This window comes from Urocitellus parryii, chromosome 6 (assembly GCF_045843805.1).
Source record: "Urocitellus parryii isolate mUroPar1 chromosome 6, mUroPar1.hap1, whole genome shotgun sequence".
Classification (NCBI taxonomy): domain Eukaryota; kingdom Metazoa; phylum Chordata; class Mammalia; order Rodentia; family Sciuridae; genus Urocitellus; species Urocitellus parryii.
Genome location: NC_135536.1, coordinates 79,938,323 through 80,010,411, shown reverse-complemented (window position 1 = coordinate 80,010,411; position 72,089 = coordinate 79,938,323). Strand labels below are relative to the sequence as shown.

The window sequence follows — 72,089 nt, the reverse complement described above, 5'->3', positions numbered from 1 at the left end:
GGATAAAAAAAATGTGGCATTTATACACAATGGAGTATTACTCTGCATTAAGAAATGACAAAATCATAGAATTTGGAGGGAAATGGATGGCATTAGAGCAGATTATGCTAAGTGAAGCTAGCCAATCCTTAAAAAACAAATGCCAAATGACTTCTTTGATATAAGGGGAGTAACTAAGGACAGAGTAGGGATGAAGAGCATGAGAAGAAGATTAACATTAAATTGGGATGAGAGGTGGAGGGATAGGGAGAGAGAAGGGAAATTGCATGGAAATGGAAGGTGATCCTCAGGGTTATACAAAATTACATACAAGAGGAAGTGAGGGTTAAGGGAAGAATAATACAAGTGGAAATGTTTTACAGTAGAGGGGGTAGAGAGAGAAGAGGGGAGGGGAGGGGAGGGGAGGGCGGATAGTAGAGGATAGGATAGAGAGCAGAATACATCAGACACTAGAATAGCAATATGTAAATCAATGGAAATGTAACTGATGTGATTCAGCAATCTGTATATGGGGTAAAAATGGGAGTTCATAACCCTTTTTAATCAAACTGTGAATTATGATATATCAAGAAAGATGTAATGTTTTGAACGACCAACAATAAAAAAAGAAAAAAAAAGAAATTTTCAACTGTGTTCATCAAGGATATTGGCCTGAAGTTCTCTTTCTTTTATGTGTCTGTCTAGTTTGGGTATCAGGGTGATACTGAATGCATAGGATGAATTTGGCTGGGTTCCTTCCTCTCATATTTCATGGAAGAATTTGAGGAAGAGTGGTATTAGTTTTTTAGAGTTCTGGTGGAACTCAGCTGAAGAATTTGTCCTGGGTATTCTTTGTTGGAAGGCTTTTGATGGCTGCTTCAATATCATTACTTGCAAATGATCTATTTAAGATTTCTATATCCTTATGGTTCAATTTAGGTAGGTCAGATGTCTCTAAGAATTTGTCCGTATCTTCAAGATTTTGAGATTTTTTTTAAAAAAAATATTAGTTCTAATTAGTTATACATCACAGTACAGTGTAGTTTTACAAATTGTATATAAATAGAACACAATTTCTCATTCCTCTGGCTGTACATGGTGCAGTCACTCCAATAGCATAATCATACATGTATATAAGGTAATAATGTCTATCTCATTCTACTGTCCTTCCCATCCACACATCCCTACCCTTCCCCTCACTTCCCTACATTTTCCCAATCTCTCCCCACTATGGATTAGCAACCCCTTAATCAGAGAAAACATTCAGCTTTTGGTTTGGGGGAATTGGCTTATCTCACTTAGTATGATATTCTGTAGTTCCATCCATTTATCTGTAAATGCCATAATTCCATTCTTCTTTAAGGCTGAGTAATATTTCACTATGTATATGTACCACATTTTCTTTATCCATGTATCTGTTGAAGGGCATCTAAGCTGGTTCCATAGTTTAGCTATTAGGAATTGAGTGGATATAACCATTGCTGTGGTTGTGTCACTGTAGTACTCTGATTTTAAATCCTTTGGGTATAAACTGAGGAGTGGGATAGCTGGATCAAATGGTGGTTCCATTCCAAGTTTTCTGAGGAATCTCCATAGTGCTTTCCAAAGCAGTTGCACCAATTTTCATTCCCACAAGCAACGTATGAGTGTACCTTTCCCACACATCCTCTCCAAGACTTATTATTGCTTGTATTCTTGATAATTGCCATTCTGACTAGAGTGAGCTGAAATCTTAGGGTGGTTTTAATTTGCATTTCTCTAATTGTTAGAGATAATGAACATTTTTTCATGTTTGTTTATCAATTGTATTTCTTCTGTGAAGTGTCTGTTCAGTTCTATCGCCCATTTATTGATTGAGTTATTTGTGCGTTTTTTTTATGTTAAGTTTCTTTTTAGTTCTTTTATAGCTTGAAGATTAGTGCTCTGTCTGAGGTGTATGTGATAAAGATTTTTTTTTTCATTCTGTAGACTCTCTCATCACGTTACTGTTTTTTCCTTTACTGAGAAGAAGCTTTTTAGCTTGACTCCACACATTTTTTGATTCTTGATTTTACTTCTTGTGCTTTAGGAGATTTTTAAGTGCAAATTTTTATGATAGTTTCTAATGATCCTCTGAAGAACCATTTCAGAAGTGTCTGTGGTGATATGTTCTTTTCATCTACAATTTTATTGATTGGGGCCATCTCTGTCTTTCTTTTGGTTAGGTTGGTTAAGGTTTTATCAATCTTGTTTCATCATTTAACAGAACCAATTTTCTGTTTCATTGATCTTTTGTATTCTCTTTCTAATCTCAACTTCATTGATTTTGGCTCTGATCTCAATTATTTCCTATCTTCTGCTCACTTTGGAATTAGTTTGTTCTTCTTTCTCTAGAGCCTTGAGGTATAACATGAGATTATTTATTTCGGGATTTGATTTTTTTAATGTAGGAACCCAGTGCTATTTCCTTTAAAAATTGGCTTCATACTGTCCCAGATTCCAAGATTTTTAAAAAGAATTTTCCCCTGATTTCGTCCCCAGTCTAATCCCCATTCCAACATGTTATTATTTAATCTCCAGATGTTAAAATGATTTCTCTTGACATTTATTTCTAATTTCATTCCATTTGGGTCTGACAAATTATGTGGAATTATGTCTACTTTTTGTATTTCCTAACATTTGTTTTGTGTCCTAAGATCTGATCTATTTTAGAGATGATTCATCTGCCAGTGAGAAGTGAATTTAGTTGTTGATGGGTGAAATATTTTACAAATGTCTGTTATATACATTTGAGTAATAGTTATCTTTTAAGTATGAAGTGTCTTTACTTCATTTATATCTGTCTCATCTATCTTTTGGTGATAAAGTTATGTTGAGATCACGGATCATCAATATACTGAATTCTATTGATTCTTTATATTGAAAAAAATTTGTTTTACATATACAAGTGCACCATTGTTTGGGACATAAATATTTAAAATTATTATATTCTACAGAGCAATAGTAACAAAAACAGCATGGTGCTGGCACCAAAACAGGCAGGTAGACCAATGGTACAGAATAGAGGACACAGAGACCAATCCACAAAATTACAACTACCTTATATTAGACAAAGGTGCTAAAAACATGCAATGGAGAAAGGATAGCATCTTCAACAAATGGTGCTGGAAGAACTGGAAATCCATAAGCAACAAAATGAAACTGAATCCCTTTATCTCACCATGCACAAAAGTTAACTCAAAATGGATCAAGGAGCTAGGAATCAAACCAAAGACTCTGTGTCTAATTGAAGAAAAAGTTGGCCCTAATCTCCATCACATGGAGTTGGGCCCCAAATTCCTTAATAGAACACCTATAGCACAAGAGTTAAAACCAAGAATCAACAAATGGGACATATTCAAACTAAAAAGTTTTTTCTCAGCAAGAGAAATAATATGCGAGGTGAATAGGGACCCTACATCCTGTGAACAAATTTTTACACCTCACACTTCATATAGAGCTCTAATATCTAGAGTATACAAAGAATTCAAAAAGTTAAACAAAAATAAATAAATAAATAACCCAATCAACAAATGGGCCAAAGATCTTAACAGACACTTCTCAGAGGAGGATATACAATCAATCAACAAATACACGAAAAAAATGCTCACCATCTCTAGCAATAAGAGAAATGCAAATTAAAACTACTCTAAGATACCATCTCACTCCAGTAAGAATGGCAGCCATTATGAAGTCAAACAATAACAAGTGCTGGCGAGGATGCAGAGGAAAAAGGTACACTTGTACATTGCTGGTGGTACTGCAAATTGGTGCAGCCAATTTGGAAAGCAGTATGGAGATTCTTTGGAAAGCTGAAAATGGAACCACCATTTGACCCAGCTATTCCCCTTCTTGGACTATACCCAAAAGACCTAAAAAGAGCATACTACAGGGACACAGCCACATCAATGTTTATAGCAGCACAATTCTCAATAGCTAGAATGTGGAACTAACCTAGATGCCCTTCAATAGATGAATAGATAAAAAATGTGGCATTTATACACAATGGAATATTACACAGCACTAAAAAATAACAAGATCATGGCATTTGCAGGGAAATGATTGGCATTACAGCAGATTATGCTAAGTGAAGTTAGCCGATCCCTAAAAAACAAATGTCGAATGTCTTCTCTGATATAAGGGGGGTGACTCAAAATAGGGTAGGAAGGAAGAGCATGAGAAGAAGATTACCACTAAATAGGGAAGAGAGGTGGGAGGGAATGGGAGGGAGAAGGGGAATTGCACAGAAAATGGAAGGATACCCTCATCTTTATACAAAATATATATATGATGATGTGAGGGGGAAGGAAAAAAAGAGAGAAATGTGTCACATTAGATTGGGTAGAGAGAGATGATGGGAGGGGAGGGAAAGGGAAGGGGGGATAGGAAGGGCAGCAGAATAAAATAGACACTAGTATTGCTGTATGTATATACATGGCCGTATAACCAATGTGATTCTGCAACCTGTACACTTGGAAAGAATAGAAATTATACCCCATTTGATTCAAATGTATGATATGTCAACATCATTGTATTGTCATGAACAACTAATAAAAAAATAAAATTATTATATCTTATTGTTGCATAATTCCTTAACCACTCTGAAGTGAATTTCCTTGTCTCTTCTGTTTAATTTTGATTTGAAATCTACTTTGTCTGATATGAGAGTAGCTACCCATGATTTCTATTTTTTCTATTTGCATGATATTTTTTCTACCCTTCACCAACATTCTGTGGATTTCTTGTCTATAGGTTAGTATCTTGCAAGCAACATATTGTTGAGTCTTGATTTTTTAATCCAATTTACCAATCTAATTCTTTTTATTAAAGAGTTTAGATCACTTACATTCAATGTTATTATAGAAATATGACTTTTATTTATAGCCATTTTGATTTATTTCTAATGCTTATTCAGACTTGATTCACATCTAATTGAATATTCTAGTGCAATTCATCTCTATGCTGATTTTCATATTTATTTTTTTATTTCTTCATGAAATATTTCATTGAGTGTTTCATAGTGTAGGCTTAATGCTTATGAATTCATTTAGTTTCTATATATGGTGGATGGTTTTATTGCATCTTCAATTCTGAATGATATTTTTTCTGGGTATAGTAATCTTGGTTAGCCTCCATGTTTTTGAAAGTTTGGTACATATTATTCCAAGCCCTTCTAGTTCTTATGGTCTGAGTTGAGAAATCAATTGAAATCCAAATTGATTTCCTTCTAAATGGTGATCTGCTATTGTGGTCATGTAAGTTTGAAAATTCTACTCTTATTCTGTCTTCCAAGTGGTCTAGTCTGTTGGTGATACTTTCCATGGTGTTGTTAATTTGGTTAATTGATTCCTTTATTTCTAAGATTTCTGCTTGATTTCTTTTCATAATCTCTATCACTTTATTGAAGTGATCTTTCATCCTTACTCCTAACTTTATCCTCTGCGTTGCAGATCCATTTAAGTATGTACATTCTGAACTCCTCTGACATTTCTTCTACTGTGTTGTCAATGGATTCTATTATTAGAGCATCTTGGTTTCTTTGGAGTGCTTTGTTCCCTTGTTTTTTCATATTGTCTGTGTGTCTTCCCATCTAGCAGTGTGGATCTGAGGTATTACAATTTTAACCCTGTAGACTTATAGTGTCCCTGCAGGTTTCCAGTATCTTGCCTTTAATGAGGAGATCAGTATTAATAGCACCCTATGCAAAAAATACACAGCCTTAAATCAAATAACTCCTATTAAGATGCTTACAATTTTCTTGCAATAAATATAAATTATGTGCTCAATTATTGTCTGCAATATAAAGACTATGCAACAGGTTTTACAATTTCCAATGGTGGAAAAAGAGAGAACAGGAGTGGTAAAGGATGTGATATTTATAAAGTAGGAGGGGAACAGATAGAAATATAAGACCAAAGGAAAAGTGAAAGAAGAATTAATAGAAGTTGGCTATTAGCAGAAGAAAAGAGAGAAAGAGAATCCAAGGAAACAGATAAGTTAGAAGAAAAAAATGAATAAATACACACACAATATATATAAAAATAATAAAAAGAGGAACAAATTTAAAAATACACAAAAAACTGTAATATACTGCTGAGTTTCTGTTCTTGCCACTAAAAGGCTCAGGGGTTACTCCAATTGAACTGGGTTAACTGGGCTGTGCAAAATAACCACACAAGAGACACAAATACCTTTTTCTTTGGGGTTGTTATGATGGTTCCTCTGACCTTAAGGGTCCCCAGAAAGAGAGTGAGAGCACTCACTGACCCTTTTATTGAGGAGAAGCTATTCAAATGAGGCAAGGGGTCAGGTTTCAGAGGGCTGAGTCTATCTTCATGATGTCCACTGTCAGCAGGTTGACTGGCATCTGGGTAGGCCACACCCAAGGACACAGTAAGAGAAAGGGACACACACAAGGCACTTCCATGAAACATTCTATCCTAAAGAGGGCAAGGGGTTATATTACAAAGGAACAGGTGAGCATAGCTTCACCCATGGGGCTGTAGGAAGACATACCCATGCACGAGACACCGACCCTTGAACCCAAGAAGTGTGGGGAAAGCTCTGCCACATTTCTGTGAGTGAGCACCTTAGCACCCAGCCAGGGAGTGTGACTCAGTCACATGCAAGGTTGGTCTCCCATAATATACTGTTCAGACATCCAAGTCCTCAATAGCCTGATGCATGAAGAGTACTTGCTTTCAAAAATGGTGGGATGTGAAAGCAGAAAAAGAAAAAAAAACTCAAAGGAAAACTGAACAATTGTTTCTGTTGGAGTTCAAAAACTTTTCTGCATCCCTTCGCAGCTGATAGGTAGGGAGTTTGTTGGTATAGCTGAAGTTTGTTGGTATCTCCACCCTCAGGATGGTGAGGGTTACTAGGGTGGTAGGGTTAGCCTTAGTAGGTTAGCCTGGAGGTGGGGTACAGCCATTGCCAGTCCCCATTGGAATACTGCATTCTAAGAATCTCCTTTGGGTTCCATTTGTGTGATGTAGGAGCCTGATCTTAGCTCCTTAGGTCCCTGACCCCATAATTCCTGGTCTCTGATTTAGTCTCTGAACTGTATCTCTCCTTTCTGTGCCTTTTAGACATCCCAATAAGGCACCTCTCTCTCCGTCAGTCCTGAGCACTGGGACCTGTGCACCTGTAGTGGAGAACTGTTCTGTATTGGGCAGATCAGGACCAGGCACTGAGAGCTGTAGGCTGGCCACAAAGCTCGGAGTGCTGGGCTGGGTTGTTGGCTAGGGAGGAGTTGGAAGACTAGGGTCTGGGGAGTTGATTGCTGAACAAGTGGGACCAGGGGATTGATGGTTGCCAGATTAGGGAGGGAGTCAGGGACTGGGTTGGTATCAGGTCCTAGCAAGTGTTGGCCTAAGTGTGCCGCAGTCTGGCTGGGCACAATTCAGGAGCCACTTGTCAAAAGAAACTAACTTTATTTTTAAAACTACAAACGCCAAGCAAAACAGCTCCTCAGGAAAAACCCTCAGAGCCCAACTGCCACCACCGGCTTCCACAAGCCTCTCACACCCACACCAACCACCACCTCCCACCATCCTCCTGCTCTTGAGGCCGATTGGCTAGGTGGCGTGGGCGGAGCCAAAGAAGTCCCCCAATGAGCAGTTCCGTAGTCTGAAGGGCAGTGAAACAGCCCAATGAACACCACCGCAGAGGAGCCAATCAGCTAGATGTTGCTGGGGCCGCTGTGAGCCAATCATCAGCTGGCAGTCTGAAGGGCAGGGAAACAGCCCAATGAACATGACCGCAGAGGAGCCAATCAGCTAGATGTTGCTGGGGCCACTGTGAGCCAATCATCAGCCGGCAGCTGGAAGTTTGCTGGCAGCTGGAAGTTTGCTGGCAGCTGGAAGTTTGCTGGGGCCCCTTTGGCTGTGGCTCTCAACATAAGTGTGCACTGGGAACCCAATAGGTGGCAGACTGGATGCCCTCACACCCTTTTTCAACCTACTGACCCTCAATAGCTGGTCCTATCCTTCCCCATGTATGGCTCTCTCCAGCCTCTGTAGCAAAAGGGTGGCTATTAGCACACCTAGCCAGAAGACCACAGGTATAAGCAAGCCTGCAGGCACCTTGTGATGGTCCTCTAGGCCCTGACTGGTGTCTCTAGATGAAAGCAGCATGGCAAACCTGTAGATACCTTGATGTTGGGCTTCGAGGCCCTAGCCAGTGTCCCAAGATGGAAGCTCGAGATGGCCATGGCATTGGCAGAGGTTTCCCAAGACGATGTCGAAATTGCCCCAAGATGGAGTTGACCATGTTTGAAGATGGGGCAGTGACAGAAGTTAGCACAGTGATGGTGGGCAGCTGCATTTGGAGATGCAGAGCTGTGACAGTCAGTGTTGTGGCTGGTGGCTTCCTCCAGGCCCTGTCAAGGGTCCCAAGATGGAGGCTTCCATGTTGTGATGGCTATGGAGGCAGCTGCAGTATCCCAAAATTGAGGCAGCCATGGTGGGAGATGACACAGCCAAGGCAGGTCACTCTGTAATGGTGGGCAGCCACATTGTAGATGGAGAGCCCACAGCACAGATGTCTGCACAGAACAGAGGTCTGCCTCTATTTTTTTCTACATATTGGAGAAGATGTATTTGGATTCTTTCTATTTGCAGTTTATGTTTCTTGTATTTGAATTTTCATTTCAGTCCTAAGATTTGAAAAATTTTCTAATATTCTTTATTTGAAAAGATTCTGTATTTCTTTAATTTGTATTTTAGAGCCTATGTCTACCCCAATGATTGATTTGTTCTCTTGATATTATCCCAGATTTCTTGAATATTCTGGTCATAAACATCTTTTCTTTATGGTCAACTTTATTTTCAAGATTATAAAAATTTGTCTTCAAGGCCTAAAAATAAATCTGTCTTTTAAGTGGCATAATCTATTGGTGAGACTTTTCATTGAATTGTAAGTTTGGTTTATTGAATCTTTCATTTCCAGGATTTTCTCTGTTTTCTTTTTCAGAATCTTAATATCTTTATTGAAATTATCTTTCACTTTCTGTATATTCTGTCTAATTTCACTCCTTACATCTTCTTTAATTCATTAAATATTTTTAATGAATTAAAATTCATTTAATGAATTAAAATTCCTAAATTCTTTCTCTGACATTTCTTCTACTCTTTTGTTGATTGATTCAGTTGTTGATGTGTTATGAGCTGTTTGGGATGATTTTTTTTCTCTTGATTTTTCATTTTGTTCCTATGTCTACCCATCTAATGGGATGCATATCACTTATTCTTTTAAGCAAGGGGCTACTTCATAAATTTCTTTATCTTATGAGTTCTGGATTAGGCAAATATCCAGGTATGGATACTTTAACTTAATATGTGGCCTCTGCTTTCCCCAGAATTAGTACCACTTTGAGAGAAGCCATTGAATCCTATTTAATACAAATATATTAGAGCCAAGTGTCACACTATTTGATCTTTTGAAAAGTGAAAAACTTGTTGATATTGTTCTCCACGGTTCCTCTAATCCAGATATAAACTTGAAGAAGTTTATTGTCTGATTTTCAGCGTGTCTGTCAGGTATTCTTCCTTTAGGTTTTCCAGCACCTGCACAATACAGCAAACTGGGCCTTCTGAGTATAGGACAGAGAGACTAGAAATGTATCCCAATAATCCAGAAACAGTTTCTATTGTTTGAATTTTGATTTCTTATTTTTCTGCTTCCTTGCTTTTCTTAAATTTCTTACTAAAAAGTATATATTTAAAGTATATGCGCTAACTTGGATGGTAATTTCTCTTCACCTCTCCCTGTATAGGTTGTTTTTGTTAGTTTTTTTTTCTCTTTTTCCTGTTGTTTTACATTAGTATGTTTCTTTCCTGGACTAATTCTGTATAGTCTGTGCACACTCTAGTATGAAGTTGTTGATGTCTCTGTTCATTTACCTTAATAATCAGCTATCAATTAGTCAGGCATTTCCAGAAATGGCTTCAACCCATAGATTTCACACAATTACTAAAAGACTATGTGCACATTTAGACACTTATCCTTCAATTATTGCCTCTTCAGAGCCTAGGCAAACCATAAACAAGAGAATATTAAGACCTATGGATCACCTTTTCCCCAAGTATTCCTTTTTAAGTTTTGACTATCCTCTTGTTTTCCTGGACTGTTTAGCATTCATCAGCTGTAATATTAAATAATTGCCACTGATTTTGAATAATACCCTATGGATTATTCCTTATTCACACACCAGCAAGCTCAAGATCAGGTCAAGTAATAACAATAATGCTACTTGGAACTTCAGGGAAATACAACATGGATCATACTTCTCCTGTACTCAGAAGTAATTCTATGAGGTGTTCCATACACATTGAGCTCTGTCCCCAGTTTTTCTCAAATGATTTCTCTTCCTATTTTGAAAGGATTTGATTAATTTTCAAATATCTGAAAAAATGAATATAACATTTTGCTTGTGATTTTTCTATAGCAAAGTTTATTTATGTACCTCCTCATTCTAGAATTCTGAAAGTTTTGACCTCCTAAGATTGAATTTTGAAAGTGTTTGATTAAAGGAAATGAAAAGTAGAACTTTATGAACCAGAAAATTTTATAAACCATTTAATTTAGGTAACTTCCTTGAAACATAGAATTTAACAACTAGGCAAAGACTGTGAATGTGTGTATTCATTTTCATTTCAATTGTAATTAAGACAACAGACAGTTTTCATGTATTTGAGTTAATAATATTGATAGTTTTGCCTTAGCACAATGCTAATTATCCTGTTCTTCATAAAAGTATAGTCCAAAGAGTTTTGACATACCTGACCAGTCCATTGAACATGAGAAGGATCAATTGTATCAACAATATTATGCTCATTAGGCAGAATGAGAAAAAGTTGAACTCCACATGGTGAGAAATAAATTATATGAAGTCTTTGACTTGCCATTTCAGTCAAAAATATGTAGTGTATCTTTTCTAAAATAAAAGAAAAATTTATTTTCCTTGTGCTTCTTATCAGAGAGAATGAAGCAGCATATCTAACAGACCTCAAGGTTTTGTAGAAATAAATCACCAACATATATATAATTCCAGGCCTGGAGTTTGATCCATATGTAAAATAATATAGAATGCTGACAACTTTTAGTAAAACATTTGTCCATACTGTGTTGCACCCAGCTCTGTTATTTAGGCCAAACAAACTATCAGACCCTAAAATTCTGGAGGAGTCAAAGATGGAAAAAGATGGAATTATGGATCTCATGGAGAGTCCTAGTGAATAAATAAAATGCAGAAATGAAGCCATGCCATTTGTGGCATAGAATTATACCTCTTCTAAAACAACATATCCTTTTTTACCCAGCCTTAGAAGAGTTGGAATGCTTACTCACATGGCACCACTTGCTCATGTTTTATAATTTCCATTGGGATTGCACCCTGCTTACCCAATGATATTATAAAGTAGGACAACCAAAGTCCATCATACATTGAAAATGGTGCATATGAAGCCAAATCAAGAAGAACAGAGGGCAAAAAGTTGCATGTGTAGATGAACAGGTAGCATGGGCCTCAGATGGCCATAACAGGGTCCTGTGTAATAGCTGAAGAATTATGAAACATCCCAAGCTTGATTTATACAGAGTTTGGATTGGTATGTGAGAGAAGAGAAAGGTTGAATATTATCTGCCTGATGATCATAACCCAACACAGCTTTGAAAAGTCAGTATAGAAGTCAGTTCTTTTAAATGGGTAGACCTGAAGCATTGCATCATAGTATGAACTTTGTGTGGAAGAAATGCTCCAGGGTACAAAAGTAGATAGATATTGAGTAATCAATAACTGTCTCCATGGTCAGGTTCCTGTAAAGAAATGAACTGGAAGATTGGAGACATAAAGGTCTGGTGCAGAGGCATGTGGATGAATATGTGGGCATGGCATTGACATACAAAAATGTTTGTATCTTAATTGAATATCCACAATAAATCATTCTATACATAAAAGCAGAAATGATACTGAGCATCCAAGAAAAAATGATTCACATAGTGGATACTACTGATGTTAGCCACTATATTTGCCTCTATAGATAGCAAGTATGGACACAACCCAAAATCTACATCTACATTTATGTTGATATCTATATATATGTATGCTTTATTTTTTCTCTTTTGCCTATGTGTTCATCATGCACATATACACCAAAAGACAGAAATAATGATGTTTAACAAGAACTTAATTTATAATGGCCTGTGATAGTTCATAATCTTTGAAATGCAGACACCAAGATGTGAGTAGACATGTAAGAATTTATTAATGGAAATGCCTGTGAAGGAGAAAAGGGAGGGAGCCAGAGGAGACAGGGATGGTTTTCAGCATATGATACCATTCAGAGTCCTCTGAAGTAGAGCAGAAAGAAAACATGTCTGGGATCTCCTCTGGACCCTCTGTTATGTTCGACTGATGCATTGCCATTTTTATATCAATGTCATGCTATCTTAATTATTGCGTGTGTTTAGAAGTTCTTAAGAACAATAAAAATATGTTCTCTAGTTTTACTTTAGTTTTTCAAGACCACGTTGGCTATTGTAAGCATTTAAATTTTCCAAAAAAAATTTTACTATTCATCTGTTAAATTTTATGAAAATTTATTAGATGTTCACTTGGGATTAAAGTTTGTTTGTTTGGTAGAAGGGATTCAACCTAGGGACATTTAACAACTGAGTCATATCCCCAGCCTGGTTTTTTGTTTGTTTGTTTGTATGTCTGATTTTTGCTTTGTTTTGAGAGAGATTTTTATTAAGTTGCTTAGAGCCCCACTAATTTGCTGATACTGAACTTGAACTTGTCATCCTCCTGCTTCAGCCTTCCTGGTTGCTGAGATTACAGGCATGTGCCGCAGCATCTGGCTTGAAGATGTTTTATAAAATGATTTGAAAAGAAAAAAATTTTGTTTCTGTGTCTTTCAATTTGTGTACATATATTTTTTTCATTTAGGCCTTATTTCACTTATTTTATAAATATTTTACAAATTTCAGTAATTAGTCTTGCATATATTCCATCACATTTGCTTATGTAATTCTATTTTTGAGATTTTATTTTGCTGCAAAACAAAAAGTAGATGTATACTTGGTAGGATCTGTTAGTGATAAATGATTTCAGGTTTATTTTTTAAAGTAACTCTCAACCATTTCGAAAGTAATATTTTATTTATTATTTTCTGGTTTGTATTACTGTTTAGCACATTTAAAAATTACTCACCTTGATGTGTCGAATCATAAAAAGAATGTAATGATTAGCCAAACTTTTCTTAAGGAAACAATTATTTTAGTCACTTCCAAGAGTGAAGGTTGGAGCAGACATTCTTTGCCTTGCCATCTTCTTCTGCTGGGCTGGCTTTCCATTTATTTTTTTCCCTCCTTTTTCCTGTTTAAGCTTTCAAGGCGGCCTTCCATCAGTCCTTCACCCTGTGTAGGTTCAAAGCCCTATCAACAGTGCTCTCCTAAACTCAAGGTACTAATAGTGGGAGCTCTAAGCAAAGGCACTCTGGACTTTCTGAGTAGGAAATGACCCAGATCTAATTCAATTTCCCTTCTGGGTCTCAGATATAATTCCATCTTATCATTTTATTTCTTTATATTTTAATTTTTTTTGTACTGGTATTTGAACCCAGGGGCACTTAACCACTGAGCCACATCCCCAGCCCTTTTTCATATTTTATTTAGAGACAGGGTCTCACTGAATTTCTCAAGGCCTCACTAAATTGCTGAGGCTGGCTTTGAACTTGCAATCCTCCTGCCTCCAAAGTCACTGGGATTAAAAGTGTGCACCACTACACCCAGCAACTTATCATTTTAATTAATTTAAAAATGTATTTTAAATATTTTTAACAAGTTCATTTTGTAATCAAAGGATTTAGAATCTTGAGTGTGCTGCACTACAGACTAACGATCTTACACGTTTTATTAAATGCAGTATAATTCCACCAATCATTAGATGCGTATTTCACCTTGTGTTAAAGACATAGAGGATGTTCTATAACCCATGACTCTGAGATTATGCTCTTGCTGTTTACTAAGGATCAATAGACTTCCATGTGGTTTACAATAGCCTATATTCTAAATTTGCTTTTATGTCTCACTTCCTTTTGTTTTAAATTTGCTATGTACTATTTTGATACAAATACTTTAAAAAGGGTAAAGTGACATTGTATATTACTCAAAATAAAGGAGCATGCTTTTGTTTTTCTTTTATTTACTGAGGTTTCAAAGTTAGCTATGCATACTTATATTCACAGCATTTAAGGTGAAGATTTGCTTTTTGTGTTTCTGTTGAAATTGTCCTTTACATGAATTTTTCCTTATACTCACTTTACTTTTGAATTTACTGACATTTGCCTCAAAGATTGGAGAAATTAGAATTATATTTCCCCTTTATTAACTTATATAAATCATAATTTATTCATAGTATTTAAGTAAATAATGTATAAATCTATTAATACCATTAATTTTCCATACCTATTAAAACAATTACTAAGAATATTCATTTTTTATATAATTATTCTTTCACCAGTAAACCGATATTGAAAGTCTAAGGGAAAAATGTTCAATGATTTCATATGTCTGTTTTTCTGTAGGGCTCATTGTTTTTATTAGAGCTATTATAACACCTTTAACTGCCAGTTTAAAGTAATTTGGTATTTTTTTCCTCACTGGTTATGTTTCTAACATAAAAAGTAAAAGAAAGTATGATACACAATCCATTCAATCTATCTTACTATAGTATTTAAAATTTGTGTTAATTACATAGTGCTCAACTCTAGAAGTTCTGTGTGGAACTAACAGGACTGGAACCATAATTTTCTCATGGCCCCTTGCATTTTCTGGTTTCTCAGAGTGTAAATAATAGGATTCATTAAGGGAGTAATAACAGTGTAAAATACAGCAAGGGTTTTATTACTTGCAAAACCACTGAAAGGCCAGCCATATATAAAAATACATGGTCCAAAGAACAGAGTGACCACAATGATGTGGGCAGACAATGTGGACAGAGCCTTGGAGAGCCCCCCAGATGTCCTTTGCTGCACGGTGACCAGGATGACAGTGTAGGAGACAAGCAAGAGGATGAAACAGATAAAAGAGAGAAGCCCACTGTCAGCAATGACAAATAATTCTAGGGTATAAGTTTCAACACAAGCAAGCTTGATCACAAGGGGAAGATCACAAAATATGTTGTCCACAACATTGTTGCCACAGAAAGGCAAGTTGACTGTCAATATCATCTGGCTCATAGTGTGTATAAAACCAATTATCCATGAAAGTATCACAAACCGATTCAGCAACTTGTGGCTCATTATTGTCCTGTAGTGCAGGGGTTTACATATGGCTACATATCTGTCAAAAGCCATGATTATCAAAAGCGTCATCTCAGCACCCCCAAAGAGGTGCATAAAGAACATCTGGGTCATGCAACCCCATAGAGAGATAGTCTTGTGTTCAGCAAGCAAGTCTGTGATCATCTTGGGTGTTGTGACAGTAGAGAGACACATGTCCAACAAGGAAAGGTTTCCAAGGAGGAAGTACATGGGAGAATGAAGAGCAGAACTAACTGTCACAGTGACCATGATAAGAATGTTTCCCACCACAGTAGCGCCGTAGATCAAGGAAAATGTCACAAAGAAGAAAATCTGAAGTTCCCATTGTCCAGAAAATCCAAGTAAAATAAACTCAGTCACAACAGATCCATTTTTATGATCCATTTACCCAATTCAGAAAGTATCCAGAAGTTCTTTATATACAAAGAGAGAAAAAAAGAGCCATAGTTAGCACCAATATTTGTAGGAAGATTAAACTTTCAGATAAAACTTCAGGCTTTGTTGCCATCTTCATAATATTTTGAAAAATAAAATGGGCTTCAGAGTCAGCAAACAAAGAAGAGTGAGGTATTGAGAATGTGTAAACATGGAAAATTAAAAAAAAATTAGGAACAGTGACTAGGAAGTATGGTGTACTTAGAAAAGGGAGTGAATAAAGATATGAAGATGAGTAGAAAGCACCTCTTCCTTTTTTTCCAAATAACTATAATTCCCTCTTATTTTCATTTCTACTCAGGTTTCAGTCAAAATATTGTCATTATCAAAAATACCTTAATTTTCCTACCTTAGTTTTTTTTTTAATGAATAAGGTAAGACTTAAATTGGTGGGCAGATAAAATGATGAAACATCTATAGGTCAACCTCCAAGAGCAAACCAAGAGGGCACTGAATAATGGGATACTGCCCTGTGGTGTTGGTGGGTGGGTTTTTGCAGAGGCACAGCCAGCACACCATACATCTTGCACTTTTGTGTGACATAATTATTATGTGCATGAGCAGGAGTTTTGGTTTGGGGACTTGTATGGTAATATCAATAATTAGATGCAGTTTGGAGAAAAATAAGGGTTGGTAATTGTTAGGTGGAATGGATATATCAACTATAATTTTGGATGAATAAATAATACATGAAATTTTATGCCCTCTGATATGAAAATACACAAACTTGAAAAAGAAATCAATATAATTAAGCATAGATTGATTAAGTAAGCCTTTTATTTCAGTGGGAAATTTGGCATTCACTTATGCTGATGCTTTCCCAGTTTTGGCTTCTTTTATTCCTCTCTTCCCTTTTCAAGCAAGTTTTTTGTGTTTGTTTGTTTGTTGTTGTTTTTTCTGGTGCTGGGGATTGAACCCAGGGTCTTGTGCATTCGAGGCAAGCACTACAACTGAGATATATCCCTAGCTCCACAAGCAAGTTTTCTAAAAAATATTTCTTCAGGTTTGTGTTTAATATGCTTATTCTTATTGTGTGAATATACAAAGACAGTATAAATGGAAAAAAAAGAAATTATATGGTTCTGACAAAAATTCTATTAGTAAGGAAAATTTTCTAATAAAATTTTCTTTTTTTTAAAGAGAGAGAGAGAGAGAGAGAGAGAGAGAGAGAGAGAGAGAGAATTTTAATATTTATTTTTTAGTTCTCGGCGGACACAACATCTTTGTTGATATGTGGTGCTGAGGATCGAACCCGGGCCGCACGCATGCCAGGCGAGCGCTACCGCTTGAGCCACATCCCCAGACCTCTAATAAAATTTTCTAATCACACATTTTATTATAATTACTTTTACTTTTACTTACCAATTTATTATGTTTATAAATTGAAGGAAATTGAAGGTAGAGGGAACTTTATAATCATTTATTTCCCATACCTTTTTAATAAGTGAGAAATCAAGACTCACACTATTAAGTAAATCTTCCCAGGTCTTATAGACAGGATTACCCCCCAAAGAGATGCAATAAATATAAAAACAATTGATGTGAACATTTCTACTCTTACCTATGTGTATACAAAAGATATTACTTAAGATAAAAATAATTGATTCAAGAAAATATTTGCTTCTCCTTTCATCATAGCCAATTAAAGAAAATGTAAGTTCAATTCTCAGTGATTTTGTTTGGTAAAAATTATACATACTTTTACTAAAGCAGAGATTAATCTCAAAAACATAATACTCAGTAAATAAGCCTGAAAAAGACTACTTCCATTTATATGAATTCCATTTATAAATTTGGTGTATATGAAAGACCTAGAAAAGTCAAACATAAATACAGAAAGCATGTTAGTTATCTTATTCTGGAAAGTATCTACAAATAGGTATATGAGATTTTCTTTTTGTGGTGATGAAAATGATTTAAAATAAGAGTATGGGGATGATTGCACAACTCTGTAAATATAATAAAAATCATTGAATGTGTACTTAAAGTGATGAATTTTATAGTATATGAATTATATTCAGTAGAATGTAAACCACTATATATACTTTGTTTTTAACCTTCAATTAAAATTAACCTTAAATTAAAATTATTATTGTTAAATTAATTTTAATAAATTAATTTAATATTATCATATGCAATATTCCAGTTCTATACAACTGCTTGAACTGAAATATGTTTCACTCTCAGGCACTCAAGGACACACTGTAAATCGAATCTAGTGTAGTTTACAAATTGCTTAAGATCCTCTGTTTGAATTTGCATTTTTGGCTGCCTGTTATATTCGGAAGCTTGCTATTCTGCTTTTTCTGCTATGTACAGCATTTATAGTAAAATTCCTGAATCATTTAAATTTTCTTCATTTTTTTGAATATGAACATCTTCTAAAGATTTCTCCCTTGAAGTTCTCTAAGATCTCTTTTCTATTTATGATCTAATAATCATCTTTATGCAAAGATTTTCCAAATATCTGGTTTGGATCAACAATTCTCTCACTCCAGCTCCTCCTCCAACTGTCAAAATGTGTTTATTTGAAAAAATATACTCATTTACATGTTCTACTAACTATGAAATTTGAAGAAAATAAATACCTCCAACTGGAAAATAACCTATGTGTTGCTAGATTTTCCAGTGTTTTCAACAATGGTATGAGTTTTCTGTTGCATCAAGATTAATCTTTCTTACCTCTATTCATCATTAATCATTAACAATATAATTCTGACTATCATTTGAGATCATATTTCCTCTCAGTTTTCACAAAAATTGTTGATCCCAGTCCACTGTGAGTCAGAGAGGGTTTGGTGCCTCAGAATCCAAAGCCTTTCGCTGATAACCAACTCAAAACTAATTAAAACACCACTATTAAACATCTAATGAATTATCCCTCTATAATATTTTCACTTACCTTTTCTAAAGACAGAGTATGAAAATCAACATTTCAAATGATTATTCAGTATGTAATGTCTGCTTTCTATTTTTTGTGATGCTTTATGATTCTGTATACTACTTTCTACCTCTTTTAAAACGATGTGAGCCACTTGATGTGGGGCAGGAAGCAGGGGGATTTGCTGGAGCTCTGGGAATCCAAACTTCAGTGGGAGTTGTTAAAATGCTGAGACTGCCACTTAGTATGACCAAGATAGATGTTTACAATTAATTTATGATCTTGTAATAAACTGGGTTCTCTCTGGGTAGTGCCTTGTTTAAAATAGCCTTGAAATTGTTGTTTGATTAGCTGCAATATAGTGAGTGTAGACAATTTTGTTTAATGGAATTTCCCTTCCATCTTATTACCCTAAAGCTATCCTTTTTGTTTCCCCTACCAACTTTGTGGTAATTAAAAAAAAACACAACATATTTTCTAATACAACTTCCTCAATATAAATAATGTATGTGTATATTTTATAAGTTTATTATTAAAAAGATATATTATATAAAATACAAAACACCATAGTAGAGGTTTAAAAGAAAATTAATTATGTTAAATAATTAAAAATTCAAGAAATATAAAGTTTGAAAGAAAATAATTTATATTAAATAACTAAACACTGTATGTTACAAATAGTATAAATAACTTGTGTTCATAAAAGTAAAAAGTTTTTAAATTTAGATACTTTGATTAGAGATATTCAGAGACTATCTTTATGGTGTAAGAGAGTTTCATACTTATTACCAAATTATAAAATATTATAATAAGTACTTATTTCACAATATTTTTCACAAAATATTGCTTTTGTGAAATAATCATATTGATGATTCTGTTATACTCTGTACCATAAATTCTGCTTCAATAACTTTCCTAAATAGAATTCAGTGAATAAATTCAATTTGGTTGATATCTGTCATCTATCCACAAGTCCTTATGTATTTCCAAATTCACCACATAACCTATAGCTTAATGTAGATTTTTCTCAGAGATATTGATTTTAAAGGAATAATTAAAACAGATGAAAATTTTATATATAAATTATACAATCATCCATGTATTTATATATAGTTTGATAGTGTTTACTGACAAGTAATACATTTTATGTATCACCATATCACCCATTTGTGAAATTGTTGGCCATCTATATTTCTTCTTTTGAGAAGTGTCTGTTTCTTTCTTTTGCCCATTTATTAATTGGGTTATTTTGTTGTTGAGTTTTTTAGTTCTTTATATATTCTGGATATTAATTCACTGTTGGAGAACTAGGAGGCAAAGATTTTCTCCCTCCTGTAGGTTCTCTCTTTATGCTATTTTTTCCTTTACTGAGCAGAAAGTTTTAAATTTGATGTCATCACACTAATTGACTCTCAGTTTTTTTCTTGCACTTTAAAGTAATGTTAAGGAAGTCAATGCCTTTGATGATATGTTGGAGTATTGAATCTATGTTTTCTTCTAGCACTTGCAATGTTTCTGGTCTAATTCCTAGGTCATTGATTCACTTTGAGTTGACTTTTATGACGGGTGAGAGATAGGGATCTAGACTCATTCTTCTACACATGATATCCAGTTTTGCCAGAACAATTTGTTTAAAAGGCTATCTCTTCTGTATGTTTTTGACAATTTTGTCAAGGATCAGATGATTGTAGATTTCTCTCTTCAGTTTGCATTCTTTTCCATTGGTCTTCATGTCAGTTTTGATGTCAATACCAATTTATGTTACTGTAGCATTTAGTATGATTCACAGTCTTGTATTGTGATGCTCTTTTTGCCCAGGATTGCTTTGGCTTTTCTGGGTCTTTTATTTTTCCAAATAAATTTTAGGACTTTTTTTCTAGTTTGGTGAAGAATACTATTAATATTTTGATAGAGATCACATTGAACCTGTATAATGCTTTTGGTAATATGATCATTTGGATAATACTAATTCTGCCTATTCAAGAACATGGGTCGTCTTTCAATCTTCTAAATTCTTCTTCAATTTTTTTTCTTTAGTGTCCTTTTGTTGTAAATGTCTTTTACCTCCTTGGTTTGATTTATTATCAAGTAATTTTCTTGAAGTTATTGTAAACAAGATTAGTTTTCCTGATTTCTTTTTAGTGGATTCATTATTGGATTATAGGAAGGAAATTAATTTATATATTTTGATTTTACATACTGCTACTTTGCTGAATTTATCAGTTCAAAGTGTCTTCTGGCGTAGTTTTTTGAGCCTTCAAAATATAAGATCATATCAATAGAACACAGATAATTTGACGTCTTCTTTTCCTATTTGTATCCCTTGAATTTAATTCTCTTGCCTGATTGATCTGACTAAAATTCCAAGGTTTTGCTGAATAGAAGTGGTAAGAATGAATATACCTGTTTTGATTTTGATTTTAAAGGAAATATTTTTAGTTTTTTTTTCCATTTAGTATGATTTTGGCCTAGGATTTGTTATGTATATAGACTTTACAACATTATCATTGGGCTGAGCAATCATTTTGACTTTTCAAGGCTGGACATACTGTAAGTAATGCTAACCTCGCTGTTTTGCTGGTGGAAATAGACTCTTGTTGCCCCTGGTACCCAGAAAGTAGTTCTTTAATTTCAAAGGATTGGGAAAATATAGGTATGAAGCTTCATGAGGAGCCAAGAACTCCCGTGTTTGTGTTGCATGTTTGGTATCTTTGTGGTAATGCTATTTCTAAGTTCTCTCTTTCTCTTTCTCAGCACGTGTCCTCTTCCTTAGCAATGGCTGCCAAAGCATCCTTTAAAGAGGTGTTCCCTCCACCATCACTTTCCCCCTCCCCCGTTACATCTTTTTTGGCCAAATGAGAAATGCATACTTCAGTTGTTTGCCCTATTAAGCTAAATCCTGCTGGCCAGCCAGAGCATGAACAATAACCTTTGCTGTATTTAAAGAATTGTGATGCACTGTTCAGGAAAGTAGCATAAATATACTTTTACCCTCAACTTGATTGAGAGACTGGGAATAGGATATGCCTTGGTTCTTAGTGGTTGAAAGGTGCTAGTTAAGATGGTTACATTGATTATGATGATCTTTTCAGAGTTGGGCAATATGTTACTTTACAACAAGCTGCCATTGCTCAAATTAGAACACTTGTATATAAAGCATGACCATTAGATTCCTGACACGCAAGAGCCCTCTAACTCATTTGCAATAATCAGACAAGCTTCTGAGGAGCCTTTCATGTTTTTTTTCCCCCACGTCTTTTGAGATGATCATGTGATTATTGTCCTTAACACTATTTATATGGTGTGTTACATTTATTTATTATCAAACCAATCTTGCATTCCTGAGATGAAATCCACTTGAACATGGTGTACTATCTTCTAATGTGTTTTTTAAATGCAGCTTGAAAATATTTTATTAAGGATTTTTGCATCAGGGATACTGATCTAAAATTTTCTTTCATTTTATCTGGCTTCTTCCTGCTGGAGATGGGTGGAATAAGGGATCCCCTGTTAGAGATCTGGAAGAGATGAGGATGTGGGGGGTATTTTAGCTCCTCTACAAACCTGATGTTTGTGGCATGAGGTGAGGTGTAGAGGTGGGGAAACTTCAACATCATCATGGGTGATTCCTTCCTTATGGGGCTCAGGAGAGTCCCATTGTGAGTGAAAGATGAGAATGGCTTTTGCATGTTCTTAGGAGGTGGTCTTGGCTAGACAGATCACCTTGACTACAAGTTGCTTCTGAATAAAATTAACAAGGCAGAGGTAAAAGTTATTACAAGAAAAAATGAGTATTATCAATCCTGATTGACATCTTAATTGTGCTGCTGAGAAGAAAATGAATTCAGTTGTGGATAGATGAAATATTCTGTAAATATCTGTTAGGTCCAACTGATTAATATTTAGTTTAGTTCTAAAGTGACTTTATTTAATTTATATCTGGCTGACATATCCCATGGTGTGTTTAAATCATCCAGTATTATTTTATTAACTTCTATTTGATTCTTTACTGAAACGTTTGTTTTACATATATAGGTGCACCATTGTTTGGGGTATAAAATATTTACAACCATATATCTTGTTGAATGATTCCCAAACAGTATGCAGTGACCTTCCCTGTCTCTTCTATTAATTTTGTCTTGAAGTCTAGTCTGTATTATATAAGAGTAGCTACTCCTGCTTATGTCTGTGCTCCATTTGCATATCTTTTTTGATCCTTACACTTTAAGTCTGTAGAATGTTTGCCTAAAAGGTCAATCTATTGTAAACAACATATAGTTTGTTCTTGTGTTTTAATCCAATCTGTCAATCTATGACTTTTGATTGGAGAGTTTGAAAAATATATACTACATGTTATTGTAAGGATATAGTTTTTGTTTCCAGTAATTTTTATTTATTTATAATGCTTATTTCAGACTAGATTCTCCTTTGACTATTCTTTTATTGCAATTCATCCCTATGCTGGTTTTTATTTTATTTTTCATTTATTTACATGAAATATTCCACTGTGTTTTGTAAGGCAGGTGTGTGGTTATGAATTACTTTGCTTTCTGCATATTATGGATGATTTTTATTTCATCTTAAAGTCTGAATGATTGTTTTACTGGATATAGAATCTCAGTTGGCACTTATTTTCTTTAGGGCTTAATATATTTTTTCTAAGCACTCCTGGCTTTAAGGGTACCAGTTGAAAATTCAGTTAAAATCTGAATTGGGTTACCACTAAATATGGCCTTCCCTTTTTCTCTTGTGACTTTTAAAAATTCTATGTTTATTCTGTATATTTGGTGTTTTCCATTATAATGTGTTTTGGAGAGAATTGTCTTGATATTGCTTATTTGGGGTTCTCTATGCATCTTGTACTTGGCTTTAGTCTAATTCCTAAGATTTGGGGAAATTTCTGATTCTATTATTTCCTTGAAATAATCATACATTCCTTTTTTTGTATTTTTCACCTTTTTCTATGTCAATATTTATTAGATTTTTGTTCCTCTTCGTTTTATCCCAGATTTTTTTGAATATTATGGTCATGATCTCTTAATAACTTTTCTTTATTGTTGACTTTATTTTCAAGATTATATACTTTGTCTTCAAGCCCTGAGAATTTGTGTGAAAAGTAGTCTAATGGTGAATATTTCCATCAAATTTTCAGTTTGATTTCTTAGTCTTTTCCAGGATTTCCATTTGGTTCTTTTTCAAAATATCTGTCTTTTTCAAATCACTTGTAGTACATTTAGTGAAGATTCTAAAGCCCTCCATTATCATATGACAATATTACAAGGAAAATTATAGTAATTCATTGATTTTAATTTTCTTTTTAAATGTTTTGCTTAACATAATGAAGTCAGATAATAATTCTCTATTATATAGGCATGTCTTTAGATTGTCAAGTCCAGCATTAATAGTAATTGAAGTAAATTCATATTGTGAAAAAAATGTTTCTTAGCAATTTTCAATAGTTTCAGTCAGCTTACTCTCAATTATGATAATTAATTATCCTACTTTGCAATTTGACAGAAGTTCATAGTATACGTAGAATTGTTGCCCTGCCATTTTATAGCAAGGATTGTATTCAAAATACACTTCTTCCCCTTAATATCTTACTTTTGGTGGATTTAATAAGTAATTTTTTTCAGCTCTCTAATGTCCATTAACTCTCTGGATGAATAGAATGCTTCCTTCTGAATTCCTCTGACAATTATAACAGAAAAAAATTCAGCTATTCAAACTTCACTTTTATTTTCTGGCAGCATAAGTACTTATAGAGTAGATAGTATTCCAAGAAATAAGAAAATGGTTCACAAGTAGTTCACAAGGAACTAAAAGGAGGCCTTGATATAATTATTGAATGCATCAAGTCTCAAACCTTTATTGTGTCTATACATGAACTTGTCCTCAGGGAGTTCAAAGTCCTATCATTGGAGACCTGCCCTGTATAATCCATGCTGATATGAATATGCCATGAGTCAACATGTTCTGTAATGATTGCAAATTTCTCATAAAAATTACCACCTGTTCCAAAAAAAAAAAGAAATTATACTTTTAACAACTATTATATAATTGCTACACAGAGAAGTCAGAAGATAATTTAATGCAGAGATAATTATATATAAAGGCAAGAAAGCATAAAATATTCTCATGTATTAAGTAAACAAAATAACTAGTAGATTTGAAGTATACCATATGTCGGAAGGATGATGTCCTTATCTTTCTAATAAAGACAGAAAGGTTAGGTCAAGAACTTTGAAAGATGAGAAATATCAATCAAAGCAGTTTATCATACATTCTATTGTTAATGAGCAGTTATTTGCAAGATAAAGACTATGAAGAGAAATGAGCTTTTAGGTAATGGTAGTCACATTGAGAGGCAGTAATACCTTATTCCTTACATAGAGTCTGGTGGCTGTCTGCAATTTCAGGCTCTCTGTAGCTGGTCCATGGTGCAATAACCTCCATGCTGGCTGATGTAGATCACTAGCATACTCTCCCTGAAACTGGAGTAGGGAGTCAGATGGTCTGCCTGAGTCTGAGCTCTTACTGCTGTCAGTTATCAATCTGGGGAGTCTGTTCCCCTCCACTGGGACTTCTGTGGAGCAGTGCTGCCTAAGCTCTTGGTGGCATCTGTGACTGTGTAGCCCATGAGTACAGGCTGTCTATGAGCCATGTGTGGCAGAGAAGCCTCTGCCTGGTTGGTGTAGCTCACTGGTATTTTACCTGTCACCATCATGGGAATAGGATATCAGTTGTGAATAAAAAACTAAGCTTCTAATAAAAACAAGAAAAGTTCCCGAGAAGAGCAATAGAACTCTAGTAAGAATCACATCACAGGCCTATATTAATTCTACTTAAGATTTACATTTTCTGTTGAATTTTAATTCCAGGTTTAGTTAGGAAGACCCCCTTTTTTATTCTCACCAGAACTTAGTTTAGCTGCATCTAAGGAAATAAAACACACATTTCTAAAAATATTTAATCTTTCATAGTATGGACAAATTGTGTTAATACATCATTTAAAAGCAAACAAACTGAACAGCCAAGATTTAAATTGTTGTCTTTCCCTGAACATTGGGGAGTGTCACCCATGGAGAGGACAGTCTGCCCAGGACTTCCCAGTCAGAACCTGAAAAGCTGCCCCAGGACTCCAAAGCTACATGACTGTAGGTGTTGTTTTCCCCAATCTGGTGACACATTTTCTTCTCTTTCTCTCTTGACTATTACTTTTGCTTTTGCTCTTGCTTTCATATTATTACTAAGAGGCATCTTTTATGAAGAGAGTGTTTCTATTTTCTATCGGATCTTATCTGCCAAATTAAGCAGAATTTAACATTACAAGTATGATTTGTTCAGACTCATCAGCATTGGAGAACTTGAAATTTTCTTCTTTTTCATATTTTTGCTGGTCTATAAAATAATCATAACAGGAAAGCTTCTCACTGTGACCTGTAACCCTCACCTTCATTCACACCAATGTATTTCCTTCTTGGAAAACTCTCTTTTCTAGATACATCTATTTCTACAATTATGACCCCTAAAATAGTTGAAGAATTCCTCAAGAAAGAAAACTGCTTCCTTGTGGGGCTGTATGGCTCAGATGTTCTTCCTCCATTTCTTGGGGGGCAGTGAGATGACTCTTCTCATAGTTATGGCGGTTGATCGGTACATTGCCATCTGCAAGCCTCTTCACTACACAGCCATCATGAGCCGCAGGGTGCTGGTGGGCTCTGTGTTGCTGTCCTGGGCTATTGGCTTGGTGCACACCATGAGCCAGATGGTCTTCACTGTCACCCTGCCCTTTTATGGCCCCAACATAGTGGATGACATATTTTGTGACCTTCCCTGGTAATAAAGCTTGCCTGCACGAAGACCTATGTTCTGGAGTTGCATGTAATTGCTGAGTGTCCTCCTGTCCTTCATCTGCTTCACACTCTTGCTCATCTCCTACTCTGTCATTCTGGTAACTGTATGGTGTGGATTCTCTCCAGAGTTTTGTTCATACTGTCTGCTCACATCACTTGGTCACTCTGTTGTTTGGGCTCTTCATCTTCACTTACACTTTGTGCTTCAGTAGTCTTTCAGTGGAAGAATTTCTTTCTGTGTTTTATTTAATTATTATACCCTTCCATTTAACCTCTGAGGAATCAGGACATGAAATCAGCCATGAGCAGACTGAAGCTGCAACATGCCAGCTTCATACACACCTTCTAAACAACAGGCATGAAGATGAAGGGTTTTGTGGAAAACTCACATAAATTACATGTCGGAATAGGTTGGTATGATCTTTTTTTAAATTTTTATAGATTTTTAAATATTATCATATTATACATTGAAAGTTCCACAGAATGTCCCATTATTATGTTTCTATGATTTACATATATAGTTTTGTTGAAAGGAATATTATTTTCATTAAAAGTATTTCAGATATTCATTAGTAAATTATTTTTTTTAATATAATAAATACTACATTTGAAAATTTGATGGGCTGGGAATGTGGCTCAGGCGGTAGCATGCTCGTCTGGCATGCGTGCGGCCTGGGTTCGATCCTCAGCACCACATACCAACAAAGATGTTGTGTCCACCGAGAACTAAGAAATAAATATTAAAAATTCTCTCTCTCTCTCTCTCTCTCTCTCTCTCTCTCTCTCTCTCTCCTCTCTCACTCTCTCTTAAAAATAAATAAATAAATAAATAAAAATTAAAAAAAGAAAATTTGACTTATTCACTATATTTAGAAACATTCACTAGTTATTAAAAAAGAAAGAAAAATGAATTACTGTACTTTAAATCAGGAATCTTTCAGCTCAATTCTGTAGATGAGTAAAGCAATCAAGTTTGTGTGAATTCTTTTGATCCTACAGGCATTTACATACATACTCACATTTTCATGGATTCTACTATGTCAAAAGTCTATTCTTCCAAGATGAATGCATTAATTTTCATGAATGGATAGAAGCAAATAGTAATTGTCATTCACATAAAAGAAAAATACATTTATTTTTTAAGCAAATAGAAATTACACCTGACAAGGATCATATTGCACATTATGTCTCTTCTTTAATTCATGTTTGTGTATATATTTGCATCATATATTTTTCTAGAAAGAAATGTTACTTTTGGGTTAGTTCCCTAGACAAAGAAAAACTGAAGTGGGCCCAAGGATTTCTGGAATCCACTCAGGACAAAACAGAAAGTAGGCCAGCTGATGAATTTGCCTTAAAACCCTTAGATTGTACTAAATTATGAATTTAATTGTCCATAAACATTACAACAAATAGACATAATATGACCTTTGAACATTTGTATGCAAAGTTGACCTAATAATCAATGCCTCAGCTTAATATAATCTAGAATTTAATGATTTTAAATTGTCTTCCTATATCAGTTCTTCATTATAGTTTCGTCATTATTAACATTTACTCTAAATATGTTAAATGTTGCCCCTTAAATAATGCTTAATTATTTTAACAGTATAGTGATTTAACTTGCACAAGTACCAGTTTTCTTTTTTTCTCAATACAATCTATAATGGATTTCCAGAGAAAGTTTATCAATTCAACATGTTGCTATTTTTCCAGAGTCTGAATCAAAATCAATTTACCCATCTGTGCCTTAAATGATAGCTAAAATACCTCCAACTTCCTATTAATAGAAGCAATACAAAATTAATACCTTTATACCCTATTTGCAAGTAAACTTGAGAAAGAATTTCTCTAGCATAAACACCCAGGGAAGAAAATAACTTGGCCACAAAGTTTTTACCCATTTAATTTTATTAAAAGCTGCAGATCATTTCCTGATTTCAATTACAGAGCAAGAGTGTTCTGCTTTCATAAATTTTTACCCATATAATCTAAAGCATATTACTTTAATTGCATTTTCAGATACCCAGTAAATTTGGAACCTCCTTCTCATATCCATTAGCCTTCAATCCATAAGGCTTCAATTTCTTTGACTTGCTCTTTTATGACCTTCATTCCCTTAAGTTGATTTATTTACTTTTCTTATTGATTTGCATCATTATTATTGATTTGCCTTATTACAAATAGTAGCTATTATTATGTGGCCATTTAACTGTTGCTTAGTTTTCTATTGAACACAATTTTTTACTGTTTGTGTCTTCATTTACTAAAATGCTACCTTTTATTTTTAAGTGTTTATAGATGTTCTTTCCCAACAACAGATTGTAAAAATATTCCTTAATATTTTATTCTATTACTATTGCTAACATAACATTACATAGCATTTTGTAGCTAAATGTTATGGAGTTCACTTTTACATCTTCTTTACCAAACCACTCTTCCCAGCAACATTCCAATTTAATCTTCCCTTTCTCCATTGTTTTACTTGGGCATCATATAACTGTACCACAATATGTCTCTCTGTGTGTCTCAGTTTATATATAAATATATATACACATTCATGATCTGAGTTTCCTATTGAGTCCCATGAATATGTTTTGTTTTATCATTTGTGGGACAATAACTTTGTACATGGTTTAACATTTAAAAGATGTGTTCCCTCTTTGTTATTCTATTAAAAGTTGACTTAGCACAACATGAAACTTTAGTTTTACTAAGATTATTTTACTAAATTTTTGTTGTTGGGGTCTGAGCTTCTGAGATCATGGAAAGTGCATCCTGAAGAATCCGCATGCAGAATTCCTGTTTATCAGGTGAAGCCATGGAGGTTGGAATGCTGCACAAGGCAGGACAGCAATAACTCCTCATGCTAAGCTAATTCTTGTGGAGCATGATGACTCCATGGAGAAAAATAAGGCTCACCAGGCACAATGGCGTTCACCCCTGTAACTTCAGTGGCTGCAGAGCCTGAGACAGGAGGATTGCAAGTTCAAAGCCAGCCTCAGCAAAAGTGACGTGCTAAGCAACTCAGTGAAACTCTGTCTCTAAATAAAAATATAAAATAGGGCTGGGGATGTAGCTCAGTGGTCAAATGCCCCTGAGTTCAATCCCTGGAACCCCCACCACCTCCAAAATAAGGTTCAAACTGTACTATCTGCTATGTATTTAAGTGTATGTTTTCTGTTCCATTATGAGAACATATCCATTTTTGTCACTGGGAAAAATTTTTACTTAGTACTAACAAACATGTTAGTTGTTTTCATTACGTTATGTCATAGTTAAGATTTAACCTCACAATGCCCTATAAAAGATGTGCTGTGCAAGGACAAAGCAGCCCGCAGCTTTGCAAGCCCCTAGCTTCCCCTAGGAAACTAATTGCAAATTTTAAGACTCAGAGTCTTCAGGCATAATTGTGGAACCAAATGCTCAATAGTAGTTCATTTGTAGCATTTTATTGAATATGTATATTTGGGATAATTTGACATCTGTGCTATTCAGTATCATCTTACATATGAGCATAGGAAAGAACATCCTTCTGTTTATTCAGATCATATTTTGTGTCCTATAAGACTTAAAATTTTCTCATAATGCCCTTCCTTTATTGTCAACTTGTAAATATCATTTTTCTTTAAGTTTGCTGCTTTAGATAATCAATTAAATTTATATTGCTATAATATAATAAAATATAAATATTATTTAAATTGGGTAAAATTATGATTATGTATAACTGGGATTCATATATAATAAATATCTTCACATATAGATATTAGGTATAAACACACATGTAAGTATATGTTCATATAAATACGCCTGCATATGAAATTGTATTTCTGTATCTATATATTGCCCACATACCATAATCACTCTGCAAACTTAAAGATCCAGCTATCATGTTGGAAGACAGGAGAGCAAGAGAGCGCATTCCCCTGGGATCTCTTTATAGGGAAAAGAACAAAGGATTTTTGATAGAATGTTCTACTTCAAATAAGGCAGGGGGTGGACTGGTCAAGCCCCAATGGGTAACGCTCAGATGCAGAGCCATGAGAAATCAAAACTTCTTTGCCCAGCTAAGGTGGAGGTCACCTGCATTGGGCAGCCTACAGCATGCAATGACAGACCAACACCCTCTTGGCTCAAGGATGAGAAAGAATGCTTAATCATAGCTCATGGGTAGCCACCCACAGATATACATATTGTGTCATTATGATATCAAATTATCTGGCCAATTTGTTTAGTCAAACAATATTTAGGATGTTTCTGATCAGATTGAAATCTCAGAATTGACATTTTTTATGAGATTGGTATCTAAATTGATTGGATTCTGTATAAGAAGATTACCCTTCATAATTCCCTACAACTCAAAGAATCACTTGAAGGCCTTGATAGAACAAAGACTGACCTTCTATCAGCAAAAGGAACTCTGTCAGTAGGCTGCCAATTAACTAAAACTTCTACAGATTTGAATTTCTAAAATGTATGTTTATAGGGTCAGATTTTGATTCAACTCATCAAACATTGAATTCATTTAGTCTCTAAAATTTTTTAGAGCCAGTTCCTCAAGATCTCTTTCCATCTGCATACATATGCACACACATACATATCCTGTTGGTTCTATTTCTCTGTAGAGCCCTGAGTGATACATATATACATATATATGATACATACATACGTACACATGTACTATACTCATAGGTGCAATATCTATATATTATAAACATATATATACAAAGTGTGATTTCAGACTTTGAGAGTAAGGTAAAGACATGATGCCATTTTACTCCTGACTAACTCAATGTGTATTTCCTAAGACAGCATCATTTTCAGAATCAGGAATTCTATATTACTATTTTATGAATATCTAATCAAAAGACTCACTCAATTTCAATGACCATTAACTGATTGGTGTCCTTTAAATAAGACAAAACCTGGAATCACAACTTATACTTCATTGCCATGCCTTTTTATCATGCATTTATCTTCAACAATTCTTTAATTTTTTTTGAGCTTCACGGCCATGATTTTTTATGGTTAAAACCAATAGAATTTGTAGAATATGACAATGAGTTTTGATAATGTTTCCTTCTCAGTAGATCGTGGCAGTACTATCACAAAAATGGTGCTGTGTCCTTCTCAATAATTCATATCAAGATCAGATAATGGCAACTTGTCCCATTACAATTGGTATTAAACTTGACAACATCAGCAACATGGCCTGCCAGATATCTCCTTTAAAATTACTACTTATGCAACCATGCTGTTATATAATTAAAGAGTGCTATTTAGGGAAAATATTTGAGACTATATAAATATTTTACTCCTCGCTACAACTAACTGGTAATTTTAGTATAAATTGAAGATTTTTCCCTATATCAATTATTAAAACGATAATTTCCAAATAATTCTTTTTCACTTCCATCATTTGATCTATATTTACCAGTTATTTCTTGACAAAAGAGAAATACTAATTTTCCCCCATGTATTTATTCACTTATAGACACATTTATTTATTTACATATGGATTTAATTCTAGTTTTTCAATGATTTAGAATCTGTTATTATTTTCACAATGTTAAAATGATCTTACATTTGTATATTAGATCCCCTCTCACGTTGGCATATCAATAGTCTTCTCTTTTTTAACTGGAAAGTTATTTTCTGCACAAAATTTATTCCAGACTCATCTTCCACTTTCTTCATCTAGCCTCAAGATTAACAATTTCTCCAAGGATTACAGTTTCATTTGATACCAAGATTTTGGAATTAGTTGAGGTCATTGCTATTGTAGTATAATTGCTTCTAGGTAGTCCTAAAGGACAGAGATAAGGGGAAAAAAGTACGATTATATATGTATATACACATGTGTTTACAGATGAACATGTGTGTATAATGTAAATGAATAATAAATGTGATTTATATAAAACTAATTATTCGTACTGACATTTCCAATTCCAGTCCAAAACCAAATGTTTTATTTTAACCTTCTTCATCATTATTTGTGGTCCCATCATGAATCATTTATATAAGTCACTTCCATTGTTCACTGTCTTCTTCCATCTATTCAATTAAAGACTGCATAGAATGCAGTTTCAGAATTAACCATACCATATCCAAAGTACATGTATGAAGACATAAATTGGTGTGAATATAGTTTGTATACAACCAGAGATATGAAAAACTGTGCTCTATAAATGTAATAAGAATTGTAATAAATTCCACTGTCATATATAAATTAAAAAATAATTTTAAAAGAGTTAACCATACCAATATGATAAGAAAGCTGACTAGACTTCAATATTTTATTTAAAAAATCTAGTTGTTTGTATTCTTGTGAATATATTCAAAATACTGTGATCAAAAGCTATGAGTTCTTAAAATTAAATTTAACTGATATATGAAAACAAAAATTTATGTATTAATAAGATTAAGTAATGTTTTGAAATCATGTTTTTTAATGTTTAAAAATATCTAACTAGTCAGATATTTATCACTTCTTTGTGATGAAAACTTTAAATATTATGATTTCCAGATATTCGAAATAAATTCTACATTATTGTTATCTATAGTCACTCTACTGTGAACTACTACACCAGAACTCCTCTCTCCTAATCTAACTTAGTACCCATTCATCAACCTCTTTCATCCTTCCCTCTCAGTACTCTCTCCAGCATCTGGTAACCACCATTCTACTCTCAACTTCTTTGAGATCAACTTTTAAGGTTCTATACATGAGTAAGATCACACAGTGCTTGTCCTTATATGCCTAGCTTACTTCATTTAACATAATGGCCTCCAATGCAAGCCAGGATGTCACAAATGACAGGATTCATGGATTTTTATGGATGAATAATATTACATTATGTATATATACCACTTCTTTATGTATTTATCACTTAACAGACACTTAATAGTCTGCTTCTATTTCTTGTTATGTTAAATATTGCTATAAAAAAACATCAGAATATAAGTGAATTTCTTTCATACTGAGATAATTTCCTTTGAACATATTACCTACTAGAATTTCTGGATAACTCTATCCTTTTTCAGTGTGGTTAGATTATCAATTTAAAAGACAATTTGTTTTATTGATTTTCTTCTTTTGCATTTAAGAGTATTTACTTCATTTAAGAGTATTTACCTCATTCTTTGTTGGATATGTTATATAAAATTTCAATTAATTATATTTATGTGTAAATGTAAAGACATTCACACATATATGTATATGCATGTGAAGTGTTTATACTAAGATGTATACTTAGAGCAGTATTACTCCCCTTTGATCTTTTCCAAATCATTCGAGTCCCCTATCTTTTCCATTTCATCGCCAGTTGCTACATAAAATAAATAATCCAATTATTTTATGTTTTGCTTTCTACACTAATATGCACATTTAAAGCCACCCCAGTTTGTTTTTTCCTTTTATCTAATTAATGATAGTTTACTGGGCTGGGGATATTGCTCAGTTGGTAGTGTGCTTACCTCACATGCACAAGGCCCTGGTTTCAATCCCCAGCATCACACACACACACACACACACACACACACACACACACACACAATAAATAAATAAATAAATATTATAGCTTACTGTCAACATTTTTTAATCTGTTCTTATAAAACTATTTTCTGGATATTAGACCATGACACAATAATCCATGACACAGTATTAAACACAGGTCACAGTAATCTATCTCATTCTTCATTACAGGCAAACATTTCAAGTATGATAATAAATATAACATGATAAATCAATAGAAAGGAACAGAATTCAACTGCTCCCTAGCAGCCTATCACAACCATGGCATTTTATACACACGACTTTGTCTAAAATGTCCTCCCCTCATCAGATTACTGCTATTATGAATTTAAGAAGAATAGCATTATGTTTTAATCTGATTTGTCAGATTGTTCGCTTTCTTCTCAACTATGTGTCATTCAACTGCGATTCAATTAGGGAGTCTGTACATGCTCAGAACTTGTTTCCAGCTGACAAGGAAAAATGTTATTGACCATATTTTCATAGATTAGTTATAAACATTTTCTCTGAATTAATTCCTGACCCCTTGACATGGAAGGCTTTACTATTAATTGGTTCAAAATGAAAAACACTGAGAAACTGCTCCTTACCTTTCCCATCCCTTCTTAGGATGAATTCACAAAGAGAGTTTGAACCATATTCAAATACATGCATATAAATTAATCATATCTTCCCTTGGGTGAACACTAACAGGGTGAAATGTTTCTGCTTTGAAATCTGCAGTCATTGCAATGATTAGATATACAGGGACTTCTACATTTTGTAGTTTCAAAAAGCTCTTCAACTCTCTCTCTCTCTCTCTCTCTCTCTCTCTCTCTCTCTCTCTCTCTCTCACACACACACACACACACACACACACACACTATATGTATATACATGGGATCAAACCTAGAGTCATTTAACCACTGAGCCACATGTCCAGCCATTTTGACATATTTATTTATTTTTATTTTGATTTTGATACACAATTTTGCTATTTCTTGGGGTCTCATCCTCTTCATATTTTGATAATCCAACTATAGAACTCTACATCACCAATAAATAATAATAATACTAATAAAGTATAACTACTTTTCATTCACTCTTACCAATGAAGCAGACATGATTTAACTTCCACCAATAAGATATATATCTTGGGGAGAGATTTTATATAAAACTCAACAATATAAATCATATCTGAGAATGAGAATTCATTTGGTTAATACCAGTATTGGCAAAGCCTGATGTTTCAAGTTGGTGATGTAAGTAACATTTGACTAGCAGAGGCAGAATATATATGTAGTCAGCAGTGAGAGTACTCACCCAGATAGCTGTGCAATGTAGATCAGGATAGTAATTCTATAAATTCAATATAGATATGATCCCCTGGTATTTCCACATATTTTGCCACATTTTTAAAAGTCCCCATTAATCCTTGCAAGTAAAGCCAACTAGATCTATTGTCTGAAACTGAAAATGCTTATCATTACAACATTAAGTTATATTTTCCTTTTCTTTTTGGAGACTAAGAGAAGGAGTTCTATTGATTATAATAAATATCACAGTCTTTATAAGGAATAATAATAAGGTATAGAATAGAATACAATTTAAGATATTAGTTGATAATTCTATGCTTCTATTTCCCCACTCCCTTTTCTTTATAAGTTTTATAAACAACTAATTGTAAATAGTATTGACCAAATGGTAACACATGATGTTCTTGTGATAATCTGCCATTGAAATTAAAACAGTTTTCTTAATACATTTGTTCCAATGAAGGAAAATTGTCAGATGTTAAACCAGAAACTCTTCTGCCTAGATTGCTAGGCAGAAGTTTTTCAATGTGTCCTAAAATGAGAACATTCACCTTTTTGTCTATGTTTCAAATGTTTTACAACTTCAATTTGCACAATTATTTGTACAATGTTGTAGAGACATGATATGAAATAGAAGCTTAAAGACATTGTCTTTGAAACAGAATGATGAAGGATCTAGTACATTGGTTGATGTAAAAAGTCCATTCACAATACCTTAAAAAAGAATAAAACACTTAAAAATAAACCTAATCAAGGAGGTAAAAGAACTCTACAATGAAAATTATAGAACAAGAATGGAAGAAATTGAAGAACAAACTAGAAAATGAAATGATCTCATGGATAGTCAGAATTAATATTAAAATGCACCTATTACCAAAAGCAATCTGCAGATTCAATACAAACACTATCAAAATACCAATGATATTATTCTCATAACTAGGAAAAGGCATTCCTAAAATTTATATGGAAAAACAAAACATCCAAAATAGCCAAAGAAATCCTGAGCAAAGAAAAGTAATGCATAGTACAGAGCCATATTAACAAAAGAGAATGATACTGGCATGCAAAGAACATTTACTTCAATGGAACAGAAGCCATAATCCCAGCCTTGGAAAATAATTTAAAAATATCAAAATGGACATACATTGTACAAAAAAATAATGGGAGGCAGCAACTGCAGTTAAAAGAAGAAAGTTTATAGCTATGAAGACCAACATCAAAAAAAAGAAGATGGGTCTGACAGCCTAATGTGACACGTAAAAGGAACCAAAGCAAGAACAATTAAGTTCAAAGATGGCAAAAAGAAAATTATTAAAGATCAAAGAGGAAATAAAGTACAAGCCTGGAAACAATAAAAAGGTCAACAAATTAAAAGTTGATTTTTTGAAAAGGAAAACAGAATAGAGAAACCTTGAACTACACTAAGAAAAAGTGAGATTCATAAATAAATAAAAGCAGAAATTATAGCACAGAAATATAAAGAATAATGAAAAGCTACTATGCATAACTATTTAACAAAAAATGAATAACCTAGAAAAATGGATAATTACTAGAAACCACATACAAAAACTAAATCATGAAGAAATAGAAAATCTGACCAGATCAATAGCAATTAAGGAGATTGAATCAGTAGTGAAATGTCTTCCATCATAGAAAACCCTGGACCTGTTATCCACACTCTGTTGAATTCTTTAAATAGAAAAAATATTGGTATTTCATAAACTTTATTTTCTCAAAAGAATTGTCAAAATGGAGTATTTTCAAACTCATTTTTAGAGGGAAACATTATCCTTCTAGCAAAGCCAGACTAGAACACTGAAAGAAAAAGAAAATTAAAAAGTAAATTTCAAAACCTCCTATAAATATATATTAATCACAAAGAGCATGATACTGACATAAAAAGAGACCCACTGCTCTATGGGACAGAATAATGAACACAAAAGAAATTCCAAACTGGATGGGGTGGCACATGCTTGTAATTTCCACCTGCTCAGGAGGCTGAGGCAGAAGAATCACAAGTCCAAAGCCAGCATCAGCAACTTAGAGAGGCCCTAACCAACTCAGTGAGACCCTGTCTCTAAATAAAATATAAAAATGGCTGAGGATGTGGCTTAGTGGTTAAGTGCCCCAGGGGTTTAATCTCTGGTTACTCCCTCCCCTCCACCCCCGAAAAAAAAATAATAATTTGGACACTTTTGGTCAATTTATTTTGAAGGTACCTACTAACAACACAAAATAGTGAAAGAACAGTCTCTTTTATGAAAAAGCAAAATTATTAATTAAAGGGTAGAACTACACATAATGCTAACACAAACCCGATGGTAACATCTGTAGCTCTTTTAATAACACGAAAAGTAAATTTCAGAATATTACAAAGGAATATTACTAAAGGCAACAGAAGATCATCAGGTCATCTCACCCAGAAACAGCACTCAATCAGGATGATGTAACAATTTTCCTAATTGTTATTACGGACCATGTATGCCCCTAATCATAGAGCTGAAATATGGGAATAAAACTACTAGGAGGAGGAACAGAGAGAAAATTATAATAAAAACATCAAAATCCACACTGTCAATAATTGATTAAAGTTGATAAAAATTCATTGGAGTTGAACCACTTTTATATAATTGATATTTATAAAATACTTTGATCAAATTTATTAAATTTCTCTTTTTTTCTGAAGTGAAAATACATACATTTGCCAAGTTAGAGAATATTCTGAGCCATAAAACAGTCATAATTAATTTTAAAAGTGTTTAAGTTACCCAGATTTGTACATAGATGTATAAAACAGTTCTATTTGTAATATCCCAAAGTAGAAAGAAGACAAATATCCTAAAGCAGATGAATGGATGACAATATGCTGGTCTTTAAGTATGACTTAATAGTATTAAGCAACAGAAAAGAATGTTCCATTGATGCAAACACCAAAATTACAAATACCACAATGTGTATGATGAGAGAAAGAAGTCATATTTAATACAAGTTCAGACTACTTAAGTTCAAGACTAGTGGTTTTCTACAGAGGGAGGATTTGTGCATGGAAAGACTGGAAAGAGGTTATCCAGGGACAAGAAATCTTTGGGAGCTGAGGTCCATATCACTGTTTAGATGATGATGGTCTTTTCATGGCCATATGCAAGAGTACAAGTGTATTAAGTTGTACATTTTCTTTGGGCATGGTGGCACACACCTATAATTCCAGCAGTTTTTAGAGACTGAGGCAGGAGGATTGAGAGTTCAAAGCAAGCCTCAGCAACCATGAGGCACTAAATAACTCAGTGAGACCCTGAGAGTTCAAAGCAAGTCTCAGCAACCACGAGGTGCTAAGCAACTCAGTGAGATCCTGTCTCTAAATAAAATACAAAAAAATGGGCTGGGTATGTGGCTCAGTGGTAAAGCATCCCTGGGTTCAATCCCTGGTACAAAAAAATGTACATTTTCAATATGAACAGTTTATTATGTGTGAATGTACTGTTTTCATCATCTCTAGCAATTAGAGAAATACAAATCAAAACTACTCTAAAATTTCATCTCACTCCAGTCAGAATGGCAATTATCAATAATACAAGCAACAGTAAATGTTGGCAAGGATATGGAGAAAAAGGTCCAATCATACTTTGCTGGTGGGACTGCAAATTGATGCAACCACTATGGAAAGCAGTATGGACAGTCCTCAGAAAACTTGGAATGGAACCACCAGTTTACCCAGCTATCCCACTCCTTGGTTTGTACCCAAAGGACTTAAAGTCAGCATACTACAGTGATGCAGTCACATCAATGTTTATAGCAGCTCAATTCACAATAGCTAGACCATGGAACCAACCTATATGCCCTTCAAAAGATGAATGATAAAGAAAATGTGGTACATATACATAATGAAATATTATACCACCTTAAAGAAGAATGAAATCATAGCATTTGCACTTAAATGGATGGAGCTGGAGAATATCATACTAAATATCATACTAAGTGAAAGAAGCCAAGCCCCTAAAACCAAAGCCTCAATGTTTTCTCTGATAGGTGTATCTGATTCATAATAGAGTTCGGGGAATAAAGGGACTTTGAATTATGCAGAGGGAAGTGAGGGAAGGGGAAAGGGTGTGGAGATAGGAAGGCAGTGGAATGAGATGGGCACTATTATTCTATATACATGTATGATTACACTCTTGGTGTGACTCTGGACCATGCTCAGCCAGAGGAAAGAGAAATTGTGCTTCGTTGTGTACAATGTGTCAAAATGCATTCTATTGTCATGTATAACTAATTAGAACAAATTCAAAATTTTAAAAAGCTAAGAAATAAAAATAAAGGTATTTTAAACTCATTTTAATATCCTTTTTTAAAACAAATATATCTTAATAAATTTTACAAACCATTTCACAAACTCAGCATCTCATGTAATCATTATTGGCATCAGATCAATTTTGGTGTCAGATTCGCCATTTTAGGTCAGGGGCCATTTTATCTAGAGGCTCCCGAGTTTTGATTCTGAGGCATTGCTGCTTAACTTCCTGTAAGAACATGTGCCTGCTAAATGATTAACCCCACCCCAGCTTATGATGCAACTCCTAAGCAGCTGATGAAAAGCCTCTTGCAGGCTATAAAGCTCTCTGAGTGCCTACATGCTACTGCTCTCCTCGGAGGGACAGCCTGCTGGTTTGCCTGGCCTCACTAACAATAAATCTCTTGTGTGAGATTCAGGTGTGTGGAGTGGTCTTTGGACTTTGTGTGGAATCTTCGAGTGTCCACAGGTGCTGTGATTGAGATTAGGCTCTCCCATCAACCTTGCTCTCCCTTTGGGGATCTGAGCTGCTTTGAGATCCTATACTTTGTCCTAAGCTGCCCTCACTGTGAATTCACCTTCCATTTCACTGAGCGCTTAACTTCTCATCCACCACCCACTGACTTGGGTAAGTTCCCCTGCCTTAAGTCCACTCAAAGGACCTGTGGGTCCTGGGAAGTGACCTTGAACATCCAGCACTCCCAGGGTTCCCATTCGGTTAGGGGAACCCCCATCCACGGCTTTCAGAGATACATTTGGTCCCTACTGTTGGCCAAGTCCATAAGCTCAGAAGGTCTCACACCAGGCAAAAGATCTTTCTCTGGGTCTCAGCCTGAAAGCCCTGGTGCCAGACACTGAGAATCCCTACAGGCCTTCGACCCAGCTACTGTCCTGAGGCAGTGAGGACTCCCAAAGCGGTTAGCTCTTCCTCATTCGATATAAGAGAACACAGAGGGACACCTCTGCTTCTCACTACCGACTCTCTTTCTCTCTTGCCATGGGTGTAGCCACCCCTCTCATCCCCAGAACATCCCCTTGGGGGTTGCCTTTTAGCAAACTTAAACTCACTCTGCATTACCCCTGACTTAATGGTGCAAAAACTAATTTGACTCTGCACCCAAATTTGGCCTCTATATACCTTAGACATTGACTCTAAATAGCTGCAAACAGCACTCTAGATCCCAACATTTTGAGGGATCTTTTTAACTTCTGAGTGCTTGGGAAACATGGAAAGCAATCTCCCGTATTCAGGCCTTCTCTTTACTTAGTTCCAAAGATATACTCTTTTTATATCTGCTCTTCTTGTTCTCAGGCCCAAGTTCTCTGGCTCTTGAAACCCTCTCTTCTCTAGCTCAGGACCTTCCTGAAACCCCAGACTTAAACCCTGCTGATGAACCCCCTTTCTACTGTTCTCCACTTTCTGCTCCAAATCCTCCGGGATCTCTGTCACCTACTTTCAGTCTACCCGCTACTTGCTTTAGCTCCAGCACAAACCCCTCTGCCCAGCACACACCTCTGCTTCCCCTTTGTGAAGAAACAGAGTCAGAGGGAGTTGTTTGGCTACACATCTCTTTCTCCTTTAGTGACCTCTCCGGGATCAAAATAAGGCTAGGGTCCTTCACCTCCAATCTTTCAGGGTGCATTAAAGAATTTCAATACCTAATCCAATCATATGATCTAACTCTCCATGACATCCATAAGATCCAATCCAACATCCTCCTACATGAGGAACACAGGCAAGTTTGGGATAGTCCAGAAATTATGTTGAGGAGGTCCACCAAACCTTCCCTACTCACCCAATTGGCACTGATCCAGTCCCTGACCATGACCCCAACTGGAATTCCAGTTTGGTTGGAGGGATCACTAGTAGGAACCAATTTATTTCCTGCCTCATGGAAGACTAAGAAAATCGGCACATAAGGCTATTAACTATAAGAAACTCCAAGAAGAACTTCAGGACAAAACTGAAATCCCCTCAATATTCTTGGACCACCTTACAAAGGCCCTTTTGCAGTACAGCAGTCTAGACCCTGAAACCCCAGATGGGAGACAACTACTAATGACCTACTTATTCTCCCAGAGCTTCTCCAACATTTAGGCTAAACCCAAACACCTAGAGAAGGTACCCCACACTCCTCAAGCAGAGGTTTGGCAATGGGAGAGATGAGAAGGCCCATAAACAAAAATACCAGGTGCTGGCCAAGGCCTTTCAACCTGCCTCCACCTCTGTCACTGGGGTATCCCTGCTCCCTAGGAAGGAGCCAGGGGAACCCTGGACCCCTGCTTCATATGTGTCAAAGGGGTCATTGAGCCATAGCATGCCCAAGTGCCCAGAAACCTCCTGGTGCATGTCCCAAATGCCATCAAGAAGGACACTGGGCCATCAACTGTCCTCACACACCAAGAGTTGCAAGGCCATCCAGCTCTGATACCTTTCAAGCATATCTTCTAGGTCTGGCAACAGATGACTGAGAAGGCCCAGGATCCCCTCACCCGACCACCACCATTACTTCTCCAGAGCCTAGAGTGATCATTGTGGTAGCAGGTGGGCCTATCTCTTTCCATGTGGACACTGGAGCCACATATTCTGTCATAAAGGAGTTTTGGGGACCTACTTCTCTTTCTTGTTCATCTATTGTCAGGGTAGAAGAAATACTTTACCAGTCCCAACTCACCCCTTTGCTTCACTGCATATTCCAGGGCATTACCCTTTCCCATTCCTTCCTGGTGATTCCCCACCGCCCAGTTCCTGTCTTATTCAGGGATCTCCTAGCCAAAGTTGGAGCTTCCATTACCTTAGCTCCCGAGTCTCGCCTCAATCTCAGCTCATCTCCGGTCCCCTTCATGCTAGTACTCCAGACAAATTCCATGAGCCCTTACCTGCATCAAGGTTGATCCCTCAATCTGGGACCTTCAAAACCCCTCCATAGCCACCCACCACCCTCCCTTGATAATACATCTCAAGGTCCCCACCTATTTCCCTGAACAACCCCAATACCCACTTACCCTCCAGACCCTTAGGAGTCTCAAATCTTTAATCTTTGATCTGCTCCAAAAAGGCTTCTTATGCCAAATGAACTCCTGTTTAACACATCATCTTAGCAGTTAAGAAACCAAATGGATCCTACAGAAAAGTACAGAATCTTCACCTCATAAATATTGCTTTAATCCCCATTCCCCCAGTTGTTCCCAACCCCTATATCCTCCTCTCCACTATTCCCTCACACAACACTCTTTTTCAGTTTTGGATCTAAAAGATGCCTTTCTCTCCATTACCTTATAACACCAATCCCAGTACATTTTCACCTTCACCTGGACAGACCCAGACACTCATACCTCTACTCCATTAACTTGGACTGTCGTACCCCAAGGATTTAGAGATAGTCCCCATCTGTTTGGCCAAGTGCTTTTTAGGGATCTATTTTTCCTCTCACTCCCCCAATTTAAACTTATTCAATATGTAGATGACCTCCTTCTTTACAGCCCCTCTTTACAGATCAGTCTCACTATATGGCAATCCCACAGGACCTCTGTCTTTGCACATCTTCAGAACCTCGACTTTCAACCCTCCAAAGCTCTCTGCTACTTCCTAAAGAAGACTCTTGTCGGGCAGAGGAGGTTACTGCAAAGACTACCAGCCCCTGATGCCCAAGACTGAGACCTATGACTCACGGTCAACTCCTCTGACTCCAGAGACTCTGCCCCCACCTAAAACCCTCCCTGACCCCCTTTAAGGGAATGAGATTCTTCTCCCCTAACCAGCAGAAAGAAGCTACAAAAGAAAGATCATTGTCCTCACCCCCAGTTTCTATAAAACAAAAAGGGAGGAATGATGGCATCAAATCAATATTGGCATCAGATTCACCATGTTAGGTCAGGAGCCATTTTATCTAGAGGCTTCAAAGTTTCAATTCTGAGGCAATGCTGCTTAATATCTCATAAAAACATGTGCCTGCTAAATGATCAACCCCACCCCAACTTATGCTACAATTCCTCAGCAGCTTATGAAATTCCTCTTGCAGGCTATAAAGCTTCTCTGAGTGCAGTCACGCTGCTGCTATCCCCAGAGGGACAGCCTTGTTGGTGTACCTCATGTTACTGACAATAAATCTCTTGTGTGAGATTCAGGTGTGTGGCATGGTCTTTGGATTTTGTACGAACTCTTTGAGTGTCCATTCAATCATAAAATAAACTGAACTATATTAGGACATTCGATCAAGATTCTCTGCTATTCAGACAACTTTGACATGCATTGATATGAGAGAAAATGATAGGCAATGGGGAGCAGGAATGGGAGAGTAAAGGTGGACCAGAGGGCAAGCACCAAGACAGTCATTTTAAAATTTTAACATGCCTAGACATGTTATAAAACATTTCCTTTTCTCAAAAAGGTGGTATGTTTCCAAATTGACTGAAAAATCAGGGTGGGCCTCTTGGGACCATTGAAATATCAAGAATCAATTTTTTAAAAATCACAGAAAATACCAATAATACCAACAACAACAACAAAACTGATCAACCAAGTGTACACCCCCAGTAAGAGTGAAGAATCCATCAGGAGGAGCTTATCAACTTCTCCTTACATGCCTTTAAAAGAAAGAATGCCCCCAAACTTAAAGGTACTCTTGCTCTTCCCAGGCATGCTAATGCAGGGAGTTCTGAGTGATTTTCTTTTACTCTCCTTTTTAATAAAATCCCTGCTTGCTTATTTCCCTCCTATGGTGTTCATTCCTTGATTCTGTGGAACACAAACCCAGTCTAAATCCTGCTAGTAACAATAGGGCACAGTGACATATCCTAGCCTTTTGTTGTGGTCATATGTAATACTGCTTAGTGTATGACCTCTCTGGCAACTGGAAATAAAAATCTGAATTGAATGTAATTATGTAGATAGAGTTACAGAATTAGATTGCAGAAGACATCTCCTTAGTACTTACTGGCCAAATGAATAACTTTACTAATTTTTAACATTTGGTTGATTTACATGAGGTTTAACTTCTCTCCTTGTTTTGATTTCAAGGGTATGCAACAATTGATATCACTTTTAAAAAGAGTTAGATGTCCAGATAATTATTTCCATGAGTTAGATGTCCAGATAATTATTTCCATGATTCTTGTTCTATTCAGAGCAAAGTTTCAATCAAAGAACATCTTCAGGTGGTGAATATGGTCATGCTGAGGGAGAGCACTTCCACAGATCCACCAAGCAATAGATGTCAGCACAAGCACATTTCAGAAGGAGACAGAATCTGCTCTAAGAGAAAAATCCATGTTTACATAGCCATCTCATCTATCTGACTCTGTCTGTTAATTCTTTAAACATTTCTAGGTACCTGTTTTAAGAAAGTCTACTGTGCTAGAGTTGAGAACAGTTCCTATAGCTGCTGACATTCTTCAGACTGCTATTGTTACCTGCAGGAATTGGAATGAGATTTTTGTTCCATGGAGTTGAAGAATGAACACTGAAAATGCCTTTGAGGTAAACAAGCAAGCAGGAATTTTATTTAAAAGGAAAGTGATAGAACGATTCAGAACTTCTCTCCCAGAATACCTGGGAAGGGCAAGAGTATTTTAGTGGGCACACATTTTTAGTCCTTCTTTTTTCTTTTATTTTTATTTAGAGATAGGATGTGAGTTGCTTAGGACCTCCCTAAGTTTCTAAAGCTGGCTTTGAACTTGCAATTCTCCTACATTATCCTTCCGAGGCACTGGATTTACAGGCATGCACTACTGCACTGGGCTAGTGCTCCTTCTTCAAAGACAAGTAAGGAGAAGTTGATGGACTCCTCTTGACTGGTTTTTGATATTTCAATTGTCCAGTGAGAGACATAAGCCAGATTATAGATGATGCAGTCCCTTTTGGCTAAATGGAAACTCACACCCTTTTGAGAAAGAGGAACTGCCTCATAACAAGAAGGGCAGGTGAAAGTGGCTGTCCTGGTGCTTGCACTCTTGTTGACCTTTACTGTCCCTTTCCTCCTCTCCACTGCCAAACTTTTTCTAGCTCAACACTATGGCAGGGGGTGTTACAGAGGAAAGCTGCTTGCCTAGTGACAGCCAGGAATCAGACAGAGAGAGACAGACAGACAGACAGACAGACAGAGACAGAGAGGGAAAGGGGAAGGGGCCAGGGCAAAGTATACCCTTCCAGGGTCATCCCCAAGTGACTTACATCCTCCAACTAGAACTGACCTTCTGAAATTTCCACTTCCTCTCTATCATGCCATGAAATTGTGAACCCAGGAATGCATTTATCCACTGATGGGGTTAGAGCCCTTAATGTCATTTCTGATCACTGCTGCATCAGGGAGCATAACTTCTAACATGTGAGTCTTGGATAACATTCCAAACACATACTATTACAGATTGATTATACCTAGCATTTCCAATTACATATCCAAGAAAAATAAAAATATAGGTCCACACCCAGACTTGTCAATGAATGTACATACACTTTAATCATAAATTCTGAAAAGTAAAAGTAGCCCAAATGTTTATTACTCTTTGAATGAATAAACAAAATGTGAATGAAATATACGATGAAATATTCTTTGGCATAAAATCAATCAAATAATGATACATGCCAAAACATGTGTTACCGTGTACACTCTGAAAGTGTCAAGCTGGGCAAAAGAAGCTAGTCACAAAAAGGAGCACATATTACATGATTTCATTGACACAAAATGTCTAGAATAAGCAAATCTTTAGAGACAGAGAATAGAGTGATGAAATAATGGTTTCCTAGGGACCTGGAAGTGTGCCAGATGTGGTTTTTTATAACTGGCTTATTTAGTTCAGCCTTGTGATTTTAGTATTCATCCACACTGCAGCATGCATCAATATTTGGTGCAAAATAAATTACATTGTTTGTGTGTTCCGCATTAGGAGTGTCTGATAAAATTCTGGATTTGGGGGAGGGAGGATATAAAACTTTCTAAAATTACACTGTCATACTTTTTCAAAATTCTGTTAATGTATTAAACATTATATAATTGTACACATATGAAGGTGAATTTTATGGTATGGTAGTTCTATCTCAACAAAGTTGGTGGAAAACTAAATACAATTCTAGGAGCTCTCCTGTGGGTCCTGTTAATACATGACAGCTACTTTTATCAATTGCTTCAATGTGTAGTCTTTTTCTTTCTTTATCAGGCCTAGGGTACCCTAGTGGTATTTTGGAGGAGTTTGGTTATTATGGAGAAGAAATCAGGTCAGGGCAAAAGTGTCATCTGTTGCCTGAAGCTTCCTTGAGCAGGGTGAAGTCCCAGGTCTAGTAAGGGACCACTTTGCTAGGGCAAAGTCTTCAGGAACATCATCCAGGTATACCCATCACACACTTCAGATTTCTAGGTTTTCCCTGCCAGTTTTCTGCTCTGAGCATCACAGACATACCTAACCAAGTGTTTATATATTTCTGGACCTGTGTTATTGCATTAGATATTGAGCATACTGCTGGTAAATAACTATTCCTTAACCATAGGAGGTGTCTCTTTGCAAACTACCAAAGAGTTCTTTGGGCCCTTACACTGGCTCTTTAATGGCTATTCCTCTGCAAGAAGTCAATCCAGCTCCACTCTAGGAATAGCTCTTCCTAATCTTTAACATCTAATCTTTAAACATCTGAATTATTTTCCTAAAGGAATGTTCTTTTCCAAAATAATATTGGTTTTCAGATAACATCTAGTAAATTTTTCTTTTTTTGGTACCAGGGATTAAACTAAGGAATACTCAACCACTGAGCCACATCCCCAGGCCTATTTTGTGTTTTATTTAAAAACAAGGTCTCACTGAGTTGCTTAGTGCCTTGTCATTCCTGAGGCTGGCTTTAAACTCACAATGTTCCTGTCTCAGCCTCCTGAGGTGCTGGGATTATAGGCCTGTGCCACCATGTTCAGCCCACCAGTGAAATTTTTAATAATCAGGCATCCTTCTCATTTGGGGGCTGATGTGCCATGTTATCCATGAGATTGAGCCTATTTGTTTATCATGGTGTTGAGTACCCCATCCACGAATTTCTACTTACTACCTAGTTTCCCAGGCCACTATCATTACCAGTTGTGTTTTCTTGACTCATTTTAGAAATAGACAGCAAGGTGGAATTAGAGTATACTCACTCAGTGAAATACCCAGAAAGAAAAAGAGAAGTGATCCATGGACAACTTGGAGACATTTCTAAAATATTATTTATGTTCAGCAGAAGACAATTAAAACATAATAATAGATTCTATAAAATTTATTTAATAGAAATTCAAGAAGACACAAAATTAATATTTAATGATAGAAATGAGAATGGTCATTGTCTCCCATGTTTTTTTTTATTTTTCCTAATTAGTTATACATGATAGCAGAATGCATTTGATTCATTGTACACAAATGAAGCACAACTTTTCATTTCTCTGGTTGTACACGAGTTACACCACATGTGAAATTAGGGTAGTGATGTTCATCTCATTCCACCATCTTTCTCACCTCCATACCCTCTTCCCTTCCCTCCCTCCTCTTTGCCCAAAGTTCCTCCATTCTCCCCATGCCACCCCTCCACTCCGCATTATGGATCTGCATCCACTTATCAGACAGAACATTCAGCCTTTGTTTTTTTTTGGGATTGGCTTACTTAGCTGAACATGATATTCTCCAGCTTCCATCCATTTACCTGTAAATAGCAGAATTTTATTCTCTTTTAATTCTGAGTAATATTCTACTGTGTATATGTACCATAGTTTCTTTATACATTCATTGGTTAAAGGGCATCTAGATTGGTTCCACAATTAGCTATTGTGAATCTTTCATGGTATTGACTGCAAAATGATCAAAGAAAATATTTAAGATTGAGAGAAATACTTTTTATCTTGTAAATGCAGTGATTTTGCATAGGAAAAAAATATACTTGAATTTGTATATTTAAAATGTGTATACCTTGCTACTCATAAATTATTTCTCATATAATAACAGAAATTTAAAAACATACAAGTAAAAAGAAAGAATAGAAAACCAGCAAATATAATGGTTTAAAATAGTGTTCAGGGCACACTAAACCACAGTTTCTCTTTTATTGCCAAGACATTTTCAACAGTCTTGGCAATAAAAGAGAAATTGTTGGCACAGTGTGTAAAGGATGTTAATTATTAAAAAGCATATAGCTCTTTGTTCTGTTTCCTGGGGGAGTTTCTAGGCAGCTCTACATTCTGATAGCCAGGATCTAATTATATTCTCCCAGGCCAAAGTAGGCCTAGGGAAAAACAAGTCTAGTTTGGCTGGGCTTAATAGATATCTTGTTATTTGTTTTTCTTATTCTACTTTTTGCCTTATATTTCACTTGGTCTTGCCAAGTGTTAAAATTAAATTAGCAATGCTGTATAATACATACCTGCAATGGACTGTAATTAATATTGTAATACTAAAATTAATAGTATTTTCTAGTTTGCTATTTTCATTGCAGGAGAATGATTATGATATATCAATAAATTATTCCTTATTCTTCCTTTTCCTGGCACTAATAGTTCAATAAATACCATGCTTTATAATTTAGGACATAGATTAGTACATTTTTCTTTTAGTCTATATTTGTGTAGAGACACTAATTTTCCATTCAAACTAAGAAATGGACATCAAAGTAACAGATCTTTCCTACAACCATACAGAACTGCAAGCATCTTATTTGATTAAGTAACATGTCCAGCTGTTTAGAGAAACAGATTTCTACCACAATTTTATTAAGAATGAATCAAATGAATGGATAACATAAACAATCCCAGAGGTTCTGTTTATCTAAAAATAATCTAATAATTAATTTATAACCAAGTTTACAATTCATGGTCTAATGTGAGCTGGTGGTAGATACGGTTGTTTCTTTTAGATTGAGTTATCTCCTATGATGATCTGCCTCCTTCCTCAAAACTAATGTGACTTTTATTTTTAAAACTTTAAGCCAGATTTTTACTCATGATTCTGGCATCTTGAACGGAGTTCTTTTTACTTGGAATGATAAAAACAATACATTTACTTATAGGATCAAACATTCATCTAAAATAAAAAATATAATAAAATTAAAGTTAAGAAGGAAAAAAAAAGATATACACATACATAAGAATAGTAAACAGTGGAGCCTATTTTGTAACTTTTGTCTCATTACCACAATGTCACACCTCCACGTCTAATGGAGCTAGAGGCTTACTCATTCTTCCATCTCATTTTGAAATAAATAAGCTCAAAGTCACTAGGAAAGAGACCATGGCCTGATATGAAGCATAGGTGTGGTGTTACCACACAGCAGTGTTTTCCTAGAATCTTTTATCCTGGACTAAGCAAAACAAACAAATGATAATTGTAAATTAATAAAGTATGGCTAACTTCAAAATCTCATGTGAATTTAGGAACTAAAATAGAAAGAAAATTCCAGAAATCAGAGAGTTAACCTGAATAATGGGAGACATGGTGGTAGTGGGGCTCATAGAAGGTAGGCTCATGGGAGAGACAGGAAGAACAGAATCCTTCAACTAAGCCTTTAATGTGCTTTGCTTCTTCCACATCAGCCAGCAAATGCCAAAAACAGAAAAGTCTTCAAAATGTTTAAGAAACAATCCATAACCTCAGTAGTTCATGTTTATAAAAATTGCCAGCTATTATCTGGGGATATGTAGTCTCCTTATCTCAGGTTGAATTTAATCCTCAAAGTTGTATGTTGATAGTATTTGGCAGTGAGGTTTTTGGGGCGTGATTAGATGAGGTCTTGAGGGTAGGACAGTATAATAATAGGAAGAGAGACCCAAATGAGAAAGCTTGTTCTGTGTCACCATGCACAGAGCCCGAAGCATCAAGAAGGACCTCGCCTGATGCAACTGCCTGATCTCTGGCTTCAGAATTGTGGGTTAAATAACATGTTACTCTGTAAAAGTTACTCAGTCTCTGGTATTCAGTTATAATAGAAGAAAATAGACAAAGATACTGCCACCCAAACTAAAGGATTATAGACAAATTTTGAAAATGGAATAACTCATTGAGTTTTCTTTGTAAGGAACTTCTTGGCAGGAACTAAGAATAAACATTGGTAAGTTAAAAAAAATAATAAATGCATCATTATCCAAAGTACATGTATGAAGACACAAATTGGTCTGAACATACTTTGTTTATAACCAGAGATATAAAAAATTGTGCTTTATATGAGTAATAAGAATTGTAATGCACTGTCATTTATTTCTAAAAAAAATCAATTAAAAAAAAAAAGAACTGCTCACTTTTGTTTGTAGCTATTCTCATCTAAGTATGGAGCCCATTTCCTGAAATCTTGCTTCTGTGGCTGTTTTTATGACTTAATTTGGCCAATGGAATTTGAAAAAATTTTTGCAATACACATTTCTCCTTTCCATTCATGAATTCGAAAGAAGTATGGAGATTCCTTGGAAAGCTGGGAATGGAACTGCCATTTGACCCAGGTATTCCCCTTCTCAGACTATACCCAAAAGACCTAAAAAGAGCATACTACAGGGACACAGCCACATCAATGTTTATAGCAGCACAATTCACAATAGCTAGACTGTCGAACCTATCTAGATGCCCTTCAATAGATGAATGGATAAAAAAGAAATGTGGCATTGATACACAATGGAATATTACGCAGCACTAAAAAATAACAAGATCATGGCATTTGCAGGGAAATGGATGGCATTAGAGCAGATTATGCTAAATGAATTCTTTTTAATGTGAAAATGTCATTGCTACATTCAAAAGATTGATTCTGATTCTCTATCCTCTTATATTTTGAAAGGCTTTGTACCTGCTTTGTTTAATAGGATATCAGACATGGAATTCTTCATTTCTCAAGCTTAGGTATTAACAATCACTGATAATTGCTCTTTATGTTCTCGGTAATGAGAGAATACCAGGATTCACAGAATCTCATACAAGCCATCCTTAAAATGAGAGCCTATATAAAGAGAAAAGACCTAAAAAATGAAAGAGCTCAGAGAGAGTAAAATGCCAAGTCATAACACAGCTTATGTACAAAGTAGGTGAATGAGGTCATCTTAGGTAATGGGTGGTCTGGTGATCTGCCCAACCAAATTCACATGGAGAAGTGACAGTATATAACAGCTGAAGTGTTGCCCAACTCATGAATCACAAGCAATAATAATAACAAAAGATTATCATTGTTTGTGTTCCTAGGTTATGGGGTGATTTTCATGGAGTTATAAGTAACTGAAACAGGAATAATTCCCTTTATTGTGCTGCTGCTGTAACAAAACCGAAAAATATATAGCAAAGGTTTTGGAACCCAGCAACAAAGAAATACTGGAATACAGGTGAGAAAATAATTCATGGGGCTTGAAGGTTATTATTATATAAAAGTGCAAAGAAACAGGATCTTTTCTATTAATTTTTTAAATATTTATTTATTTATTTTTAGTTTTTTGGCAGACACAACATCTTTGTTTGTCTGAGGATCGAACTCAGGCTGCACACATGCCAGGCGAGCATGCTACCACTTGAGCCACATCCCCAGCCCGAGGATCTTTTCTATTATAATAAAATGTCAGGCAATGTTGTTACCAACATTTATATAGCCTATGAAAATGTGCACATTTCTAGGTAGCCCATGATATGACAGAAATATTGCATATCTTGACCGTTGCAGTAGATTTATGCATACAAGAAGTCATTTTACTGTACACTCAAAGATTGTTCATTTTATGTACATAAATTAGAACTTGGTATAAAGTACAGATAAAATGTGATGCACATGCTGTCATACACACTAACATTAACCTTCCCTTAAATTTCTGAACACTTATCCTTCACAGACACATGTAAATATTTAGGCTTACTTATTATAGAATGGATTGGGATTGACAAAAAAAGTTGTATTTTCCTTATTAGGAGACATTGTTCAGAGGATTATACATTCATAAAACGAATAGTAAAAAGACATATAAACAGTTAAGAAATAGTGTTAACTGAAAAAATTTTAAGACACATTTTAATTACAGAAAGAAAGAGAAAGCATACGCAACACCCTTCAAACATGAAGAGCTGGACCTCGGGGCTGACTAATAAGCACTGACTGGAGAGAGAACTATAGCAACCAAAGAAGTAGCTCCTGTGCCCCAGTATCTCCAGGAAGGTTCAGATCTGTAAGTTCCAGAAAAGAGAGGAAACTCAATTCTCATTCATTTTAATGGACCTAAAGAAGACATTTCCTGAGGTTAACCCCAAGCAGTAAGCAGAGAACTTCATGCATAGATAAAAGCACTACACCAGAGAAACGAGCTTATAGAGGAGCAGCGCACAAACACCAGAAACCACCCATGTGCCCAGATACAAGTCCACCAACCTGCAATCTATGCACAAAACAGAGGACATAAGCCCTACACTCTCCCAAGGGCTTTTCAACCAAACTACAATACCTCTATCTTAAACTGTCATATGCCACACACTCCAAAATGTACATGGGGATACCCACACTGAATTTGACAATCCTGAATGCATGGAGTTTTTCTTCAGGATGGCCCACAAGACTACACCCCTTAAAGAAGAGTATCCTGGCTGCTATGTCAATGACAATTGAGGGTCATGTCCTCTGGCCCACCAAAAACCTAGTAGGTACTTGGACACACCAAGACCAGAAAAAGACAGGAAAAAGACAGGAGAAACAGGACCCAACCATATGTTGTTTATAAGAAACTCACCCTTATAGACAAAGACATACAGACTTAGAAGTCTGGGTGAAAGTGAAAGGATGAGAAAAGATATATCCTTCAGAAGGAAACGTAAAGCAAGAAGAAGTAGCTGTTCACATATCTGACAAAGTAGACTTCAAGCTAAAATTTGTCTTCCAAGAGACAAAGAAGACCAATTCATACTGGTAAGGGAAGTATCTAATAACATGATATAATGATTTGTGGAGACAGGTTCATGGAGTACTGCATACATCGTGCTAGGTGTGTGAGCTGCAAACTGCTTGCCCCTAGGCACAGTGCCCAAGCATGGGACCACTTGTTGTGGTACCAGCGTTTGCTCCACAGTCCACTCCTCGATTGATTGCCACAAGTACTGCTGGCCAGAAATTGTATTGGTGGCTGGCTATGATCTTCTTAGCTACTGCTTGAGTATATATACATGGTAACTATGCAATAAAATCAGACCTGCTTCCAGCTTGGTCTCCCGAGGTCTTGATTCATGACTCAGCAGCCACACTCTGCCCTGTTCCATGGACCTCCTCGCTGGACAAGAGAGAGCCCACACAATGATTGTAAATATTTATGTCCCAAATGTTGATGCACCTACCTACATAAAACAAAATTTACTCGATATAATTAAATAAGCCTCAATATAATAATACTGGTTGATTTTCACATAACTCTCTCACCAATAGAGAGACTATCTAAACATAAACTAAGTAGACTCATGAGAACTAAAAAATATTATAAATCAAATGAAACTATAGAATCTATAAAATATTTTGTGCAGCAAACTTAGACTCACATTATTCTCAGCTGCACATGGAAACTTCTCTAAAATAGACTGTATTTAGGAAACAGACCAAGTCTTAGCAAATACAAAAAAAAGAAATAGAGAGAAAGAGATAATTCCTTGTATCCTAACAGACCAAAATGGGATGAAATTAGAAATCAATAGCAGAAAACAAAACAAAACATTTAATCATTCAACATAGAGATATTACAAATACACTCTTGAATAAAGTGTGGGTCCAACAAGAAAACAATGGAGAAATTAAATATGTCCTAGAAACAAATGAGATCAGAGACAAACATCAAGTTACAGCATAGAGGTGGATCTAAGAGAAAATTTTATAGACTACAAAAATAAAGACATACAAAAACAAAAACAAAAAAACAAAGCTCATATAATATCAGTATCCTCAATAAACTAACATTACACCTTAAAGCTCTAAAAAATTCAGAACAAACTAATCCCCAAAGCAGCAGAACACAGAACATCAAAGCCAAACTTAGTGAACTGAGAATTTTTTAAAAAGAGATCAAGGAAATAAAATTGGCTTTTTGAAAAGATAAACAAGATTGATAGTCCTTAGCCAAACTATGCAAAAGAATAAAGAGAAGACCCAAGGAAACAAAATTAAAAATAATAAAAAGAGGTGGTTAATTACATTTATTGATTTGCATTTGTTGAAACAACCTTGCATGCCTGCAATGAAACCCACTTGATTGTGGTGTACCATCTTCTTAACCTGTTTTGGAATGTGGTTTGCTAATATTTTATGAAGGATTTTTGTGTCTATGTTCATCAGGGATATTTGAGTGTGGTTTTCTTTCTTTTCTTATGTCTTTCTGGTTTGGGTATAACAGTGTGATACTGCCTTCATAGAAAGAATTTGGGAGTGTTTTCTCCCTCTCTACCTCATGGAATAATTTGAGGAAAATTGGCTTTATTTCATTTTTAAAGGGCTAGAATCCATCTGGGCCTAGACTTTTCTTTGTCAGATATCTCTTAATTGTGCTTCCATCTCATCTGCTTGTTATACTAGTCAGTTTAGATTTTCTATCTACTCATGGTTCAAGTTGGGTAGGTTATACATAACTGGAAATTATGTATGAGCTACATCTTCAACTCTTTTCATTTTTTTTATTTTGAGAAAAGACCTCACTAAGTTGCTCAGGCTGCTCTTGAACTTGTGATGCTCCTGACCCAGACTCCTGAGTAACTGAGATTGCAAGCATGCCCAGCCCAGCTGATATGCACATTTTTAACTTGTCAATAATCCACTGTCTCCTTGAGAAGGGAAAATGAAGACAAAAACAAAACAAAACAAACTGGTGAATTTGTCAACAAATGTAATGAAGGAAAAAATATTCTTATTTTCTACAAACATCATTTTGTTCATGGGTCCCCAAAATTAATATTTGTGGTTGCTTAGCTTTATAGCCTATTGCATTCTTCTTTTATCTTCACCTATATTTCTGATTATGGTCTTTCCTTATTAAGTAGAATGAGTCAAATTTTTATTTTTACCCAGTTTTGTAATTTTTCACTTACTTTTACTACATAATATGTAAATACAATGAGGTACCATAACAAATTAGTTGAATTTCACACATGGTATTCTCTACCCTATTTAACAACAACAAACCGAGTACACGTTAATAACTAGGTTCTATCTTTTTAGCTAGTAAGATCTTTTCTATTGAGAAGCAAAAGAAGACTGGGCAAGTCTTGGTGACTGTTTTTGCTTTCAAATTAATGAAAAACTCTTTGTTATAACTATATATTTGGGGGGAACTATGATCTAAAAGGATGGTACAGAAAACAAATACTTATTACTGTTATTAAAATGTAGGTAGGAAAATATTTTAAGTTAGGAGGTATACATATTTGTAGTTAGGTGTAGGTTGTTATTATGAATATAGTTTATAAATTTACTATGACAAGTTCACTAAATTTTCTACTGCTTAATTTTGTTTCTTATTGACAACATGCAAATCATGTTCTCTATTTTCATTTTTGTGAAAATGAGAAAACATATAAAGTGCCTTGTATGTGGTTAGACCTTTAAAAATTCTACTTAAGATATAATTTATTTTATCAAAGAACATAAAACTGTGACAAATGGAATGTTCAATGGTTTATACTTTGATAGTCAAGTCAGAATGTTTTATTGCATATATGCTTATGTAGGAAAAAAGTTATTCCTCAAACTGTGATTTATGTTTAATATAAAATCATATACCTTAATGTCTTTGGATGTGCTGCTGCTGCTGATGTTACTTTTGATGATTATAATATCCCAGTTAAAAGATTGATCTGGAACTAATATGCTTAGTCTTTATTTTTCTTAATGCATTCCTCATGTCTTTATTTCTGAATGTATAGATGATTGGATTTAAAAGGGGAGTAAAAATTGTATAAAACACAGAGAGAATCTTATCAATGGACACACTGTTGAATGGCCATACATAGATAAAGATGCAAGGTCCAAAGAATAGCACAACCACTGTAATATGGGCTGAAAGAGTGGACAAAGCTTTGGAAGACCCCCTGGAGGAGCGATGCTGAACAATAATCAGGATAATGCTGTAGGAGATGAACAGAACAATGAAACAGAACAAAGAGAGTAGTCCACTATCTGCAATGACTAACAGCTCCAAGATGTAAGTATCAGTGCAAGCAAGTTTGATGACCCGAGGAAGATCACAAAAAAAACTATCCACAACATTTGGACCACAGAAGGGCAAAGTAATTGTAAAAACCATTTGGCTCATAGTGTGCACAAAACCAGTGGTCCAGGAAAGAAGTATAAGTCCAATACAAACACGATTGCTCATGATAGTTTTGTAATGGAGGGGTTTACATATGGCAATGTATCTATCAATTGCCATGGCTACCAGCACCATCATCTCACTTCCACCTAAAAGGTGAAGGAAGAACATCTGGGTCATGCAGCCTTCATAGGATATGGTATTATATCCACTATTTAAGTTATAGATCATCTTAGGAGTAGCAAAGGAGGCCAGGGACATATCAATGAAGGACAGGTTAGCCAGCAGGAAGTACACAGGAGAGTGCAGTTGGGGATCCAATTTCACTACAAAGATAACGATTAGGTTACCTAGCACAATGGATACGTAGATAGTGGAAAAAAACAAGTAAAAGAAAACCTGTAATTCGTGAGACTCTGTGAGTCCCAACAAAATAAACTCAGACACCATGGAGTGATTTTCTTTTTCCATTTGTTTGGCTGTTGGTATGTGTTACCTAAAACAAAAACAAAATAGATTACATTCTAAAGTTTAGAGATTAAGGTGGACATCTGGGAGTCTGCGTGTTGGTATTCAGTAGTGGTTTCAAGTCTTGATTTGTGATTGTAGATGGACCATAATTTGTACAGATCTGTAAAGAGAACAGATGAATGATGAAAAGAAGCTGTTGGGCCGTAAAGTATGTAGCAAAAACAGAATTTAAGGTACCACCCTAGATAGAAACTGTTGGAAGTGCCTTTTGCACCAGTTCTTTCCAGTCTCTTTTTTCCTTCAAGCCAGCTTGAACTTCTTCAGCCACCTTAGACATGGGATCCAAAGTGCCAGTCAAAATGGAAGCAAATCAATCCCCCCAAACAGGAGCAACAGCTGGTGCTGAAAAGTCCTGTTCTCCTTGGTTTGACAAGAGAGACAGTCTTGTGCTAGTAAATTAACATTCTAGCTCTGAAGAGTTCAGCTAAGAAATTTTTTCTTCATTGAGAGTAAATGGATTATTGCAGAATGACTACAGAAGTAATATTACTTTATCGACTGAGTCATCATTATGAAAATGATCCCACACAACTGTCAAAAATTGCAGAAAAAGCAATTCAAGACTCTCGTACTCGTCCATCATCAAGATTTATTCCTTGGATTAAATCACGGAGTTATGATTGGAGGTAGTATAATGCACAGTAATCTTTCAGAGTTTCAACCTAGTTTGAAAAAGCAGCAGTTAATCCAGTCAGACACATTGAATGAATACACTGATTCAGGAAAGCTGGATAAGAAATAAGAAAAAAATAAAACAGCATAAAAGGAGGTCTTGCAGTGTTTCACTTGCAAACAATAATTGTACTGAGAACATTTTACTTTGTCTAAAAAAAATGCAAGACATTTTAGAGGCACTAAATTTGTACTCACTTTAAGAGCAAGGTGGACAATAGAACACAATGTTTCTAACAACCAAACTCTGGAAGATATTTGAGCAAAATTCAATTGAATTATTCAGCATAATGAACTTCCATCTTGTAATGCTACAATTCAGAGACGTTTAGGCCAAAAATGGGTATTCTATGATGTTAAGTACTGTGAATATGAGCAAGAAATGAAGAGGTATCCAGGTGAATTCCTCAACTTATTAGGTCAAAAACTTCCTGTATGATACTTATTAGCAGTATTATTTTAAGTAAATTGTAATAAAGTATTGTTTATACTGAAAAACAAAGCTGAGAAATTAAATATATATTCTCTTAACTCTACTTTTGAAAATTCACAATTGCAGAAAGAACCAAAAATATCAATGAATTAAAAAATGTTCAAGAAATAGATATAATTTCTCAGCAAAAATCATGAGAAATATTTCCTATAGCCAAAACATTTGAATAAAATTAAAGCCTTCAACATGTAATTCATACACACTCTAATCTTGAGAAAACTAATTGTCTTAGTTGGTGAGAGAGTATGTAAGTTCCCTGCCCTCTGCTTTGTAATTAAGGAACAGATGTATTGGTCCTCCATGGGCAAAGAAGAGAACCATTCTGTCTTGAAATCTATGGCTAAACTGTGCAATAGCAATGGGAAAGAAAAGAGGAACCAAATGGATTTCTCATTGAGAAAAAAAGAAGAAGAAAAATAAAATTAATTATATGGAGTGTTGAACACTCACATCTAGGAGTTGGTTCCCTTGTTGCTGCTGTAAATCAGAAAGGCAGAGATGATTTTACACAATGAATCTTTGAGACACACGAATATGTGGTTGCTCAAAGTGCAGTGACTTCTCACCTTCTTTATCCTTAAGGTGGAAAACAAATCTAAATATTTTGTTCTTTCCATGAATGCAGGCTTCACTTTTGAATCTATGGATTTCAGAAATTTGAAAATAAAGTGCTCAGAGGTAGTATAATGGAGTTTGCTGCTCTTTTCCCATTTCCCTACTTTACTTTCTCTATCAAGCAGGTGATTATCCAAACATATATATTAAACAATATAGATCATTTATATAGATATAATAAATGCAGAACTCTGGTGAACAAAGAGGGATCTACAGAGAACACATTCTTACTTACATCTTGTTCTAGAAAAATAAAGCAGATCTATGAGGAATGATGCCCATTTAAACAGAATTAATGCTAGCCGGAATTTTTGAAACAGGATATCAAGTAAGATATGCTTTATAGGGCTGGGGATGTGGCTCAAGCGGTAACATGCTCGTCTGGCATGCTCGGGGCTCTGGGTTTCATCCTCAGCACCACATAAAAATAAAATAAAGATGTTGTGTCCACCAAAAACTGAAAAATAAATATTAAAAAATTCTCTCTTTCTCTCTTATCTCTCTCCTCTCTCTCTCTTTAAAAAAAAAAGATATGCTTTATAGCTAAGTGGAGAAAATAATGCCTTGTGAAGAAAATTTAGCATTAATTAAGAAAATGTTTCAGAAATAATTGAAAAGCGAGTAAGTCAGAGCATTGTCATTTGCCAAAATTAGTAAAAATATCTTTAACATGGAAGTGCTCAAGTTTTTTAATAATCTAAAAATTCAAGTTAAAAAATAAAATACCTACTGTTTTAAAAATATGTTTAATATTAGGATGTTAGAAGGGAGTATAAGAATATTTATTTATTATTTCTTGTACATTAGCACAATTTTTGGGTGAAATACAGTACTTTTTTCTGGGTGAAATGTCACTTATTTAAAAGTTTTGCAACAGTTCAACAAAGAATCTCTACTTCTAGGATTTATAGCCTAAATTTTCAAATAAAATGATCAAAATGCTCATTGTAGAATTGTCTTTAATAAACAAATATTAGAAAGCACCCCAGAATTCCATCAATAATCTAATGATTAAAAAATGAAAATCTCTGTGTGCTGATGTAGAAAAATGTATAAAATATATTATTAAATTATAGTAGCATTTTGATGAAAAATTATGCACATAAATGTTTTAAATGTCTAAGGAACCCTAAATTCATTACTATTGGTTCGTATGGTTTAACTCAGATTCTAATTTTTTTAAGTTAAAACTGTATAGAATTAGCTTCCACACTGTGCCTCATAAATATGTATAATTATTTTCTGCCAATTAAAAAGAAAAAAAATTCTATGAAATTTGATAGGCTTAAATTAGGTTCTAGTTCTTCCTTCCCCCTACCCCGTATAATTGGAATTTAGCTTGTAAGGACTTCATATCAGAGAATCACTTGTTTTCTGTGAAGACATTTTTAAAACAATAAAATAATGGGAGGTTTATGATGGTCATTTCCTCTACTGGCTCATCATTTACCACCCAACATATTTATAGTTTCAGCAGCACTGAAACCAAGGTAGATGGTTACTGATCAGGCAATTCACTACAGATGATCTGGACCAGAAATATCTTTTAAATGTATTCTGACAAAGCCATTTCCCCAGGTACACAGGAGCATGTCTCTAATTCTCTTTTCCCACTAACCCCTTCAATGTATGCTGGGAGAATTGCTAGCAAAATTTAAGTGAAGATAAACAAGCAGATAGATTTGATGTTAAAATATACCATAAACCTAAAGTAATTGTTGTGATCCTTTCCATTCACAAGAGAGAATGAGAAGTAGATGTAAGAAATCCAGAGAGTTCAGAACACAAGTATTTAAAATGTACTATTGAGGATAATGGTGATTTTCAAATCATTGGGAAGTTCTTTGGAGAAAGGACTGCTTAGCTATTCAAGATTTAAGGAAAAATAAATACAAATGTTTTAAGTAATATTTCAAACAATAAAATGTCTAGATAAATATACAAGCGAGTAAATGTGGTTTATTTTATTTTGTAATATTGAGTTGGTGAAACTTTTTAAAGAATCATGATAAAAGAATACATTATAGAAGAAAAATATTAGTAGATTTTCTTTGGTAAAGTAGAGCAACCTCCCTATATCATCTCAAAAACATTAACAAAAATGCAAGAGACAAAAGCTGACTGGGGAAATCCAAACATATATATATATATGTCCTTATTATAAAATTCCTATAAGTGAGTGAGGAAACTTTTAAAACCTCTATATAAAAAGAATAAGCCAACATAAAGTAGAAATATTTAATAAAATAAACAAATTATATTCATACAGTGAGAAAAAGTTTAATTTTAAAATTGAAAAATTGTGTGAGATGCACACGAGGTAACTCAGTGATTTACTTTGGATGGTAAAATGACAGGTCCCATAAGGCTTTTCTCCATCTCTTGACCTCTGACAAATATTCTGCAACAAAAGTGCTTTATTTTTGAAATTAGAAAAAATAAACAATATTTTATTTAATCAAGCATAAAAATATCTACAACTTTTTTTTCTCCATACCTCTTTCTTGCTCTTGAAATTGAACTGGAATTCACGAAGACTGTTATGGGTTTTTTTCATTTGTTCCCACTTTGGTCAATCTTCCTTTTTAATGTTCATATTCTAGCAAAAGTCACATTCCTTTTATTTTGAAGCCGTATAAGACAACCTAAGAAATATGTCAATTAATGACCCTGGGAAAAACACTTATTGTGCTAGTGAATTCCCTCAGCAATTAAAAGACCTTGAAGTTGGTGAGTTAGAATCTTTAAAATCTCTAATTAGCATGTAGGTTTTTACCATAAGGAAGAGACAAAAAAATAAGGCATTAACATCCAAACAATATACTTGTTTCCATGCATAAACATGGACATAAAAGCTGAGTGACTATTTTAAAAGAGTGTTTATTTAAAAAAAAAATCAATGCTGTTGACTTTTCAAAGGTCTAAATTAAAGTAAGAAGAATTTAGGAACGTGATGTAGAGGCAAAATATATTGTACTATATTTCCCTTTGTTATAGAAAATTTCTTAGAAAACTTTGGTGGTCGTAAGTATCTTTCTTTAATCCTATCTTCTGAATAAAGAGCAGGATTATAAACTTAACTGGAACAACTATTTCTTAAGAATCACATCCTTCTGATAACTGACATAACTACCTTCATAATTTTTCTATGTAATTAGTTTCTTTTGGATTTAAGAACTGTACTGGTACCATGCTCTGCCAGGAGAGTTCATAGGTAAAGTGAAAGAAACTTGCTATGCTCAATCATTAGTCTCTCCTTTGGCAAACAAAAACTGAGCAATTTCTTGTTTCTCACAGTTGACTTTCTATGTTTATTATGTCGACAAAAGGCCTGTACAACCTTTCACAAAAAAATGTCAAAATTTGCATAAAATTCTGGTCAACAATGATAAAATTACTTTGCTGTCATAGTCTCTGAGTTGATAACTTCACACATTGATTACTCACATACTCAGATCTCAGACCTTTATAAGGAAAGAGAACAACTGCTAGAGGGGTTGTTGAAACTAAATGTTCTTCCATTTCTTTGTTTTGTTTTTCTCCTACAACAGCTGAATACAAATATGTGTTTTCATCTGGCTATTCTTATAGTTTGTGTATTCTTCTTTCCTTATATTGGGAAATAAAAATCAGCACAATTCCAATGTAAGTTTTGTTAAAAAATATTGAAATGATATAAAATGTCCTTTATAAAATAAAAAGGGTAAAAGATAAATATCAACTTGCATTAGCCCACCATTTATATAAAGGAAAAGATTTTCTCTTTAAATTTTTTCTTTTGTTTTCCCTTTTTGAAAATAAACTATTGAGTTTTGATAATTATAATGTTTTCTGTTTTATATTTTATGAGAAAATGCTTAAAGGATTTCTGTGGACTGTGGTATCAATATGTTTATACTGACACTAATAAATTGTTTACTTCTAACACAGCCAGTTGAAACCTGAATCCCTTTCATAGTCGCTAACCAAAATTCCTTCTCCTCTCAGATACTCAGGTTACTTCCAATATATTACCCAAGGTTTTGAATTCCGCTTCACTAGTGTAGATACATTATCAATCATTATAATCTCAGAAGATTCTTTATCAAATAATGCTGCAGAGAAGATGACATGCCATTTATTTCTATCTTAACCATTAGTAAGTTTTTAAGAGACCTAACATATACAAAAAGCATGCAAAGTAGTTTTTATTCAAAATGTGCAAGGTCCATGTGTACAGTTAGATGATGTTTTTATGTGTGATTGAAGCCTAAATCCAACCCAGATCCCCTAGATCACCACAGAGAAGCTCTGCTCATTCTCATATTTGGAAAAGTAGAGCCTGGTGAGAGGTACGACGAGACAACTCATTCTGTAGTTGAAATGGTTCTGTCATCAATGGTTTGCCTGCTCTTGAACAATTTGACTTTAAGTCAAATTAAATAGTATGTATAATTTTGTTAGTGCTATTTTTTTATAATAGTATCTGTGAGTTTGATCCATATCATATCAGGAGTTTGTTCTTTTTAAATGTGGTGTTATATTGCACCGAGTGAGATTCCACATTTTTTAAAAATCTATCCACCTCTTGTTGGACACTTGTGTTGTTTCCAGAGCTGTTTTTAACAGTTGTGCACATTTCTTAAGGATATAATCACTCTTTCCTCTTAAGTCAGTCCCTTGCACATAATTACTGAACCACAGGATAGGCATGAAACAGACAAAAGGTTTCCAGTGAGTGTGCACAACTTTATACCCCCTGTCAGCTTTACACAAGAGTTTCAGGTGCTCCACATCCTTGGCAGGCTTTACTATCCTCAGGAATTTTTAATTTTAGATATTTTATTGGGTTATGCAGAAATGATTGTGGATATAAGCATTTCATTGATTTTTAACAATGTAGAACACCTTTTCAAGTGATTACTATCTGAATATTCTTTATAAAACACTTAAATTGGATTTATTTATTAATTGAATATTTATTTGGGGCCAGGGATTGAACTCAGGGCCTTGCATGTAATGCACACTCTACCATTGACCTACATCCCTAGCTCCAAATTTACTTAACAGACACATAAAAAATGTACATATTAATTTTGACATATGTATATATTTTGTAACAATTAAGTCAGGATTAACATCTCTCTCTGCAAAGAGTAAGCATTTTTTATGGTGAAACTTCTAAATCCTTTCTTGTAGGTTTTTGAAATATTCTCCTTGCTGAAGTAAATATTTAACCCTTGCCTCAATCTGTTGAATGCTAGACAACTTTGAAATAAAGATGTTTCTTGGGGCTGGGGTTGTGGCTCAGTGGCATAACACTTGCCTCACACATGTGAGGCACTGGGTTCAATCCTCAGCACCACATAAAATGAATAAACAAAATAAAGATATTGTGTCCATGTATAACTAAAAAATATTTTTTAAAAAAGAAATAAGGATGTTTCTTTAAAAGCTCAATTTATGCTACCAACAAAATGAGAAATGATAACATGCACATTGCATATTATTAAAGAAATTAAAATCATAATTTAAAATATTCTCTTTAAAACACACACACAAGAGCCAGTTATCTTTACTGAAGAACTTATTTACACTCAATTGAGAATGACACAATGTAGATTCTCTCAGAGAAAAAGGCACACTTCACAAAGAGTTGTATTAGTCCAGAATAAACTTAATATCAATTAAGTTTAACAAGGAAATGAAATGCTAACAAGACATGAAAAATACATAAACATGAAACAAAATGTGATAATGAAAAATTTAACAAACGAGATACACAAATATAGAATGACTTGGTTGACAGAACATTTAAAAATCAACCACTGTTATTCATCATATTTGTTAGAGTCTTGTTTAAACAAAAGGGGGAAATGTTAGAGTCTGTAAACAAGTCAAGATGGCACCTGGCATTTTGCAGAGGGAGTGGTTTGTGAAGTAACGCCAGCGAGCCATTAAGTGTGGAGATTCCTTATTGGTTGACTGCTGTATCTAGTTTATGTTAATTAAGATAAGCTGTGTGGAATGTATATATATCCCTCCTGTTCTACAATAAAAGGCTTCCACTCCTGCTGTATCAATGTACACAAGTTGCTCTTCACCCTCCCCCACCCCCCGTTATTGTGCTGCAGCCGGACTGCGGCACATATTAACAGAATAAATAATAAATACGTATAATCCTCAAACTGACATTCCCATAAAATTTGAAAAACTTCAATTACCCATTCTAAATTTAAAAATAAAACAGCCGGATGCTTCCACAATGTTTTGAAAAGATGAAGACTCAGGAAAAACTCTCCACTGTTACCACTCCTGTTTCTATTTTAGAGGCAGCCTTAGCCAATAGGTAAGCCAAAACAAAACATAAATGGTACATATATTGGAAAAGAAGAAACAGGACAATCTTTTGGCAGACATGACATAATTATATAACAGTAAATTCAAAATAATATACCAACATTGGTCAAAATTAGTAAGTGAAACCAGGGAGATTTTGAATTCAAGATCAATATATTAAAACTAGTTGTAACAATAAACAAAAAATATGCAAGAGATCTAAACCAACAATTACAAAACATTACTAAGTAAAGAAAACTTAAAAGAAATCCATTATGGATTAGAATTCTCAACATAATTTTAGTCTCTCATTCATCCTATATATATGTAGTACAATTCTCCTAAAACTTCTAGAAGGCTAGTTTTTGTGAAAATGAAGAAAGGAATTGTATAAGTATATATAAAAATGCTAATGATTTTAAATAGCAAATCCTCAAGGAGGAGAAGGAAGGGATGGAGAAGGTATGCAGGAAACAGGAAGATTTATACTACCAGATTTCAGTACTTTTTAAAGAATCCATATTACTTAAGACATAGTGGTTTTGGTAAAGAATAGGCAAATAAGAACATTAAAATAGTTATAATTTATAAATTGATTAACATATTTCAACTATTTGACCTATAACAAAATGTTACTGTAATTCAGTGGAAGAAAAAAGATATTTTAAACAAATAGTATTGAAGCTGTTTGATGTTTATTGGACATCCAAGGAACAACATTGAGGCAAAATGGAACACATGCATAATTGTGGGAAATAAAACAATAGCATATTATAATGTAATGAACATAATAAATAATAGTCAAACTTGACTTCTTAACTATGACAAAAACATCACTGTAAAAATAAGAAAAACTAGATGTCTGTTACAAAAAATTGTGTTGTGAATGGATAATTATGAATGTAATGCACTCCACTATTGTCATGTATGTAAGAAATAAATAAAAAAGAAAAAAAATTTAAAATAAGAAAAACTAGATGTCATCAAAATGTTTTAAATTATTTACTGAAAGAAACCATTAAGAAAGTGAAGGTTGTCAGGTATAATGGAGCGCACCTGCAGTCACAGTGACTCGGGAGGCTGAGGCAGGAAGACAGCAAGTTCGAGGCCAGCCTCAGCAACTTAAGGAGGCCCTAAGCAACTCAGCAAGACCCTATCTCAATATTAAAAAAAAAATAGGTGGGGAAGGGTTGCTAGGAATGCAGGTCAGTGGTTAAGTGCCCCTGGATCCAATACCTAGCACCCCCAAAATTTTTTAAATAAATAAAAAATGAAAACTTTCTACTTTAATCATACTAACCACTCTTTAAGGGCTCAAATAAGCACATATCTCCACTGTTACCACTCCTATTTCTAGTTTAGAGGAAGCCTTAGCCAATATGTAAGCCAAAACACATATGATAGCTGATGAATTGGACAGGCTAGATCTAAACCATTTCCTGGCCTAGTCAAAACCGTCTCCTTATTTTGGATTTTTTCAGAGTGAGAAATCATTCATAATACATCCTAAAGTTCTAAATATAGTAAATATCTGGTGGAAGACATTAAGAGAAAATAAATCTACAAAATAGATGAATGTTTTCAAGTGCCATATATAGCATTTTGCAGGACTGATGAAATTCATACTCTCAATAATAACTTTAGATATAGTATATTATCTTAATCCAGTGAAAGAATTGATCCTAAATAGCTGGAAAATTAAAATATTCTTATCTGCAGCACATACTTATGGAATTAAGAGAGGTGATATACAAACTGGCACAAAAACCTGATGTTATCGATAGAAACTGGAATGCTGACATTGTATTTGCTTTAGAGATACCTAGACACAGCTACTCATTATTATACAACAACAAAAAAGGCTTTAGGATCATTTAAGAAAAGAAAGGAGGAGCCAAGTGATGACATAGGTCTTTCACAACCCCAAATTCACTATCCTGGACTGATCTCAATGTCCCAGAGAGGATATGTCATGTAAAGATGATGAGGCATACTTCTCTGAAGATAGGCTGCTACATGGAGCCAGGAAAAGAATATATAAGATTCATTGCAGAAGCCCCAAGGGTGTAACAATGAACATTAAAGACAGTTGCCACCTATTAGCTCCAGGACTTGCTTTACCTCCAACATAAGCAAACACCAAGCATAAAGTGTGAGTTTTTTAAAACATTGGAGAGTCTATCAGCTTGTTTAATGTGGCCAAATTCCTCTGATCAAGAGAAGAACTTCACTGTTACTAATATATAAAATTGAGCAAAAATGCTTGGATTACATGGTTATATCACATTTCTCATCATTCCAGAGCAGGTGTCTTATTGAAAACTAAAGGAGAATTTGAAATAGGAGCGCACAAATACATGGAAATCTAATGAATATTGGATAAAAGTGTTCTTCAGTTGGGTATAAAAGAGACTAAGGGGGAGACTCCATGGAAAATTTCTTAGAACTACAGGTGGGAATAACGAAGAAAGGTAAAGCACAATTACCCACCTTTGTCTCTTTATGCCTTTTGTTTTGATGTGTACATTTGTGCTTAAAATATACTAATGTGGGCTGGGGATTTGGTTCAATCGATAGAGCGCTCGTCTGGCATGTGTGCAGCCCGGGTTCGATCCTCAGCACCACATACAAACAAAGATGTTGTGTCCGCCGAAAACTAAAAAATAAATATTAAAAAATTCTCTCTCTCTCTCTCTCTCTCTCTCTCTCTCTCTCTCTCTCTCTCTCTCTCTTAAAAAAAATATACTAATGTACAGTAAATGCTAGTTTTCATGTTTGATGTATTATAATATACTTCAGGTAAATTTTCTTATTAGAACACTTGAGACCAGATAGTGGTTTTCTATTGTTCCTCTTATCTCTTGTCCCTAATAAGTCAAACATGCCCATTTCTGTAATTATGCAATGCCAGAAAGGAATTAATTTTCTTTGTTGTGACTCAGGGAAAACAAAATTTTATCTTTAATAATTCCCATTGCTATTTGATATCAGTTGGGTATTATTAGGTCTCAAAGTACAGCATGTCTTTATTATCACCCTCTCAGTATTTGCAATCCTTTTCAAGAGAAAATAATCATATATGGCATTATTTTATAGAGGTAATACCATTATTTTTGAAAAGAGAAACTCATTAGGTTTCAATGTGTCCTGGGTCCAGCAATATTCTGAAACACTCTGAAGAATTGGTAAGTGGTTGGGAAAAGCTTTAAAGAACATTAAAGCAATATATTTCTTTTCCTGAAAAAGGCTTCTACTCACATTGTCCACAGTTGCCATCCAACGTGACAACCCATTTAGAACCTGAGAAATGTGATAGAATTCTAGAGTTCAGGAGGCATTGCTACTTCATGTATCACATACATATAACATGCTCTCATTTTAAGTGTCCCAATGTGGAATAAATTAAATAATTATCTTAAATACAATTTGATGTGCTATAAATAACTTTATTTTCTACCAGCTAAACAGTCTCCATATGAAACTTCATCATGCCAACATAAACCAATCAAAATGTTATAACATTTCCAATATATACCAGAGATTATTCCAGTAGAAGTGAAGGGCTAAATAGAATCTTCACTTTTGTTCCCAAAGAGATATGTGATTTACTCTTGTTGATCAAGTATCTATCACCCTATTTTTTAACATCTATTATATTATTTATTTTTTATATTTATTATATATCTATATATTATGTTATAATATATTTGTATATTTATTTTATTTTATTATATTTTTTCTAAATCAGACCTAAGCTATAATTCTATTTCATATTTTAATGTATTAATATGATAAGTGTATATACCAGGGACTAAACCACTTAGCCACTTTACCAGGCCTTTTGATTTTTATTTTGAGACAGGGTCTTGCTAAGTTTCCTAGATCCTCAATAGGTTGCTGAGTCTGGCTTTGAACCTGTGATCTTCCTGCCTCAGCCTCCTGAGCAACGGGGATTATAGGCATGTACAACCATGCTCGGCTTAAACATTACATTTTAAAAGGATAAAATATTTGTATGTTCTCAAGTACTTAGGCATCTGTGTAAATTCAGCAACTAAGTGTTTAATTACAATTTTTTCATTGCTTGCATTTTGATGACAATTATTTCTTGTAATTAAATTTCACATTTTAATGCCCAATGTTAATATAGAAGTATTTTTCAGGTTACAATAATTAGAAGGGGGTTACGTTCTGAAAATTTTCATTAAATTGAAAATATTATGTCACAAATGGATTTAATACACAATCTACTAGCATCCTAGCTTATCAGCATAGTACACTGTAAAGTACTTGTTGTTCACCCTTGTGATTGCATAGGCACCTGGGAGCTGGGAGTCACTGCTGCAGCTGCCCAGCAGTATAAGAGATATCATAACACATTTTGCTAGCCCAGGAAAAGATCAAAATTCAAAATTGGAATTATAATTTTTACTGAAAACATATTGCTTTCACATAATCTCAATGTTGAAAAAAATGTAAGTCAAATCATTCTTTTGAAAAGTGTCTGTATTTTTTACATATAAGCTCATGCATTATAGTGATTTCAGAATTTATATCATTACCTAATTTTATCAGACTGGTCTTTGTTTCTTACAATAAAAGGAAAGATTAAAAGTTTTAATTCATTTTAAAGTTACATTTAAACAGAATTTGTATAAGTTATGTTACATCTAAAAATATACTATTTAGGGGATTATCTCATACAACTTATAAAAATAAAATTCTATGAAGACATTTTAAAAGTTATGAATTTCTGTGTATTTTAATATGTTAAGTGAGAATTCAAGAGAAATAACATATATACAATATGAAAACTATCCCATTAACAAAATCAGTATAAGTATTAACATACACATTCAAAAATTTTAAAAATTTCAAAAATTTTTAGTTTGCAAAAAAGAACAATAATATGAATCCTTAAAATAAGAGACTTGGAACTGAAAGGAGCTATAACTTTTCGGGACATACAAATAAATAACTTTAACTGCATATTTGATGTGATTTAGTACTACATATAAATCCAAGTTTTTTAAGTGGGAAATTGGCCAAGTTATATGTTTTCATAGTGTAAAATATATGTCTAATTAGATAAATCTTCCCATGGGATTATTCAAAAGAAACAGAATATAAAGCATTATGATCCCATTTCTTTCTGTTTCTGATTATTGGGAGAGCAAACTACAAAAAAATGGTGGGGATAGAAGAATAAGAGTTGTAAAGTCATTCCCAGGCAGCACCTAAGACACGTTCACATCAAAGTATGGCTCTTCTCCCTGGTAAATAATAGTGGGACAAGAAGGTGGCTATCCTTCCTATGATAAAGGGAATGGGGAAAAAAACCTAAAATTTAACAATTATGAACGCTGAGTAATTTCTTAAAAAAATTGAAACAGTAAAACTGATTTTACAATAAGCATGTGCTGATGAGAAACTATGTCATAAACTTAGATGATTATGCTAAAATAACTGTATTTCTTTTACCTACCTAAATCAGTTACCTCAAGCTTGCTTGGTCATTTTGAAGCCTCAACAAATAGCCATGTAAAAGTTAATCAATTATCATCTATAGAATAATAAACATAAAAGTGAATGAATGAAACAAACTGCAAAAGAAATAAGTTCAGTTATATCTGGCCATATCCTTCCTGCTGTACTCTGTCCTCCTTGTCTAAAATCCAGAAAAGGTATCTGATGTGGATAATGTGAAATATATATATATATATATTTATTATATATATATATAAATAACATATATATGTTATTTACATAAAAATATGTAATATGTTATATGTGCTAAAATGTTATACACACACATCTCTTGACTATTAAAAAGCTTGTAGTGAAGTCAGGAATAGTGGCTCACGCCTATAATCCCAGTGGCTTGGAAGGCTGAGGTAGGAGGATTTCAAGTTCAAAGCCAGCCTCAGAAAAATTGATGCACTAAGCAACTCATTAAGATCCTGTCTCTAAATAGAATACAACACAGATCTGGGGATGTGGTTCAATAGTTGAGTGTCCCTGAGGTCAATCCCCAGTATCCTCCCCATAAAAGAAAAAAGAAAAGTTTATGGTGATCACTACTAATTTAAGAATTTCTGATGAGAAATGAAGGAGGAAAGAGAAGAAGTACATTTCCCAGGCTCAATTCATATTTCTTTACGTGTGTGTGTGTGTGTGTGTGTGCGTGTGTGTGTGTTTGTATATAGTTTCCAAGTTTAAAAAATAATTTGGTGAATATAAAATTCAACATGAAAATTGTCATATTCATGGAGATCTTTACACCACAATGAGACATTAAATATGATGTGATCCAATTCTCTAGTTTAACAGAAAAGGAAACTTAACTCCCAAGAGGAGTCTCTGCCCTATGCTGCCCAATAGGTAGCTCAGTTTGGTGTTATATGGATGTCTTCTAATTCTGGTTCTCATTTTATATATTTGCAGTTTCACATACTATTTTTTATTTTTGCCTTTCAGAATTCTATTGACTATTTAGTGTACTTCCCTGGGCCATTAAGGAAAACAATGACCAACCAAATTCGACAAAACTAAAGGGTAATTTTAGGTGCCAACTCTCTGACTGAACAGCAAAGTTGAACACCAAAAATAACCTC

General features: G+C 34.7%; 2 protein-coding genes and 2 pseudogenes across 2 annotated transcripts; 2 read left to right on the top strand and 2 right to left on the bottom strand.

Annotated features, from left to right (window-relative positions):
* Window positions 1–14,786: 14,786 nt before the first annotated feature.
* Window positions 14,787–15,707, bottom strand: LOC113176190 (olfactory receptor 4L1-like). Its single transcript, XM_026380626.2, has one exon. It carries the CDS (start codon window positions 15,705–15,707, stop codon window positions 14,787–14,789), a length of 921 nt encoding a protein of 306 aa, XP_026236411.2.
* Window positions 15,708–24,962: 9,255 nt separating this feature from the next.
* LOC113176179 (olfactory receptor 4L1-like) lies at window positions 24,963–43,257 on the top strand (annotated as a pseudogene).
* Window positions 43,258–56,378: 13,121 nt separating this feature from the next.
* On the bottom strand, window positions 56,379–57,317 carry LOC113176185 (olfactory receptor 4K13-like). Its single transcript, XM_026380620.2, has one exon. The coding sequence runs from the start codon at window positions 57,315–57,317 to the stop codon at window positions 56,379–56,381; it is 939 nt and encodes a 312-aa protein (XP_026236405.1).
* A 513-nt stretch (window positions 57,318–57,830) lies between these two features.
* On the top strand, window positions 57,831–58,488 carry LOC113176177 (shieldin complex subunit 3-like; annotated as a pseudogene).
* The last annotated feature ends 13,601 nt before the right edge of the window (window positions 58,489–72,089 follow it).

Excerpts from the sequence above, each read along its gene's own strand:
- LOC113176185 (XM_026380620.2), bottom strand. The coding sequence starts at position 57,317 with ATGGAAAAAGAAAATCACTCCATGGTGTCTGAGTTTATTTTGTTGGGA.
- LOC113176190 (XM_026380626.2), bottom strand. The coding sequence starts at position 15,707 with ATGGATCATAAAAATGGATCTGTTGTGACTGAGTTTATTTTACTTGGA.